This window comes from Saimiri boliviensis, chromosome 15 (genome assembly GCF_048565385.1).
Source record: "Saimiri boliviensis isolate mSaiBol1 chromosome 15, mSaiBol1.pri, whole genome shotgun sequence".
NCBI classification, from domain to species: domain Eukaryota; kingdom Metazoa; phylum Chordata; class Mammalia; order Primates; family Cebidae; genus Saimiri; species Saimiri boliviensis.
Genome location: NC_133463.1, coordinates 10486000 through 10558088, shown reverse-complemented (window position 1 = coordinate 10558088; position 72089 = coordinate 10486000). Strand labels below are relative to the sequence as shown.

General features: G+C 38.5%; 1 protein-coding gene and 1 long non-coding RNA gene across 3 annotated transcripts; one reads left to right on the top strand and one right to left on the bottom strand.

Annotated features, from left to right (window-relative positions):
• Nucleotides 1–18421: 18421 nt before the first annotated feature.
• On the bottom strand, nt 18422–32627 carry LOC141581422 (uncharacterized). Its single transcript, XR_012514011.1, has 6 exons — nt 32465–32627; nt 29490–29605; nt 25500–27165; nt 21138–21236; nt 20232–20445; nt 18422–18866 (listed from the first exon to the last, which is right to left on the bottom strand). It is a non-coding gene; the product is annotated as an uncharacterized LOC141581422 (long non-coding RNA).
• A 4801-nt stretch (nt 32628–37428) lies between these two features.
• Nucleotides 37429–71143, top strand: BPNT2 (3'(2'), 5'-bisphosphate nucleotidase 2). 2 transcript variants are annotated; one of them, XM_003935509.4, is made up of 5 exons: nt 37431–38101; nt 49384–49546; nt 51404–51499; nt 62898–63059; nt 65052–71143. In XM_003935509.4, exons 1-5 carry the CDS (start codon nt 37715–37717, stop codon nt 65321–65323), a joined length of 1080 nt encoding a protein of 359 aa, XP_003935558.1. In that variant the 5' UTR covers nt 37431–37714; the 3' UTR covers nt 65324–71143. The 2 variants fall into 2 exon arrangements, with proteins under 2 accessions (XP_010344337.1, XP_003935558.1); XM_010346035.3 differs by lacking the exon at nt 51404–51499 and having other exon boundaries at nt 37429–38101; nt 65052–68536.
• The last annotated feature ends 946 nt before the right edge of the window (nt 71144–72089 follow it).

The following is a 72089-nucleotide window of genomic DNA, read 5'->3' as shown; positions in this document are numbered from 1 at the left end:
AGGTTTTGGGGTACATGTGAAGAACATGCAAGATTGTTGCATAGGTACACACATGGCAGTGTGGTTTGCTGCCTTCTGTCCCCTCACCTGTATCTGTCATTTCTCCCCATGCTATCTCTTCCCACCTCCCCACCCCCCCGCCCCTCCCCCATTTCCCCCAACGGACCCCAGTGTGTAGTGCTCCCCTCCCTGTGTCCATGTGTTCTCATTGTTCAACACCCGCCTATGAGTGAGAATATACGGTGTTTGATTTTCTGCTCTTGTGTCAGTTTGCTGAGAATGATGGTTTCCAGGTTCATCCATGTCCCTACAAAGGACGTGAACTCATCGTTTTTGATGACTGTGTAATATTCCATGGTGTATATGTACCACATTTTCCCTATCCAGTCTATCATCGGTGGGCATTTGGGTTGGTTCCAGGTCTTTGCTATTGTAAACAGTGCTGCAATGAACATTCGTGTGCACGTGTCCTTGTAGTAGAATGATTTATAATCCTTTGGATATATACCAAGTAATGGGATTGCTGGGTCAAATGGGATTTCTATTTTTAGGTTCTTGAGGAATCGCCACACTGTCTTCCACAATGGTTGAATTAATTTACATTCCCACCAACAGTGTAAAAGTGTTCCTATTTCTCCACATCCTCTCCAGCATCTGTTGTTTCCAGATTTTTTAATGATCGCCATTCTAACTGGTGTGAGATGGTATCTCAATGTGGTTTTGATTTGCATTTCTCTGATGACCAGTGATGATGAGCATTTTTTCATATGTTTGTTGGCCTCCTGTATGTCTTCTTTTGTAAAGTATCTGTTCATATCCTTCGCCCATTTTAGAATGGGCTTGTTTGTTTTTTTCTTGTAGATTTGCTTTAGTTCTTTGTAAATTCTGGATATCAGCCCCTTGTCAGATGGGTAGACTGCAAAAATTTTTTCCCATTCTGTTGGTTGCCGATTCACTCTACTGACTGTTTCTTTTGCCATGCAGAAGCTGTGGAGTTTGATTAGGTCCCATTTGTCTATTTTGGTTTTTGTTGCCATTGCTTTTGGCGTTTTGGTCATGAAGTCCTTGCCTACACCTATGTCCTGAATGGTTTTGCCTAGATTTTCTTCTAGGGTTTTTATGGTGTTAGGTCTGATGCTTAAGTCTTTAATACATCTGGAGTTAATTTTGGTGTAAGGTGTCAGGAAGGGGTCCTGTTTCTGCTTTCTGCACATGGCTAGCCAGTTTCCCCAACACCATTTATTAAACAGGGGGTCCTTTCCTCATTGCTTGTTTTTGTCAGGTTTGTCGAAGATCAGATGGTTGTAGGTATGTTGTATTTCCTCTGAGGCCTCTGTTCTGTTCCATTGGTCTATATCTCTGTTTTGGTACCAGTACCATGCTGTTTTGATTACTGTAGCCTTGTAGTATAGTTTGAAGTCCGGTAGTGTGATGCCTCCCGCTTTGTTCTTTTTGCTTAGAATTGACTTGGCTATGCGGGCTCTCTTTTGGTTCCATATGAAGTTTAAGGTGTTTTTTTCCTGTTCTGTGAAGAAGGTCATTGGTAGCTTGATGGGAATAGCGTTGAATCTGTAAATTACTTTGGGCAGTATGGCCATTTTCAAGATGTTGATTCTTCCTAACCATGAACATGGAATGTTTCTCCATCTGTTTGTATCCTCTCTTATTTCGTTGAGCAATGGCTTGTAGTTCTCCTTGAAGAGGTCCTTTACGTTCCTTGTTAGTTGTATTCCTAGGTATTTTATTCTCTTTGTAGCAATTGTGAATGGCAGTTCATTCTTGATTTGGCTCTCTTGAAGTCTATTACTGGTGTATAGGAATGCTTGTGATTTTTGCACGTTGATTTTGTATCCTGAGACTTTGCTGAAGTTGTTTATCAGTTTCAAGAGATTTTGGGCTGAGATGATGGGGTCTTCCAGATATACAATCATGTCATCTGCAAATAGAGACAATTTGATTTCCTCCTTTCCAATTTGGATACCCTTTATTTCTTTTTCTTGCCTGATTGCTCTGGCTAGAACTTCCAGTACTATATTGAATAGGAGTGGTGAGAGAGGGCATCCTTGTCTAGTGCCAGATTTCAAAGGGAATGCTTCCAGTTTTTGCCGATTCAGTATGATGTTGGCTGTTGGTTTGTCATAAATAGCTTTTATTGTTTTGAGATACGTTCCATCAATACCTAGTTTATTGAGGGTTTTTAGCATAAAGGGTTGTTGAATTTTGTCAAAAGCCTTCTCTGCATCAATCGAGATAATCATGTGGTTTTTGTCTTTGGTTCTGTTTATGTGGTGAATTACGTTTATGGACTTGCGTATGTTGAACCAGCCTTGCATCCCCAGGATGAATCCTACTTGATCATGGTGGATGAGCTTTTTGATATGCTGTTGCAATCGGTTTGCCAGTATTTTATTGAAGATTTTTGCATCTATGTTCATCATGGATATTGGCCTGAAATTTTCTTTTCTTGTTTAGTCTCTGCCGGGTTTTGGTATCAGGATGATGTTTGTCTCGTAAAATGATTTGGGAAGGATTCCCTCTTTTTGGATTGTCTGGAATAGTTTCAGAAGGAATGGTATCAGCTCCTCTTTGTATGTCTGGTAGAATTCAGCTGTGAACCCAACTGGACCTGGGCTTTTTTTGGGTGGTAGGCTCTTTATTGCTGCCTCGACTTCAGACCATGTTATTGGTCTATTCAGGGTTTCGGCTTCTTCCAGGTTTAGGCTTGGGAGGATGCAGGTGTCCAGGAATTTATCCATTTCTTCCAGGTTTACTAGTTTATGTGCATAGAGTTGTTTGTAATAATCTCTGATGATGGTTTGGATTTCTGTGGAATCTGTGGTGATATCCCCTTTATCATTTTTTATTGCATCAATTTGGTTATTCTCTCTTTTCTTTTTTATTAATCTGGCTAGTGGTCTGTCTATTTTGTTGATCTTTTCAAAAAACCAGCTCCTGGATTTATTGATTTTTTGAAGAGTTTTTTGTGTCTCTATTTCCTTCAGTTCTGCTCTGATCTTAGTTATTTCCTGTCTTCTGCTAGGTTTTGAGTTTTTTTGATCTTGCTCCTCTAGCTCTTTCAATTTTGATGATAGGGTGTCAATTTTAGATCTCTCCTTTCTTCTCATGTGGGCACTCATTGCTATATATTTTCCTCTACAGACTGCTTTAAATGTGTCCCAGAGATTCTGGTATGTTGTGTCTTCATTCTCATTGGTTTCGAAGAACATCTTTATTTCTGCCTTCATTTCATTGTTTATCCAGTCAACATTCAAGAGCAAGTTATTCAGTTTCCATGAAGCTGTGCGATTCTGAGTTAGTTTCTGCATTCTGAGTTCTAACTCGATTGCACTGTGGTCTGAGAGACTGTTTGTTATGATTTCTGTTCTTTTGCGTTTGGTGAGGAGTGATTTATTGCCAATTATGTGGTCAATTTTAGAGTAGGTGTGATGTGGTACTGAGAAGAATGTATATTCTGTGGATTTGGGGTGGAGAGTTCTGTAAATGTCTATTAGTTTTGCTTGTTCCAGGTCTGAGTTCAGGTCCTGGATATCCTTGTTGATTTTCTGTCTGGTTGATCTGTCTAATATTGACAATGGGGTGTTAAAGTCTCCCACTATTATTGTGTGGGAGTCTAAGTCTCTTTGTAAGTCATTAAGAACTTGCCTTATGTATCTGGGTGCTCCTGTATTGGGTGCGTATATATTTAGGATCGTTAGCTCTTCTTGTTGCAGTGATCCTTTTACCATTATGTAATGTCCTTCTTTGTCTCTTTTGATCTTTGTTGCTTTAAAGTCTATTTTATCAGAGATGAGAATTGCAACTCCTGCTTTTTTTTGCTCTCCATTTGCTTGGTAGATGTTCCTCCATCCCTTTATTTTGAGCCTTTGTGTATCCTTGCATGTAAGATGGGTTTCCTGGATACAGCACACTGATGGGTTTTGGCTTTTTATCCAATTTGTCAGTCTGTGTCTTTTGATTGGGGCATTTAGTCCATTGACATTTAGGGATAGTATTTTTATGTGTGAATTTGATACTGTCATTTTGATGCTACCTGGCTGTTTTCTTGGTTAGTTGATGCAGCTTCTTGATTGTGTTGATGCTCTTTGACCATTTGGTGTGTTTTTGGAGTGGCTGGTACTGGTTGTTCCATTATATGTGTAGAGCCTCTTTCAGGAGTTCTTGTAGAGCAGGTTTGGTGGTGATGAAATCTCTAAGTGCTTCCTTGTTCACAAAGGATTTCATTTTTCCTTCACTTATGAAGCTTAGTTTGGCTGGATAGGAGATTCTGGGTTGAAAGTTCTTTTCTTTAAGGATGTTGAATATTGGCCCCCAATCTCTTCTGGCTTGTAGGGTATCTGCTGAGAGATCTGCTGTGAGTCTAATGGGCTTCCCTTTGTGGGTAACCCGACCTTTCTCTCTGGCTGCCCTTAGCATTTTCTCTTTCATTTCAACCCTGGTGAATCTGATTATGTGCCTTGGGGTTGCTCTTCTTGACGAATATCTTTGTGGTGTTCTCTGTATTTCCTGGATTTGAATATTGGTCTGCCTTGCTAGGTTGGGGAAGTTTTCCTGGATAATATCCTTAAGAGTGTTTTCCAGCTTGGATTCATTCTCTTCATCACATTCAGGTACACCTATCAGACGCAGATTGGGTCTTTTCACATAGTCTCACATTTCTTGAAGATTTTGTTCATTCCTTTTTGCACTTTTTTCTCTGTTCTTGCCTTCTCTTTTTATTTCATTGAGTTGATCTTCGACCTCTGATATCCTTTCTTCTGCTTGGTCAATTCGGCTGTTGAAGCTTGTGCATGCTTCACGAAGTTCTCATGTTGTGTTTTTCAGCTCCATCAATTCACTTATATTCCTCTCTATGCTGTCCATTCTCGTTAGCATTTCGTCCAATCTTTTTTCAAGGTTCCTATTTTCTTTACGTTGGGTTAGAACATGTTCTTTTAGTTCACTGTAGTTTCTTACTACCCACCTTCTGAAGTCTGATTCTGTCATTTCATCACCCTCCTTCTCCATCTGGTCTGGTTCCCTTGCTGGTGAGGAGTTGTGATCCGTTTTAGGAGGAGGGGTGTTCTGGTTTTGGGAGTTTTCATCCTTTTTGCGCTGGTTTCTTCCCATTTTTGTGGGTTTATCCACCTGTTTTCTTTGTAATTACTGTCTTTCATATTGGGTCTCTGAGTGAGCTTCTAGTTCGTGGATGCTGAAGTTACTTTTTTTTTTTTTTTTTTTTTTTTAAGCTTTCCTTCTAACAGTCTGGCCCCTCTGCTGTAGGACTGCTGAGGTCCTCTCCAGGCCCTGCTTGCCTGTGGATCACCTGCAGCAGCTGCAGAACAGTAAAGGTTGCTACCAGTTTCCTCTTCTGCTATCTTTGTCCCAGAAGGATGCTCGCCTACTGTCAGTCCGTTCTCTCCTTTAGGAGGTGCGTCTTTGGATCTATGGGGGTCAGGGAGCTACTTGAGGAGACAGTCTATCTTTTATTGGGGCTTAAGTCCTGAGTTGTGAGCTCCGTTGTTCGTTCAGAGCTGCTGGGCAGGTATGTTTAGGTCTGCTGCAGCTGAACTCATAAAGCACTTTTTGTTCCCAGGTGCTCTGTCCCAGGGAGTTGGAGCTTTATGAGTTTCCGTTGCACTACTGTCTTTTTTTATTTTTCTTTCAGGTCTGACCTGCCCAGCTAGCAGCACGCCTAGCCACTGCCTGCCTGCAGGGGCTTTGCTGAGCTGCTGTGGGCTCCGCCCAGCTGCCCTGAGCTCTTCCCTGCAGTCCTGTTTATATGGGCTTAGTTAGAACTGTCTGGGCAATGGTGGCCCTGCCTCTGCTATGGCGGACTCTCTCTATTGTGGCAGATTGCCTCAGCAACGGCGTGTTGCCTCAGCAACACAGCCTGCCTCCATAGCCGTGGAGAGTCTCAGTAATGGCGGAAGCCCCTCCCCCACAGAGCCGGACCGTCCTGGTTCAGCTGTGCTTGGTTTGAAGGGCTCAACCCACAGGGTTTCCAATTACTGTTTTTGTTTTCGTTGTTGTTGGGGGTGGAGGGGTGGGACCAACCGAGCCTGATCACCTGGCTCCCTGACTGAGTCTTTTAAGTTGAAGGACCCCGCGTTCCAGTCGCTTGTTGAAAAGGCGCCGGGATCTCCCGTACTGCGACTCACTGAGTCGGCTTGAACTGGGGCACCGGCTCCTGGCGGATTTTTTGCCTAGGAATCTCCTGGCCTGACTCGCTATTTCAGATGAATGGGCAACTCTGCCATCTCAGGGCTCTGCTCGCCAGCTAAGAGGGCTCCCAGACCAGTGGCTTTTGTACGGAGAACCGCAGCAACAGGGAGTGGTCACAGCAGCTGCGCGGGCGGAATCAGCCCCGTGGGGGCCAAAACAGCCTCACCGGCTGGGACTGCGACGCTGGCGACCCCTCTGCCTGGGTATCTCCTGGTCTGTGGGCAATAAGAGTTCGTCTGGAAATGCGGCGTCCACTCACCCTCTGCACTTTCACTGGGAGCTGAAGTCCTGAGCTGTTCTTAGGCGGCCCTCTTCCTGGAAGTCTCCTGTTTTATTCTTTCAATAAAAGTTATACCAAGTATGTTTGCCTCTTCTGCCTCGCCTTCTAGCTCTCCCATCTACTCCACCACTAGCACTCTGAGACAGCAAGACTAACCTTTCTCCTCCTCCTCCTCAGCCTACTCAATGTGAAGAGAATGAAGATGAAGACCTTTATGATGATCCACTTCCACTTAAGGAGTAGCAAATATAGTTTCTCTTCCTTATGATTTTCTTAACAACATTTTCTTTTCTCCAGCTTATTTTATTGTAAGTCTACAGTGTATAATGCATATACAAAATTTGTGTTAATGGAATGTTTCTTATCCCTAAGGCTTCTGGCCAACAATAGACTATTTGTGATTAAGTTTTGAGGGAGTCAAAAGTATAGATTTTTTTTTTTAAATTGTGCAAGGGTCAGTACACCAACCCCTAAGTTATTCAAGGGTCAACTGTGTTATTTTTATTATCTTATCTAGTAAAATACAGACTGGATCGATGTATAGATGGATGGTGTAATGGTTTTTTTTTTTTTTCTTTTGTAAGTACATCTTTTTTTTTTTATTGTACTTTAGGTTCTGGGGTACATGTGCAGATCATGCAGGATTGTTGTATAGGTACACACACGGCAATGTGGTTTGCTGCCTCCATCCCCCTGTCACCTACATTTGATATTTCTCCCCATGTTATCCCTCCCTGACCTTTCCATGCCCCCACTGTTCTTCCTTGGCCTTGGCCCCCCGCAACAGACCCCAGTGTGTGATGCTCCCCTCCCTGTGTCCATGTGTTCTCATGTTCAACACCCACCTATGACTGAGAACATGCGGTGTTTGATTCTCGGTTTTTGTGTCAGTTTGCTGGGAATTATGGTTTCCAGATTCATCCATGTCCCTACAAAGGACACAAACTCATCATTTTTTATGGTTGCATAGTATTCCATGGTGTACATGTGCCACATTTTTCTTGTCCAGTCTATCGTCGATGGGCATTTGGGTTGGTTTCAGGTCTTTGCTATTGTAAACAGTGCCACTATGAACATACATGTGCATGTACCTTTATAATAGAATAACTTATAATCCCTTGGGTATATACCCAGTAATGGGATTGTTGGGTCAAATGGAATTTCTATTTCTAGGTCCTTGAGGCAGTGCCACACTGTCTTCCACCAACAGTGTAAAAGTGATCTTATTTCTCCACGTCCTCTCCAGCATCTGTTGTCTCCAGATTTTTTAATGATCACCATTCTAACTGGTGTGAGATGGTATCTCAATGTGGTTTTGATTTGCATTTCTCTAATGACCAGGGATGATGAGCATTTTTTTCATATGTTTGTTGGCCTCATATATGTCTTCTTTTGAAAAGTGTCTATTCATATCCTTCACCCATTTTTGGATGGGTTTGTTTGTTTTTTTTCTTGTAAATCTGTTTTAGTTCTTTGTAGATTCTGGATATTAGCCTTTTATCAGATGGGTAGTTTGCAAAAATTTTTTCCCATTCTGTTCGTTGCCAGTTCACTCCAATGATTGTTTCTTTTGCTTTACAGAAGCTCTGGAATTTGATTAGGTCCCATTTGTCTATTTTGGCTTTTGTTGCCAATGCTTTTGGTGTTTTAGTCATTAAGTCCTTGCATATGCCTATGTCCTGACTGGTTTTGCCTAGGTTTTCTTCTAGGGTTTTTATGGTGTTAGGGCTTATGTTTAAGTCTTTAATCCATCTGGAGTTAATTTTAGTGTAAGGTGTAAGGAAGTTTCTGCTTTCTACACACTGCTAGCCAGTTTTCCCAACACCATTTATTAAACAGGGACTCGTTTCCCCATTGCTTGTTTTTGTCAGGTTTGTCAAAGATCAGATGGTTGTAGATGTCTGGCATTGCCTCCAGGGCCTCTGTTCTGTTCCATTGGTCTATATCTCTGTTTTGGTACCAGTACCATGCTAGTTTGATTACTGTAGCCTTGTAGTATAGTTTGAAATCAGGTAGCGTGATGACTCTGGCTTTGTTCTTTTTGCTTAGAATTGTCTTGGCTATGTGGGCTCTCGTTTGGTTCCATATGAAGTTTAAGGTGTTTTTTCCAGTTCTGTGAAGGTCATTGGCAGCTTGATGGAGATAGCATTGAATCTATAAACTGCTTTGGGTAGTATGGCCATTTTCACAATATTGATTCTTCTGGTTAAGAAGAATGGAATGTTTGTCCATCTGTTTGTGTCCTCTCTTATTGCCTTGAGCAGTGCTTTGTAGTTCTCCTTGACGAGGTCCTTTATATATTTTTTAGTTGTATTCCTAGGTATTTTATTCTCTGTAGCAATTGTGAATGGGAGTTTGCTCATGATTTGGCTCTCTATTAGTCTGTTATTGGTGTATAGGAATGCTTGTGATTTTTGCACATAGATTTTGTTTCCTGAGACTTCACTGAAGTTGCTTATCAGTTTAAGATTTTGGGCTGAGACGATGGGGTCTTCTAAATATACAGTCATGTCATCTGCGAATAGAGACAATTTGACTTCCTCTTTTCCTAATTGAATATCCTTTATTTTTTTTTCTTGCCTGATTGCTCTGGCTAAAACTTCCAATACTATTTTGAATAGGAGTGGTGAGGGAGGGCATCCTTGTCTAGTGCCAGATTTCAAAGGGAATGCTTCCAGTTTTGCCCATTAAATATGATATTGGCTGTAGGTTTGTCATAAATAGCTTTTATTGTTTTGAGATATGTTCCTTTGATACCTACTTTATTGAGAGTTTTTAGCATAAAGGGTTGTTGAATTCTGTTGAAGGCCTTCTATGCATCTATTGAGATAATCATGTGTTTTTGTCTTTGGTTCTGTTTATGTGATGGATTATGTTTATAGACTTGCATATGTTGAGCCTGCTTTGCATCCCTGGAATGAAGCCTACTTGATCATGATGCATAAGCTTTTTGATGTGCTGTTGCAATTGGTTTGCCAGTATTTTATTGAAGATTTTTGCATCTATGTTCATCACGGTGAGTCTCTGCTGGTTCGGCGTATCTTTTTTGTTGGTCTCATGAAATGATTTTGGAAGGATTCCCTCTTTTTGTATTGTTTGGAATAGTTTCAGAAGGAATGGTACCAGCTCCTCTTTGTATGTCTGATAGAATTCGGCTGTGAACCCATCTGGACCTGGACTTTTTTTGGTTGATAGGCTATTAATTGCTGCCTCAACTTCAGCCCTTGTTATTGGTCTATTCAAGGTTTCAACTTCTTACTGGTTTAGGCTTGGGAGGGTGCAAGTGTCCAGGAATTTATCTATTTCTTCCAGGTTTACTGGTTTATGTGCATAGAGATGTTTGTAGTAATCTCTGATGGTAGTCTGTATTTCTGTGGCATCAGGGGTGACATCCCCTTTATCGTTTTTTATTGCATCTATTTGATTCTTCTCCTTTTCTTTTTTATTAGTCTGGCTAACAGTCTGTCTATTTTGTTGATCTTTTCAAAAAACCAGCTCCTGGACTCACTGATTTTTTGACAGATTTTTTTGTGTCTCTATCTCCTTTAGTTCTGCTCTGATCTTATTTCTTGTCTTCTGCTAGCTTCTGAGTTTTTTTGATCTTGCTCCTCTAGCTCTTTCAATTTTGATGATAGGGTGTTGATTTTAGATCTTTCCTCACTTCTCATTTGGGCATTTATTGCTATAAATTTTCCTCTAGACACTTCTTGAAATGTGTCCCAGAGATTCTGGTATGTTGTATCTTCATTCTAGTTGGTTTCAAAGAACATCTTTATTTCTGCCTTTATTTCATTCTTTACCCAGTCAACATTCAGGAGCCAATTGTTTAGTTTCCATGAAGCTGTGCAGTTCTGAGTAGTTTTTTAATTCTGAGTTCAAATTTGATTGCCCTGTGGTTTGAGAGACTGTTTGTTATGATTTCCATTTTTTGCGTTTGCTGAGAAGTGATTTAATTCCAATTATCTGGTCAATTTTAGAGTAGGTGCAGTGCAGTGCTGAGAAGCATGTATATTCTGTGGATTGTGGTGGGGATTTCTGTAGATGTCTATTAGGTCTGCTTGGTCCAGATCTGAGTTCAAGTCCTGGATATCCTTGTTAATTTTCTGTCTTGTTGATCTGTCTAATATTGACAGTGGAGTGTTAAATCTCCCACTATTATTGTGTGGGAATCTAAGTCTCTTTGTAGGTTGTTAAGAACTTGACTTATGTACCTGTATTGGGTGTGTATGTATTTAGGATCGTTAGCTCTTCTTGATGCACTGATCCTTTTACCATTATGTAATGCCCTTCTTTGTCTCCTTTGATCTTTGTTGGTTTAAAGTCCATTTTATCAGAGACTAGGATTACAACTCCTGGTTTTTTGCTCTTCATTTGCTTGATAAATCTTACTCCATTCCTATATTTTGAGCCTATGTGTGACCTTCCATGTGTGATGGGTTTCCTGAATGCAGCACACAGATGGGTCTTGACTTTTTGTCCAATTTGCCAGTATGTGTCTTTTGATTGGGGCATTTAGCCCATTTACATTTAAGGTTAATATTGTTATGTGTGAATTTGATCCTGCCATTTTGATGGTAGCTGGATGTTTTGCCCATCAGTTGATGCATTTTTTTCATTGTGTCAATGGCTTAACCATTTGGTCCATCTTTAGAGTGGCTGGTTCTGGTTGTTCCTTTCCTTGTATAGTGCTTCTTTCAGGGGCTCTTGTAAGGCAGGCCTGGTAGTGATGAAATCTCTCAGCAATTGCTTGTCCATAAATGATTTTATTTCTCCTTTGCTTATGAAGCTTAGTTTGGCTGGATATAAAATTCTGAGTTGAAAGTTCTTTTCTTTAAGGATGTTGAATATTGGCCCTCACTCTCTTCTGGCTTGTAGGGTTTCTGCCAAGAGATCTACTGTGAGTCTGATGGGCTTTCCTTTGTAAGTAACCCAACCTTTCTCTGTGGCTGCCCTTAGCATTTTTTTCTTCATTTCAACCCTGGTGAATCTGACAATAATGTGCCTTGGCATTGCTCTTCTTGAGGACTATCTTTGTGGTGTTCTCTGTATTTCCTGGACTTGAATGCTGGCCTGGCTTGCTAGGTTGAAGAAGTTCTCCTGGATAATATCCTGAAGAGTATTTTCTAGCTTGGATTCATTGTCTCTGTCACATTCAGAGACACTTCTGTCAATCTATCAAATGTACATTAGTTCTTTTCACATAGTCCCATATTTCTTGGAGGCTTTGTTTATTTCTTTTCACTCTATTCTTGCCTTCTTGTTTTATTTCATTGAGCTGATCTTCAATCTCTGATATCCTTTCTTCTGCTTAGTCGATTCAGCTATTGAAACTTATGTATGATTTATGAAGTTTTTATGCTGTGTTTTTCAGCTCCATCAAGTCATTTATATTCTTCTCTAAGCTGTTTATTCTAGTCAGCATCTCATCTAACCTTTTTTCTAGGTTCTTAGTTTCTTTTCTTTGGGTTAGCACATGTTCTTTTAGCTCTGAGGAGTTTATTATTACCCACCTTCTGAAGCCTGTTTCTGTCAATTCATCAGATTCATTCTCCATCCATCTTTGATCCCTAGCTGATGAGGAGTAGTGATCCTTTGGAGAAGGAGAGGAGTTCTCATTTTTTGTGTTTTCATTCTTTTCGTGCTGGTTTCTTCCCATCTTAGTGGCTTTATCTATCTGTGGTCTTTGTAGTTGGTGAGTTTTGGATGGAGTCTCTGAGTTGACATCCTTTTTGTTGATGATGAAGTTATTTCTTTGTTTCTCAGTTTTCCTCCTAACAGTCAGGGCCCTCTGCACAGGACTGCTGGACATCCACTCCAGACACTCCTTGCCTTGGGATCACCCACAGGGGCTGCAGAACAGTAAGGGTTGCTGCCAGTTTCTCCTTTTGTTATCTTCATCCCAGAAGGGTACCTGCCAGATGTTGGCCTGAGCTCTCCTTTATGAGGTGTCTCTTTGGGTATAAGGGGGTCAGCAAGCTGCTTGAGGAGATAATCTGTCCTTTATAGGATCTCAAGTGCTGTGCTGGGAGTTCCATTGTTCCATGCAGAGCGCTGGGCAGGTACATTTAAGTCTGCTGGAACGGAACTCATAACTGCTTCTTTTCCCAGGTGCTCTGTCCTAGGAATGTTGGCCTTATTTATAAGTTCCTGTCATGCTGCTGCCTTTTTTCATAGATGCCCTGCCCCACATGGAGAAGTCTAGTCACAATCTGCCAGCAGAGGTGTTGCTGAGCTGCCACAGGCTCTGCCCAGCTGCTGTCTGAAATGCCTGGGTAGTGGCAGACTGCCTTGGTAGTTATGGTCACTCTTACCCCCACTGAGCTGGACCTTCCTGGGTCCAGCTGCGCTTGCTGCAAAATTCTCAATCCAGAGTGTTTCAGATTGCTTGTTTTGTGGGTGTGGTACCCTCCGAGCCAGATCACCTGGCTCCCTGTCTCTGCCCCCTCCCTTTCAGTTGAATGGGTGACTCTGTCTCCCAGGCATTCCAGGCGCCAGTTGAAAAGGCCACCCAGATATGTTTGAGTTTCTGTGCACCAACCCTGCATCAGCTGAAACTGCTGTGCTGAAAACTCCTGGTGCTTTTTGGTGCGGGAATCTCCTGGTCTGTAGGCAGTGAAAATTTGTTTGGAAATGCGGTGGGCACTCACCCTCTGCGTTGTTCTTGCTGGGAACTGCACTCCGGAGCTGTTCCTATTCAACCATCTTTGATCCTCCCTCTGTGATGGTTAATTTTAGGGGTCAACTTGACTGAATAGAGGGATGCCAAGTTGGCTGGTGAAGCATTGTTTCTGGGTGTGTCTGTGAGAGTGTTTCCAGAGGAGATCCATATGTGAGTCAGTGGGCTCAGAGAAGACCAGGCCTCAGTACAGGAAGGCACCATCCTATTTGCCGGAGGTTAGGACAAATAGGCAGAAAAAGGAGGATTGCTCTCTCTCTGTCTCTCTGCTCTCTCTCTACCTTCTGGAGAGGTGTGCTTCTTCTTTTCCTGCCTTTGGACGTAAGACTTCAGGTTTTTCAGCTTTTGGACTCTGAGGCTTGCACACACAGCCTCCTGGAGGCTCTTGGGGGTCGGGTCTCAGACTGGGGGCTACACTATCAGCTTGCTTGATTCTGAGGCTTCAGACTTCAACTGTGCCATGCTAATGTATTTTCTGTTTCTCCATCTTGCAGACCAGCCTATCATAGAACTTCTCTGCCTCGCTGATTGTGTGAACCAATTTTTCCCTAATAAATCTCCTTTCACATATCCTACTTGTTCTGTCTCTCTGGAGAACCCTGACTAACACAGATGGGTAATGGGGTAATGGATGGATGAAAACAGAAATAGTGGGGAAAAATAACAGTGGCCTTGAGGTTTGTAGGAGATCTGACTTAGTCCATTTGTGTTGCTATAAAGGAAGACCTAAGGCTGGGTAGTTTGTAAGGAAAAGAGGCTTATTTCGCTTACAGTCCTGCAGGTACAGGAAGCATGCCATTAGCCTCTGCTTCTGGTGAGGGACTGGGCTATTCTCAGTAGAATACTAATGGCAGAGGCTGAAGGGGAGCCAGCATGCAGAGATCACATGGCAAGAGAGGAAGCAGGAGAGAGGGGAGAGAGGTGTGAGGCTTTACCAACCAATTCTTGTGGGAATTAGTAAAGCAAAAACTCACTTGCTTCAGAGATAATGGCACCAAGCCATTCAAGAGAAATCTACTCCTGTGACTCAAACACCTCCCACTAGGTCCCATCTCCAACATTGGGAATCAAATTTTAACAGGAAGTTTGTAGGGAACAAATATCCAAACCACAGCTAGCTCGTACATGCTTCCACATTCCCCAAAGGCAGAGTTAGAGGAGCTTTTGTTAACTCACAGAATAGAGTTATGGAGTAGATAGGACATAAATCTTTGTATATTAAAATTATATACTACAGCATATCATACAGCTCGGTTTGTTTATTTTTATATGGAGGTCTTAAAAATGTGATAGAAATGTATATTTCTAAGATGTTTAAATTGTGGACCGAAAGAACATATGGACTAGTCATCAGGGGCTAGCAACTATTAGGTTCACACACTAGTACTTTCCCCCCTCCACTCTCTTTTCTCAAATACACATGTTAAACATTACTTACATGTCAGAGCATTTTTGTCCTCTGCACATGCCCACAGAATCCCCAATGTAGTGTCTCGGGCAGCCTCCACCAAACAATTAATAACAGCAAAAGAGTAGAAATCATACTGAGATTAGATGATTTTTCAAGTCATTTCCAGTATTACATTTTATAATAATTCCAGTTAATGAAAAGAATCAACTCCACTCACCCTCACGTCACCTGCATAATCCCCTGATTTGCTACATCACCAAAGTACTTTCACAAGTATCCTGTAATCTGATGTATCTGTATGGATTATAGGCATCAATCATACCTATTTTAAATTACAACATGCCTTAATTGTGAACTCTTAACGCAATTCTATTCATTTAAATAGACATTATTGATCACTTCCCGTGTTGCCATGTGGTAGAGAAACAAAGATACATAGAAGGTAGGCAGACCCATTGAACACTAACTCAGTAGCAAGTGTTCTAGTGATGGTTAAAAAGTTATATGATTTCAGAAAAATAGTATTCTTGATCGGGAAGTTGTGGCAGACTTCACTAGGGAAGTACAGGCCAAAAGAACCTTGAAAACAAATAGAACCTCGTGAAACTAAAGAAGAAAGGGCTTTATGGATAGTGGGGATACCAGGAACAAAGACCAGAGGAAAGGAATGTGAATGGCACATTGGGGAAATGGTGTTTAAGGCTGGAGCATGGGACACGTTTTTGAGCTGGATGCATTGATGAAAGATTGGATTTGAAGGACTTAGAATGAAGTTAAGTTTGGATATTTCCTACACATGTAATAGGAATCCCTGTAGGGCTTTGAACATTGATTTGAAAAATTAACTTATAGCAACAGTGTTGAGGATAAACCATAGAAGGAGAAGAATAAGGTCAGGAGGTAATACTATCGTGAATGTCCAGACAAGAGATAAGGAGGCATGGATTAGAAGATTTTAAGTTGAACTGAGAGTAGGTAACAGATTTTGGGTGGAAAGGAATCATAAACTGATTGCATGCTGAGATTGAGGGTAAAAAGAAAGAGCCAAGAAAGATTCCAATTTATTTACTACCATAAAAGAAAACAAATCCTGCCTTTCATCACTTTTTCCTTTATTTTTAGAAATTATTTTCTCTCTTTTCAGAACCAAATCAAACCACCCCCAGTGCAACTTGATTTTTCCAGTTGCAGGTCATCAGCTGACACCTGGACCCTTGCGCATTCCAACCCTGATCTCTACCAGCCTCCCACTTTTGGCAAAGAGATGGGGAGGTAGACAAGTAAATGAATAATTCTGAATCTCAACATTGAAGGTACAAATTGCAGTTAGAATCACCATCTCCTAATTTTTGCCTTTGAATTTTCAAATTATATTACCTTGCTATCAAGTTACCCAAACATTCACTGACAGACCAATAAAAATCTGAATTCTTATTAAGAATTAGGTGAGAAATTATATTAAGCCTATCATAACTACTGGATTTACTCTTTGCAGGGTTCTGCAAAACTCATTCTTTCAAATCAGAGCTTTAAAGGTGAGACCCTAAAAGCCAGCTCACTCTTGATTCTCAATTACTTGCTATTGCCATAGACAAATGGGTTGAATTTAAGGACCTTCTGAAGGGTTTGATCTATATGAGGGTCAGAAGGACACAAGTCACTCTTTTGGTTATGTGTTAGCCTCATCAGACTTCTTCATTTAAAAGAAAAAAAGTAGAGGTCATATCTTCCATGCTTAGTCTCAAGAGGAAGTCCAGTAGACTAACGAGCTGTCAAGCTATTACTGGGAATGAGGTTTGTGTAGGCCTTACTGCAGTTTAAAAGCATAAATTGCTACAGAACTTAGACAGATAGTCTTTGTGGGCCACAGCTTACCCAGAACATTTCCTAGGATAAAATAGGTTTGATTTCTTGTTAAGGATTATGGGCTGTTGAAAATTTTGTCAGTTTCTATTATAGACAGAATTTTGGACAAAGATTTAGAATACTTCTCTGATATTAATTATTTGTGTATCAGTGAGCAATTCACAACTTTTCTAAGCTGTAGGTTTCTTTGTGATAAAATTATAACTTTGGGCTATATGATTTATCTCAGTGTTAGAGTGAACCCCAAGTTTCTCTTCAAAGAATCAGTATGTCATTATGTACAGCTCTCTTATTCTTTAATTCTCTATTTTAAAATTTAACTTCCTTGCAGTTCCAGTAAACAGCCTTCTCCATGGGTTCTAATCAGTAGTTTACATCTGTTTCCCCCGCCCCCAGCTTCATCCTGACTCATCCCAGTCACCTGTTCCCATCACCTTCTTTGACCTAGGTCACCCCTGGCTACCTGCTCTGACCTGCCCGTAACCATCCTTGCCGCCAAACCACCCATCCTGCCACTCATGCTCGGACTCCTGCTCTCTTTAAAATAGCCAATCAAGATTAGTCCAGTTTGTGAGGTCTAACCCTAGCCAGCAGGGGAGTGACACAGCAGTTAGGGGAGACCCCCATCGGGCATAAGTATCCCTTTTCCTCCCTTGTCCAAATGTGTGCTTGCCGTTGTGCCATCTGCGAGCTGCACCCTTCTATAGAAGTAAATTGCCTTGCTGAGGAAATTTATATTCAAGTGCTACTTCTTGTGTGGCATCAAAAATTCTACTTATAACACGTCCGTTCGCTTCTGATGACAACTTTTAGAATTGCTCACCACAGTTTGTGCTCATTGTTTTGTCTCCTGTGGACTCTTCAAGGCCTTTGCTGGGCTTCTCCTGCTACTCTTTCTCATTCTCTTAGTAAAATGAATCAATGTGATCATCTTGAAGACTAAGCTCTGATTTTTTTTTTTTTTTTAAATCTTGCCCAAATTCCTATCTCAGGGGTCTGGGAGTCATGCCCTGCAAAACATAAAGTCTTCCCCAAAAGGTTTTATTTAACCCTGTATGTCATGACTTACTTTCCAATCTGAGGTAACATTATGTGACAAAGAGGAAAGTCAAAATGTTTTAGCCCGAAACCTGTTTCAACATGTGTTGAAGTACCATGTATAGCAACAATAGCACAGGGTGAGAAGCGGGAAAGGAACCACCACTTCTGTAAGCTGCTTACAGTCGGAAATTGATACATCATTTGAAGGCAGATGATAATAATTTGAAACGATATATTGTAATCCCTAGAGTCAACAATGGAAAATATAACAAGTCATTGCTAATAAACCAATAGTAGAGATCAAATACCAGAAATTAAAAAGTACTAAATTAATCTAAGAAGTCAGGCAGGAAGGAATAAAACAGATGAGTTGAATAGGCAACGAACAGCAAGATGGTCTTAGAACCAGTCATATTGATAATCACTGAATAAAAGTGGTCTAAACACTCTAATTAGCAGATGGAGATTTATAGATGGAATGAAAAAGCAAAACCTAACTTCAGATGAACAATGTGGGGGTTGGGGCATCAACCTCACACAGTAAAAAATCCAAGTATCACTTTTCAATCCCCAAAGACTTAACTACTAATATCTTACTACTGATCAAAACCTTGGGGATAACATAGTCGATTAACACATATTTTGTATGTCATATGTGTTATATACTGTTTTCTTAAAGTCAGCTAGAGAAAAGAAAATGTTATTAAGAAGGTCAGAAGGAAAGTACCAAACTGTACTGATACTGTAAGCTCTATGGTCTGTTTGCAAGATGAATCGTCTGTCTGAACTGGCGGCAACCACAGTTTCAGACCACAATCTACAGTACCTATCAAGCAATTTAACTCTTGTAATGTCATAACTTTCCTTAGGAGCACTTCCAGCACCATTGGTGGTACTATGTATGGGTCCCATGATGTTACTAAAAGTTTATGATATTGCACAAAACATGATTTTTAAAATACGCAAGTACCATGTGAGATCACTTTTTATTGTGATATGCACTTTATTAGAGAGATAAGTTGCTCAGGTGAATTTGATTATATCACACAGCATTTTTCCTTTTCTTTTCCTTCTTCTTTTTTTTTGATTTTGAGGTGGAGTTTCACTCTTGTTGCCCAGGTTGGAGTGCAATGGTGCAATCTCAGCTCACCACAACCTCTGCCTCCTGGGTTCAAGCAATTCTCCTGCCTTAGCCTCCCAAGTAGCTGGACTACAGGTGCACGCCACCACACTGGGCTAATTTTTGTAGTTTTAGTAGAGACGGGGTTTCACCATGTTGACTGGGATGGTCTCGATCTTTTGACCTCATGATCCACCTGCCTTGGCCTCCCAAAGTGCTGGGATTACTGGCGTTAACCACCGCGCCCGGCCTACAACACACGACATTTTTAAGCAGAGTCTGCAACACTTGAGCTCGCCACAACATCAATAGCAAGTGGCTAGAAAATTATTACAGTATGAACTACAGTTAATTTTATACAGTTATGATTTAATATTGCATCTTTAAATTCTTTAGATTTCAACTGCAAATGGCACCATTCATGGTCTGTGTTTAAGTTTTGATAAATAACAGACATGTGTATACTTTGTGATAGTAAATGATAAAATAGGCTAATATCTATACATATTTGTCACTCATGATGTACCTAACTTTTTCTTAATTTTTAATTTATAAGTCTTTTATTTATTCTCTTTGCCGTATTTAACTGGTTAAGAACTCCAGGACAATATTTATTAGAAGTGTTTAGTAGACATTCTTGTTTTGTTCCCAATTTTAGAGGAAAAAATACCATATTTTACCAATAAGTGTTTTTAAAAAAATTTTTTCTTAATTTAGAGATGGGGTTTTGCTATGTTGGCCAGGCTGGACTCAAACTCCTGACCTCAAGTTAGCAATGACTGCCTCAGTCTACCAACAACTTTTATATAAGCTATAGATTCTCCATATATGGTCTTTATCCATTTGAGATTGCTTGGGTTTTTGACAGTTTGTGATATAAGTAGCAAATTAAATTTGCCAAATGCATTTTCTTCCTATATTGAAATCATATGATCATTTCATAATGTTGTTTGTCTGGTTTTGTTAACTTCCTTTAATAATTGTTATATTTTCTTCTGATAGGCAATTAATTTAGTTGCAGAACAACTTGACCCTTTTGAAACTTGTATTTCAGGTTTGTTAGGATGAATTTGGAGTAGCCTCTATTCTAAAACTACTTTGATTCTCCTCTTAAGTAATGCCATTTCTTGCGTCTCTACTGAATGTTCTGGTTGTTCAGTGAGGTTGCTTTAGCTGATTGGCTAGAACTCAATACCCACAACCAGCCCTGTGTTATCGACAGAAATGTTCTGCCACATATAATGTTTCCTTTCTCATTTACTTGGGGTCACTCTATACCTGCAGAACTTAGCAATCAGTCAGAAAGTTAAGAGGACTCAATGCAGACATCTGGAACTGTTTTTTCTGCATTGTCCCTTTTACTTTGGACTCTTTCTCATGAATTCCTGTCACCTAACCTTCCCCAGTTCAAGGAGGACTCCACATTCTTCTTCCTCTGGACTAGCTCTGTGCCTCTATGGCCCTGGCAGCAAGCATTTCTCTAAATTTTGCATCTTCTGGATCTCACTGGGCTTTCCCTCACATGGCCCTGCTCCTGCTTCATTCCTCCCTAGGCCAAAATTCACTAAATGCCCGCAGCAGAAAACAGAGATGACTGCAAGCCTACTTTGCTTACCTCACTTCTTTGGGGAGTCATGGTCCTGAGATCCCTGTTGCTAAACGTCTGAAAAGTATTGTTTTTATATATTTTTCCCAGTTTCTTTGTTGTTTAGGCAGGAGTGTGAATTATTCCCTCTTAATCAATCTTGGCCAGAATAAATGTCTCCTAAACCATATCTTAAAAATCTAAATAAATGATCCAAAGATTTTTCAAATGACGTTCATAAAGTCTACAAAAGCAAAATACAAAAGCATCAATAGAAACTCAACCAATCATAAAACAACGTAAGTTCTTCAAACGTATCCCCAGTCAGTAATATATAAATTTTGTTTTAAATCCTTAATGTATTTAAACATATTAAATAGCAAAATTATGCAGACATACTTTTATTTATTTTATAACATTATTTTATGTAGATGCTATGATAATTACTCATATTTATATGGTCTAATTTCAGTCTAATTTCATATTTATATGGTCTAACTTTCACATATGTTACTTCCTGTGATACTAATACAAAACCCATGAGATAGGCAGAGTATCTCTAAACCTAGAAAATAGATATCTTAATTCCAAATCATTATGAGACTAAACAAATACAATATATTTAAATGGCTCTAAAGTTTTTCCAGTTAATATAAATTACCATATTTTGCAGAAACTGCAAACAATAGGGAGGACTGGTAAAACTGAAAGAGACAGCTGAGGGTTTACGTTGAAATAACACTTCGATATCTGCCAGTCTAGGGAGTTTGTCACTTTTCAAATATAAATATAAAATGCAGGAATGGGAGTAGATAAGGCTTTACTGGGAAAAACAAAAAGAGGAGTTGTCTAATACCTTAATTTATTTTTTGCAGTATTCTTAAGTCAGAAAACATATAAACATAACAAAAATAATGATAGCTTTTAATCAGGTACCTGCTATATGATCAGCTCTATATTAAGGTCCCATTATAGAATTTAATTTTCACATCAATGCATGTGGTAGCTATTATTATTAACCATGGACCCCCAAACCTAAAATAAAAATATAATAAAAAAGAAAGGTTAAAGAAAAAAGAAGAAGAAAATCCGCATTTGGAATATGATGAAGCTACAGGACAACAAAGAAAAAAATATTAAAGAAACCAGAGAGAGAAAAGAGCTTACTTATAAAGGACAAAATGTTATATTTTACACAGGGCTGACTTCACAGCTTTGGGCTGGGTCTTCAAACTACTGAGGAAAAAATGTCTTCTACATAGAATTATACATCTATATATGTTTACTAGAACTGCCATAAAAAATACCAGTCTGGTGAATTAAACAACCTCTCTATCTGCATTTCTCTAAGCTTGCCTGTGCTAAAGAGAGCTTAAAAACTGGATCATTAGCAAATTCAGCTATTTAACAAATATCTGATTGCCTGTTACAGACCAGATACGACTAGTTACAAGTATTACAAAAATAATTAAGAAACATTCCTACCCTGAAGAGATTACTGGTTTAAAAGGAAAAAACTGTTATCAGAAGAGGGCTTCCTTTTCCCTCTGTACCTTTCCCTTGACGGTAGTAGATAAAGTATTCTAAGCCAGTGCTTCTCAAACTCTAGCAGGAATAAGAATCACCTAAAATTCAAATTCTAATTTAGAAGGTCTGCATTTCTCACGGGCTCCCAAGTGATGCTGGTGCTGTTGGGTCTCTGGACCATGCTTGAATAAACAGGTCTAGTAGGTACTTTCCTTCTTTCAAGTTGCGGAGAATTTCTTCAGTATTATGGTATTCTGATTCAAGCGTTTTAAAGTGCTTTGCTTTAGAAATCTAGTTACATATGCTACATTTTCCAAATTGACAGTCCTGTTTGTTTTATAAAATTATGTCTGTTAACTTTAATAGTTCACCTATCTAGTCAAATGAACCCAGTCCACAATTGGATTAACACAATGTGGATTGTGTCAGTTTGACTGGATAGCTTAAGTCATTTTCTGTAAACTATACTGTTGGCTAACAAAGAGCCAGTGATCATCTCGGCCTCAGAGTATACTGTGTTTCCCTAATTATAATGCAGGCCCATGCTTCAGCAAGTGTCCTTTCAATAGCAGCGTTAAATCGGAAGGATGTCAGGCATATGCCAAACGCTGTGCAATGAAAAAAACTGTTTTGTAAAAATTACTCTATCCATCTTCTTCTCAACTTTTCTGTCTTTTCTCTTTTTTCCCTTTTTTTTTTTTTTTTTTTTTTCTTTTTTGGCAAATCCTTAGAGCGAGAGTGCCTTTTCTTAATAGCCTCTGCTTTACACCCTTGTTCATCCTCCGCCATCTAGAGCTTACTCGGAAGGAACTGCAGACACGTGAAATCTTATTTGACTTGTTACTCACTTATTTTTTTAAAATCCTGTTATAAAACAAAAGGCACATTCAATGCTATTTACTTATGACCATATTATTGTGTCAAACCAGAATGTTTATTTTCTGCTTGCCTCTATGCTCACAATATCCTGGAATTGTTTTTCCCTACACATTTCCTATTGTTTTTCTCTAGGCTAAACCAGCTATTTAGCAGTAAATTTTAGTGACAAATTTGGCTTATGACTTACATTTTTTGGTTAACATTTAGTCTGTATATTCCACTGTATGGAAGGTTAAAATTATAGGTTAATAGGCTCTCAAATGTAAGCTAAGATGTAACAATCACATTGTCTAGTAGGAACTTTCCCAAAGGATGAGTACATCTTCAATAAAAGAGTACTCGATTTGTTTCTATCTAGATTTCTGTACTTTGACTGTGTCCTGTATTCCAGCAGCATGTATATAAGCATAGTAATACCATATACATTGAATAAAAGACCATGTTGCTCCAGCAAATAGAGCAGGACTGAGTGGGGTCTGGCTTACGGAGTGGGGAGCTCAGACTGATGTAGATTAGAGGACATGCGTGTCAGAGGACACAAGAGAACAAATATGGAGGATGAACAAGTCTAGAGATCTAACGTAGGACATAAAGTCCTTAGGTAATAAAATTACACAGTTTTACGTTTCATACTAAATGGACAGATTTTTAGCTGTTCTTGTCACACAAAGGGTAACTATGTGAGATGATAACCCACTTCAACATAATAATGGTTTTACCATGTAGTCCACAGCATCATGTTGTATACCTTAAATGTATACAATAAAAATTATTAAAAATAATTAATCCAAATTAACGGAAGCTACCTGAGTAAAGTATAATGACAATAGTTTATAACAAACTCACAAATAATTAAGAATTTAGGCTGGATGTGGTAGCTCACACCTGTAATGCTGGCACTTTGGGAGGCCAAAGTAGGAAGACTGCTTGAGCCCAGGAGTTCAAGACCAGCCTGGGCAACATGGCAAGACCCCCCATCTATACAAAAAGTCTAAAAATTAGCTAGGTATGTTGGCTTGTGCCTATGGTCCCAGCTACTTGGGAGGCTGTGGTGGGAGGATCCCTTGTGTTCAGGATGTTGAGGCTGTAGTAAGCTATGATTGTGCCACTGTACTCCAGCCTGAGTGACAAAGTGAGACTTTACCCTTTTATTAAAAGGCACAGAGTTTTTATTAAATGAGATAATTTTTCTTAAGTTCTTAAGCAAGGTCTAGGTATGAAGTAAATGCTCAAGAAATGATAGAATTACTTATAACTAGCTAAATGGTTTTCTCCCTTTTTCTCTCTAGTATTCGATGTTTTAAGATAATGTATTTTTCATCATATATCTTTATAATATATAAAATGATAAATATTTAATAAGCATCAATGGAATTAGACCATGTAATTCTCATAATTCTTGGATTTCTATACATAAGCTTCTTATCTGGCTTTCTTTTTTAGAGAAAAAAAATCCATTAATCACTAACGAGCCTGGTGACAAGAAGTAAAAGTAAAGATATAGTCTATAGCAAGAACTAACTTTATAAAGACATAACCCAAATCTTTGCTGTCATGGTACACATGTAATTAAAAAGTGATGAGTGGTAGTGGCTTGAGTGATTTTTTACATTTTGAAGAAACAGCTCCAAAATGGACTATCTACCGATCTATCTATCAGGATATATTCTAGACGCATAACCCATGAGCTTATCCCTTCATACATGCACGCGCACACACACACACACACACACACACACACACACACACACACACACGTATCCCATTCCATCTGAGATTTCATTAGAGTGGCCTTTACTGAGCTTATTTCTATCTGCTTTCTGGTATGATCTCTTAACCAATCTCTAAGGAGTTCTAAACTTTCCCTAGTCTTCTTGTCTTCTAAAGATCTCTCCAGAACCATCTTTAATATTACATTTACAGAAATATAGGCTTTTTCTAGCTTGCTTTCCCAAATAATTCCAGCTTCATCTCATTATCTGGTTCCAAAGCTGCTTCCAGGTTTTCAGGTATTCATTATCATCAATACCATATTTCTCACTACCAATTCTCTATCTTAGTTTTCTGTTGCTTATAACAGAACACTGAAACAGAATAATTTATAAGGAACAAAATTCATTTATTATAGTTCTGCCAGTTGGGAAACCCAAGGTTGAGGGGCTGCATCTGGTGACAGCCTTCTTGCTAATGGGGATACTCTGCAGAGTCTTGAGGTGGAGCAGAGCACCACATGGTAAGGAGGTTGAGCATGCTAATGTCCCAGCTCAGGTCTCCCTCTTCCTACAAAGTCACCAGCTCCACTCTCATAATAGCCCATTAATCCATTCATTTATTAATTCATGAGTGGATTAATTCATTCACTCCTTAAAGACTTCACCACTCAAAATTGCCACAATGGTAATTAAATTTCACATGAGTTTTGAAGACAAACATGTGAGTCATAGAATTCTGTTTCTTGACTTGATCTCCTTTTTCCCTTTTCTTTATCGTTTTTTTCTTTTCTTTCTTCCAAAAAATTAGGTTTCTCAAACTTTATATACAAAAAGTCACCAATTTTAAGTGCTCAATATGATAATTTTTGGTAAAGGTATAGAGTCAGATAGCTACCCCACAATCACGATGGGGTAGCTATCATGCAGAACACTCCTGCCACTCCCGATGTCCCTTCAGAGGCCCTTGCAGTCAATCCCCTTCTCCTAGCCTTGTCCCAAGAATCTTGGGTTAGCTTGTTTCCTATATTCAATATGAAGAGGAATGTTAACAGTCTAAAAAACACCTTGGTAATGTAAATATTCCTTATGGCATCTTGTTCTTAATCTACAGTGATTGCACATTGCTGGTCATTTCCTAATTGGCATCCTGAATAATTGGAAATCATTAAAATCTACCTACCTTCTGCCCACTTACAGAACCACCAGCTGGACTCATTATCTTTGTTGATTTGCTCCATGTAGATCAAAGGTATACTGGCTCCTTGTTTCCAAAGATATGTCATGCTAATTGGCATCCCCTCAGAGCCTGGAAACACTCTGAGCTTAAAGAGAAAGCGCTGCACAGATGCAATTAAATGTAGTAAACCTACCTCCTACTTATTTTTCTGTTACCTTTTGGATAGATTTTGATGAAGTATTGTTTCTGAAAGATCGTTATACTATTAACCCGTGGAAACAAGAAAAGATAAGGAATAGTGAATGAATGAGGCTCGAGCAATGAATCTAGAGGATGGACAATGGCAGTGTGAATATGGTGAGATGAATAAAAATGCATTATAAACCATTTGTTGGGAATGTGTCAAGCACAATTCTGAGATACTAAACCAGAATAAGCTGTGAATCTCACCCACAGGCTTACATCCAAGTAGGGGAGGCAGCCAGGTAATCAGGCAAAGATGATAAGTGATGCATGCAATGATTGATTGCAGTAACACTATTTGCTACAGAAACACTCACAAAAAGCAGACTGAGATATTCTGAGAGAATGCACTGAAAGCAGATGCAAAGGTGACAGAGACACTGGGTCTGAAAGCAAAGGAAGCTGGAATCCCTGCACAGGGTTGCCCAAGTGCTGGGAATCATTGCTGGCCCTAAATAGCTTCTAAGGAAAGGGTAAGTGAAGTAACTGTGGAGTGGCTCACTCTCACGGTGGACCTCTGGGATCCTAGTTGCAGGAAATCTCACAATACCCATGGACATTTGAGTTAGCAGGGGTACCTGCCCAGAGAGTCAACAGAAACAGAGCTTGAGTCTGCACAAACCCCAGAAAGTTTGGTGCAAAGACAGCTGCAAAGGAACACAGACATAGACACCCATTCCTAAGGCTCTCCATACTCTTCTAAGTGGGTCATGCCTTTGTCAACTGCCAGACCTGGAAAGATCAGGGCTGTCTTCCCCCCAGGACTAGAGCAAATTAGAGATGCATGCCCCCTGCCAACTGGCCCCTCACAACAAAACCTTCACTGCTCTGCTGGTGTTCTTCTGCTGAAGACCACTGCTGTACATGGCCCCTGCCATCCTGCAGTAGCACTTTTGCCAACAGCCCCCTGACAGAGTGCCCTTGGTAGCAGTCCTAACCACCCCATGAGAGTGTACTACCAGCAACCTCTGGTATCCCCAAAGGAGTGCTTTTGCTAGCAGATCAGCACCCCTAGCACAGCTGGTGCTTGACTTTGAGGGGCCAGAGAATAAAGCCACAGGACTGGTCCCAGCCCTGAGGGTTAGAGAGTGCAGCCCAGGAGTGTCAAGCTGAGCCAGAAACAAAGTCAGTAAACTATACCCAATTTATACTAGTCAAACCCTTGAGATAAATAAAGAACATGAAAGCAAAAAGTCTTATCAAAGGTCAGTATCTTCAAAGGGCAAAAGAATATAAGCACTCACAGATGAGAAAGAACCAGATATCTTGGCAAGTATAAAAACTAGAGTGTCTTCTTACCTCCAAATAATCACTCCAGCTCCCCATCAGTGGTTCTTAGCCAGATTGAAACTGCCGAGATGACAGACATAGAGTTCAGAAACCGGTTGGCAAGGAAGCTCAGCAAGATACAGCAGAAAGTGGAAATCTGATCCAAAGAAAACAGTAAAATGGTTCAAGGGTTGAAAGATGACATAGACATTTTAAGAAATAACCAAATTGAAGTTCTGGAATTGAAAAGTTAACTATTGGAATTTCATAATATAATAGGAAGCATTAACAACAGTTGATGCTTTATTTATGATTTATTCAAGTTGAATAAATCATCTCAGAACTCAAAGACCTCTCCTTCCAATGAACACAGGCAGACAAAAATAAAGAAAAAAAATTAAAGAATGAATGAAACCTCTATGAAATATGGGATTATATAAAGAGACCAAACGTATGACTCATTGGCATTCCTGAAAGAGAAGGAGAGAGAATAAGCAACTTGGAAAATATATTTGAGGATATAGTCCACAAAAATTTTCCCAGTCTTGCTAGAAAGGTCAACATACGAATTCAATAAATTCAGAAAACCTCTGTGAGATGCTATACAAGATGACAAGACACATAGTCATTAGATTCTCTAACGCCAATGTGAACGAAAAAATCTTAAAAGACAGCTAGAAAGAAGGGGAAGACCACTTACAAAGGGAATCCCATCAGGCTAACAGTAGACCTTTCAGCTGAGACCTTACAAGCCAAAAGAGATTGGGGACCTATTTTTTGCATCCTTAAAGAAAAGAAATTCTAACCAAGAATTTCATACCCCACCAAACTAAACTTCATAAGCAAAGGAGAAATAAAATCCTTTTTGGACAAGCAAACACTAAGGAAATTCATTACAACTAGACCTATTTTGACAGAGGTTCATAAGTGAGTGTGCTAAACATTGAATCAAAAGGAAGATACCTGCCACCAAAAAAAAAAAAAAAAAAAATTATGTACACAGCCCATTAACACTATAAAGCAACTATACAAGTTACATTACAACCAGCTAACAACACAATGACAGCATCAAATCTTCACATATCAATATTATCCTTGAGTGTAAATGGTCTAAATGCCCAACTCAAAAGGCAGAGTGGCAAGTTTAATAAAGAGGCAAGGCTCAACTTTCTGTCTTCCAGAGACCCATCTCACATGTAATGACACCCATAGGATCAAAGTAGATGGATGAAGAAAGATCTATCACGCAAATGGAAAACAAAAAAGAGCAGAGGTTGTTATTCTTAAATTAGATAAAACAGACTTTAAACCAACAACAAGCAAAAAGGACAAAGAAGGGAATTACACAGTGATAAAGGGTCCAATTCAACAAGAAGATGTAACTATCCTAAATATATATGCACCCAACATTGGAGCATTCAGATTCATAAAACAAGCTCTTAGTGACCTACAAAGAGCCTTAGATCACCACACAATAATAGTGAGAGACTTCCACACCTCGCTGACAGTGCTGGATTACTGTAGCAGAAAACTATCAAAGATATTCCAGACTTAAATTCAATACTTGACTAATTGGACCTGATAGATATCTACAGAATACTCCACCCAACAACCACAGAATGAATATTCATTCTTCTTATAGGCACATGGCACATACTCTAAGATCAAACATATTCTTGGTCATAAAGCAAGTCTCAACAAATTAAAAAAAAAATAAAAATCATACCAACCATACTCTTGGACCTCAGTGCAATAAAAATTGAAATCAATGCTGATAAGATCTCTGAAAACCATACAATTACATGGAAATTAAATACTCCTGAACGAATTTTGGGCAAAACATAAAATTGAGGCAGAAATAAAAAATTCTTTGAAGCTAATGGAAACAGAGACACAACATTTCAGAGTTACTGAGACATAGCTAAAGCGTGTTAAGAGGGCAGTACATAGCCCTAATGCCAACATCAAGAAGTTAGAAAGATCTCAAATTGATAGCCTAACATCACACCTCGAGGAACAAGAAAAACAAGACCAAGCCAAACCCAAGGCTGGCAGAATAAAATAAATAACCAAAATCAGAGCAGAACTGAATGAAATTGAGACTGGAAAATCCATACAAAAGATCAACGAAATGATCTTAAGGCTTCTTAAAGACTGTGATATCTAAAAGCAGCCTTGAAAAACATGAGGCATATAAAACTTTAGAATTTGTCATGATTGTTCATAGTAATAAGTGATTCATAAAGGAGAAATAGGAGAATATTTAAAATTAATTTGTATCATCCAGAAGCACTCAAGAAGTAAAGAAAATTAAAAATGCCATCTGAATCAAATCATATGGAAATCAAAAGTGGTTCAAAGGAATTTTTTAAAATGAAAAAAGAAAGAATGAGAGAGAACACCCTGCACCCCCCAATGGAGCAGGCACCACAGCAGGGGCTGAAAACTCAGGCTCTGCATTTGAGGGGCTAACATACTTACTGCATTCCCAAGGATATCTGCATCATCCACATCTGGGCATTTGGTGGAAATCACACTAAATGAGAAATGAGGGACCGTGGTTCTCAATATGGCCTCAGGGAACTCAGTTTACTCACCTATACAATCAAGAGATTGAGCCAAATTATTGCTCTAGTGCTTTAACGTCTAAAATTTTCTGATTTGATTTGCACTCAGCAGGTGTTCATAACTTTGTCATGAGGTATAATCATGTTATTTCTTAAGAAATTTTATTAGAAGGGTAACAACGGGCATATCTGCCACAGCCCTCTGCAAAGGAAAGTACCATCAGGCCATTACACTTCTTCAAGTTGCTATGGCTTTGTTTATATGTGTGGAAGTCAAATAAAAATAAACTTGTTACTCCGGTTGAAATGCTTTGGCCAGACGCAAGACATCTTTGTGAATGTATGTGAGAACTACGGAGTGATAAGGAGCTTGGGGTGAAACGCAACCAGTATGAATGACCCAGCAGGAGCTCTTCATCCTAGAATGAACATGGATACACAGAAGAAAAAGACTGACTGCAGTGGCTCAGACCTGTAACCCCGGCACTTTGGTAGGCTGAAGTGGGTGGATCATTTGAGGTCAAGAGTTCGAGACCAGCCTGACAACACGGTAAAACCCTGTCTCTACTAAAAATACAAAAATTAGCTGGGCTGCTAATGTATGCCTGTAATTCCAGCTACTCGGGAGCCTGAGGCATGAGAATTGCTTGAACCTGGGAGGCGGTGGTTGTAGTGAGCTGAGATGGTGCCACTGCACTCCAGCCTGGGTGACAGAGGGAGACTCCATCTCAAAAAAAGAAAAAGAAAAAGAAAAAGGGGGGCAGTAGAGTTGCATTTGTATCCTATATGACTATGAGTCATTCTTTTTTACCTTTTTAATTTATTTTATTTTATTTTTGAGACGGAGTTCCACTTTTGTTGCCCAGGATGGAGTGCAATGGTGCAATCTCGGCTCACCGTAACCTCCGCCTCCCGGGTTCAAGCGATTCTCCTGCCTCAGCCTCCCGAGTAGCTGGGATTACAGGCATGCATCACCATGCCCAGCTAATGACTGTGAGTCATTCTTGAAGAGCTTCAGGTTCTGCTGAATATGACAGTTTTAGAAGTGCTGAGATACAGAATGACTCTACGGTTGCTTGCCTTCCTGGTGTCCTCTTTACTACAGATATTTGTTCACAAACCCCAATCACCCAGAGAAAGATAGGTGTGTCTCATCTTTTACAACCGTGAAAACCTCAGAGGGTAGGCAGGAAGATGCAGATAAGTAAGCAGCTAGTTCTACTAAAAGAATGGGTTAATCAGGAAGACCTTGCAGCATAATACTGTTTTAGCAAGTTGATGTGGCAAAACTGCATATTTTCTATTTGCTTTGGGACTAAGATAAATAAATTGGGAAAGTGTTTGTGTTTTATTTATTGAATTATGATTCGAATTTTCTTCAAACTCATAAAAGCAAAAAGATTGCTTTTTTTTTGCTATTAGAAAGACTTTATTATTAATCCTTTTTAGGTCAATTTCTGGGCATGCCAACATTAAGTATATGAAATAACATGACAAGGAAAAATTTATCATATAGTTCAACTTTGCTTAAAAGTTATAAAAAGTTATAAAAATTAAATCATCTCTGAAAAAGTCTGAATTTTTAAAAAATGTCCTCTTTCATGTGATTATCTTTTAATTTTCTGGTTTTTTTTTTAGACGAGGGTATAGTGAGATCTCAACGTGGGCAAAATTATAATTCTGTATATAAACCACAGAGGTTTTTTCTAAAATGTGGGGACTGTGACTGTCAAAAGTGTGAAGGTTCTGAGATTTTACTCTGCTTGCAGCTAACAAGTAAGTCTGTTAGCCACGTGGATGATGGCAGAGGTCACTAGACTCTAGGCTTAAGACAAAGAAATTGTGGTATTTAGAGTGTCAGCATTTGCACTTGGGTGATACTAAGAGGGTCTCAACTTGTACAGGCACAGTGGGATACATTCCAGGAAAGAAACTCTGAGTTGAAGAACCCTAAGTCTTTTATAATTTGCAATAAACCTGCCCTACCTTTGTCCCAGAGTGAGTCATCATTTACATTATAATGTAAATAAAATCAACTTGTCCTTTGCTCTAGAGGGAGACACCATCTGTGTCTTCCAAGGCTGTTTGCTATATAAACATCCTTGAAAAGATAACCTCCTTGAAAAAGGAGTCAGTCCCTTTGCAGGAAAGACATGAGAAAAACAAGAAATCACAGAGATTTGTCTCTCAACAGTGACCCATTAATGGAACCATCAAATCAGTTTGAAGGATATAAATATACAAGAATATATCATGTATTAAGGTAAGTATTGTTTAATGAAGGCTTTGTTTGCTATATCTACATGTAAAATTTATTTTAATTCCCAAAAAGTTTGAGAAACACTAGGGTATGATGGCTATATTGAGTTCTTACATTCTAGGTGACACAATTTGTCTTGTTTTATGTCTAATCTGTGTAATAGCAATATGTATTATGCCGAGATTTTTTTGTAATGTAAATTATAAGCAAAATTCCATAGACTACATATTGTAATCACGATTGATGAATGGCATTCAAATGCTATTTTCTGCAGATGAGGAAACTTTAGATAATATATTTTAGAGACGGGGTCTTGCTCTGTTACTCAGACTGGAGTGCAGTGGTGAGATCTGGGCTCACTGCAGCCTCAACCTCTTGGGATCAAGTGATCCTCCAGCCTCAGCCTCCCAAGTAGTTGGAACTATAGTCATGCACCACCATGCCCAGCTAATTTTTATATTTTTTGTGGAGGTGGGGTTTCACCATGTTGCCTAGCCTGGACTCAAACTCCTGAGCTCAGGCAATCCACCCACCTTGGCCTCCCAAAGTGTTGGGATTACAGGTGTGAGTCATTGTGCCAGGACTATATATTTTTTTTAATAAATGAAATTTTAAGATGATAATTTTACCTCAGGTTTCAGGTAGGTAGTGGGCAAAATGTGTATGTCCAGATCACCTAGAGAATAAAATATAATGTGGGAAAATTTACATTACTCAGTGAATTGATACTTTGCAAGCAATAAGATTTAATGAAGAGTACAAACCAAAAAAATGAACAAATATTTGATATATTAACAGTGCCAAAGCAAAACAAATTTCTTGAATAAACAAAATGAATATTGGGTCCTTAATGTGTTTGTTAAATTCATTTTTTTCTTTTGAGAAACACTTTACAAACATTTAAAAGTAACTTTTGAAAATCCAGCTTCATCAATACTTACTGGGTTCTTGCTATATGCATAGGATCTGAGTTAGGTCAGAAGATATAAAGATATGCAAATCACTTACCTGGCTTTATGTTGTGCATATGGATCAGAGTGATTATAATTTCAAAGGCTTGCAACTATTTCCAGTTTTCTGTTGTATATATAGTTGTCCCTCTCTATCTGTGGGTTTCACATTCATGCATTCAACCAACAAGATAAAAAATATTTGAAAAAACTTACCAGTAAAATTAACAATGCCACGGTAAAAATAATACAAATAAGCATTAGAGTATAACAACTATTTACATAGTATTTACATTGTATTAGGTATTATAAGTAATCTAGAGTTGGTTTAAAGTATATGGGAAGTTGTGTATAGGCTATACACATATATCATTTTTTATGAGGAACTTGACCATCTCAAATGTTAGTATCTCTGAGGGGTCTTGAAACCAAACCCTGCAGATACCAAGGTATGATTATACCTACAGAACTGTTTCTAGTAAGAACTCAGTATTACTATTGCTAGGATTGGGGCCATATTAAAATGTTATAATGCTAACATAATTATTTTACATTAATTTTAAAAGTTACACATTTAATTGTTTATTTCTAAATCTTGAGGAAACAATTTTAAGAATAAATATAGAACCTGTTTTAGAAAAAGACTATCCACAATCTTAATATGTAAAAGCCACTGTTTCTGAACTTCAATTATCTGTCAAAGAGAGAACTTTAATGGTGGAAGCAAACACCATATCACTGGATCTATTAAGAAATAGAATTATTGTTTCTATAGTACAGAATTACTTAAGTAAAAAATATGCAAATAATAATCTTCTTGGAAGTTTTATATTTTAAACATGTAAAATGCCATCAGTTCATCGTTTTCTTTCTCAGAAAGGTAGTAAAAACACTTTCATCTAGGCTGAAACTTTCATTAATGATATTGTACCTGCAATGCATATTTAAAGGAAAAAATACGAGGAAACTAACTGGCAGAGATTAGTTTTCATTAAAAAAAGTTTTTCCAGGGTAAATTTGAAGGTCAGGTGTCATTGAAAGGAACCAAAATATCCTTAATATCTAATATGCTAATAATGTTTCATAAATTGATATTATTTATTCTGTACACAATGGAGACCATAAGGAAAAGTGGTATTTGTAGGAAAAGTAGCTATTTCCAGACATTTAGAAGTCTTTTGTCTGATGTAATCAGAACTAGTGTGGACTAATTAACCGAGAAAACGGAATTAAAGTAGGAATTACAGAAAAAAACTAGACGTCTTAACAACTGAACCTAAAACAAGTAAAAATATATTCATCTGTCTATCTTTTATTTTAAGGCAGGGGTTTTCATTGAGTATAGTTTCTAGCTGCAGTTTCAAGTTGTCTTACTTGCAACAGCTTACATAATTATTTAAATTTAATTTAAAAAGTTAAACATTTAATTGTTTATTTCTAAATCTTGGGGAAAACAATTTTAAGAATAGACATAGATCATATTTTAGAAACAGACTCTCCCGTTGCCTCCTTAGCACATGCCTAGAACATTTGTGATTTCACACCTAGGAAGATAAGTGTTTTCGAGGCCCTCACTAGTTGAACTTTATAAGCTTCTCAATAGTCAGTTTTAGCACAGTAGGCAGTGCGTCCATCTCATAATCTGAAGAAACAGACTGTCCACAATCTTAATGCATGAAAGCCACTGTTTCTGAACTTCAATTACCTGCCAAAGAGAACTTTAATGGCAGAAGCAAACACCACATAAATCGATCTATTAAAATACAGAATTATATGTATAATGCATCTTCTAGGATAAACAGTTTTGATTTCTTTAAAGGAGGTTGAAAACAAGATTCTCATAAAGCTTTTTGATTTCATCCTCTGAAATGTTATGATTCTTTTCCTCCCAGTCAGCTACAGTTTTTATGGCAACACCTTTATCAAGGCATCTTAAGTTTTCAACCTCATATTTATACTCACATTTGGTTTTATATAATATTTAATTTAATATGTACAGTCATTTACCATGTAATGATGTTTAGGTCAACAATGGACCACATATAGCATAGCGGTAATAAGATAATAGTGTATTTTACTGTACTTTTTCTGTTTAGATACACAAATACTTACCATTGTGTTACAATTGCCTAGGTATTCAGTACAGTAACATGCTCTACAAGCATGTAGCCTAGGAACAAGAGTCTATATACAGTATAAATGGTAGATATGTATGCGTATATACCATATTGCCTAGGTGTATAGTAGGATATAGCATCTATGTTTATGTAAGTACACTATGATGTTTGCATAATGACAAAATCACCTAACAGTGTATTTCTCAGAACATATCCTGGTTGTTGAGCGACCCAACTGCATTTATAACAACAACCACAGTGGCAAAAAAGGGTTAGGAATAAACAAAACTGACTATTGAGAAGCTTATAAAGTTCAACTAGTGAGGGCCTCGAAAACACTTATCTTCCTAGGTGTGAAATCACAAATGTTCTAGGCATCAGGAGGTGGGTTTTATAAAAGGGCTGAAGACAGGTGCTGGCAAGCCAGTTAAATAGATATTTTTAGGGAAGTTCCTACTGTGTGCCAATTCCGTTGCCATCAGTATTGATATAGAAGAAATATTAGGTGATCTTCATCTTCAATACCTAGAGAAAACGTTATTTTTGAAAGACCAATTTGCCTCAAATTCATAAACTTATTTTATATCAATTTCATATTATTTTCATTTGTATGTACGCATTTTTTGAAACTTCTGACAACTTATTACCAGAAAAGGAAGTTTCTTTCAAATTCCTATAAAGGTTTTATGAAATCATTGTACCACATGTAATTAGTCAAATCAATAAGAATTGTCATAGTTTCTCTTGTTGATTAAATGTTATCTGTTAATACCTATTCTCTATTATCAATTATCACTTGAGTGCTAGAACGCCTCTTGGAGCTATGATCTTTAAAGTGACTCCTTTTCACATAACTTGGCATTTTCTCCCTCTAGTCTTAAATCTCTTTTCTGCAGTAGAAATGCTCCAGAGCTTTCAGTATTCCTCTCAGTGATATACTGTGTATACTGCCCCACTGAATGTGATCCTTTATTATTTTCCAATATCCTTGGAAATCATTATTTCATTTATTTTGAGAAACCTCAGCTAGACTTCCCAATGATGCTTTTAATATTGACATGACTACTATCCAGCTCATCTTTTTGTTGCTCTCATGGTGTAGGTTGGGGTAGTTCTGTTTAACTTAAACCTTTATATTTCAGAACTGATCTGTATCTTTACCCTTGGGATGGGTTTCTAGAATTACTCTGTGACATCCACTTGTAGATATCAAAGCAGCTTTGCTTCACTGCAAAGTTGCTCTCAAAAGCTGACAAGAAAGACAATGCTAGTTCTTTAAGTTCTGGTGTTGTCAATACTCTAGGGATTGTTCTTTCATTGATTTGTATTTGTACTTGATTTTGTGCTGTGATTACTTTTAAGCTACTTAGGATTGCTGGCAGCGAAACCAAACAATCAATAGTCAGTGTTTTTGTTGTATCTGTATAATCATATGCAAATTCTAGAGATTCCCGGAACTCTGAGTAAGCGGTAAAGGTCAGGCTCTACATGACTTGCTTAGCAATGGATGTTAAGTTTGGTATACTTGTAGTTTTTCAGGCGGTTAATTCCACAGTCCACTTAAAACCAGTGCTGTTTTGTTATGAACAGTAAAACAAGCTACATTTTAAGTTTATTTTATATAGATATTTTAACATTTAAGAATATTATATATCTTAATATTCACTTTTAAGAAATTAAAGATAAACATGAGTAATTGCATTAAGTATTCACTATCATTCTAGCTAAGATCAGTGTTATAGAAGGTAGTTATTTCTGTCAAATACTTCTATAAGGTCCCTTTAGAGGGCCAACAATGACTCAAAGATTCCATGTTCTAGATTGACTATCTCCTATCTCCGGATAACCTCTATTTTAAGTGGACTCTGTCAAGCAATTCCTCTTCTCCCTCAAGCTCTGGTAGGAGAGCCAGGCTCGAGTACCATTGAAAGAAGAAGCCTGGTTTGTTTTCTTTCATTATAAAAAGCTCGGATCACGGCCTATTCTTCAGCTGCTTAGAGGATGCTTTATTCTGGCAGGTGGAGGTGGAGGGAAACTCCATATATGCATGAGAATTTAGAGCACGACAAAGATGTCAACAGAATAAAGAGCCAAGTACAATTCTTCCCCTCACCCCCCGAGTCCCCGCCCTGCCTGGAAGAGCGCGGAGAAGCGACTTAAAGGTACAGGCTGTCTACACTCCCGCTGGCTAAAAACGCTTGCAAATCAATCTTCTAAAATGGTTTATTGTGTTTTCCTCCGTTCCTCAATAATCTGAGCGTGATGAGAAGGCTAGACTATGACTGTAGCTTTATTACAGCCATCCATAGTCGTACAAAGGGATGTTTAATTTTCACATCCACATGGCACTCAGCACAGCGCGCTTTCCTGCGTGGATTGGGGCTCACGACTTCCAGGAATACCTTCCCAGCCAGACCGAGGCAGGCAGCTCGGGCGAGAGCCTCCGGCCCCGCCCCCAAGGGGAGGGGCCCAGGCCGCCCCGCCCCTCGCCCTCGCCCTCGCCCCGCCCCGTCGCGTAACCCGGATACACACCCACGCTGCCCTTTCACCTCGCTGCCGTTGGCTAACGTGGAAGTCGGACCCGCCTGCCGCGGAAAGAATCTACACCTAGCTGCCCGGCGAGTCGGGCGCTCGTGGCGGCGACGGTGCCTTCCGCAGCGCCACTCGGCCTTTCCTGGGAGGAAGTGATGGGGCGCACGGGGGCCGGGGAGCGGGCGCCGGTGTAGCCCGCGCGGCGCCTGGCCCGGAGCGCTGCGGCGGGCGCGGGGAGGCCTGTGAGAGCCGCAGCCCAGAGCGCCCGGCCTCCCGCGCCATGGCCCCCATGGGCATCCGCCTTTCCCCGCTGGGGGTGGCCGTGTTTTGCCTGCTGGGGCTCGGCGTGCTCTACCACCTCTACTCGGGCTTCCTGGCCGGCCGCTTTAGTCTCTTCGGCCTGGGCGGCGAGCCTGCCGGAGGCGCGGCGGGACCCCCGGCCGCCGCCGACGGGGGCACGGTGGACTTGCGCGAGATGCTGGCGGTGTCGGTGCTGGCCGCGGTCCGCGGCGGCGACGAGGTGAGGCGCGTCCGCGAGAGCAACGTCCTCCACGAGAAGTCCAAGGGGAAGACGCGCGAGGGAGCCGACGACAAGATGACCAGCGGCGATGTGCTGTCCAACCGCAAGATGTTCTATCTGCTCAAGACCGCCTTCCCCAGCGTGCAGGTGGGAGCCCGCGGGCGGAGCGCCCACTCGGGCTTGGGAGCGCGTCTCGGCGCGGCGGCTCTTTTTAACAGTACGGGGTGTGGAACCTCTGGGTCCCATTTGTAGACACGGAAATTTAGACCCAGACGTTAACGTGCACAAGGTCATGCAAACAGCAGAGGAGCTGGGCGAGGTTGCACGTAGTCTTGACTCACAGGGCCCGTGCCCTTTTGGCTCGTCCTGGGTTGGCTCTGCGCTGCGGGACCTGGGATCAGGAGGCCTTGCAACGAAAAGGCTGAGAAAGTTAATTGCACCCGCGGCCTCGGGCCCTTCTGTGAAACGAAGGGGTTGGCTAAAATCCCCATACCCTTTATCCTTCCTTGTTTTCATCCCTAGAAAGGTCGCAACCGGAGTACACATTTTCTGGCTGACTTGCCAGTAGCCAGCAGAAAGATCATTGTTGCAGAGCTGTTAGTATGCGGGGCGTGTGTGTGCGTGTGTGTGTGTGTGCGCGCGCGCGAGGGGGAGTATTCGCTGTCGTTTTCTCAGAACGTTAAGTATATAGTTTCCGGGCCCTTCAAGGAGGTACTTAGAAATATACCAGCTGTTGATCCCACCTGACACTTGATTAAAGATCCGTATTGACTCCAGAGAATAAGAATTGAGTAATATTTGCTTTTTCTTTGAGTAGGTTTCTAGGAAGGGAGTTGACATTTTCTTAGGGAAATCCAGACATTTTGGATTTCTTATTAATACTTTGTGAATTCATCATTTCAGTGGAGCTGCTGTTGAGGGGAATAAAGCTTTTTTAAAATTTGCAATTACAGAGGAAGAGCTCAACATTGTGTAGCAGCACCTTATTAATGTATGTCTTAACTCACCTGTGGTTCCGGCTACTGGGAGGAAAAACTGTCTTCACTGGAATTTTATTAGATAAATAGTGATGTCCAAACCCAGGCTTCTTTGGAAGGTGTCTGACCTTTTATTGCTGGTCTTGAAAGAGTTAGGAGAATATTGTCGTTGTTTAGTTATGTATTTTGTGTAAGGCTTCTTTCAGTCCATTATAATACTTCTTTGGTTTTGTTTTTTATTCTCCTGTCTCCCCTTTCTTTCAATTTTTTCTTTTTTCCAGTGGAAAGGAACATTGGATTTTCTATCATGAGCTACAGTATTACCAGATGTAATTAGCATTGGATTTTTTTTTTTCAAATTTCTACTTAAACAAAACACAGAATATTTCCACTTTTTCTTTCTTCTACTCTGTTTTTTTAAATCACAAATAATTCTTAACTTTTTTTGCATCTAGATTTAAGATGTGTTTGTGAAATACCTTACTCCCTTCCCAAAACACGTGTTTACTTCCTTAAGAAGTTATAGAGGAAACGAGATTCAGAGTTGATGTTTAATAGTTATAACAGTACTAATAATAACGGTTTATTGAATGTATTCTGGGTGCCCAAATACTGGCTACACAGGACTTCATCTTATCTTTACAGTAACTTTAAGAAGTAAATTTTATTTCTACCTACTTTACAAATGGGAAATCTGAGGCTCATGACACTCCAGCTTATATCAACTACCCAACATTTTAGCTAGATCTTCAGGAGGCTTCTTAAAATTGTAGAAACTTAAAAGCAATAATAGTGAAATATAGCAAGCAGAGTTGAATTTTTTTTAAGTAAAGACAAACGTATCTTAAATATTGAAAACACATCTGTATGTGTGTGCATTCTCACTTGTTAGCAAACAATAAGAGAATGGCTGCCAAGGGGAGTGAGCTGCATTTTATTAAACACAAAAGCTAATAATAAGCTTTTGGAATTGCAGATGTTGAAGTCTCTGGCTTAATATAAAATAACTTTTTGTTTTCTTGTGACTATTTGAATGTCTGCATGTGCTTCTGTAGTATTCATGTTGGGTCATGACTGAAGGAATAGAGGAGGTTTGTGCTCATTTATACTGTCAAAGTAGGGATGGTGTCATGTTGAGCCATCTCCTTATACCGCTGTGTTACAAACTAGAGGCCAAATATTGTAGCAGTCTAAGTGGAGAATCAACCTAAAAGAGTCTTTCTCCATTTTTGCCTTCCCCTCTCCTAATGCCCAGAAGTACAGTCTTAAATGCCTGGTTGATTTTGAAACCTCATTCCAAATTTCTTGGTAAGAAACTTAAATTATATCTTACTTAGTTGACTTCCTAGTGGAAAAAGATCATTGAGAAGCAACAAATACTTCTTTCTTTTATCCTAGTGCCCTGTGTAAATGTAAAAAGGTCTGTTTTCTCCCACTACTTTCCTGTGTAGAGTATGAAGTCTTAGCTTTCTTATCTAATGTTCACTCAGTAAAAGGATATACCAGGAGTTACTCTAGAGCATTCAACTGGAGACAGTTTTGTCCCCTAATTGACATTTGGCAATGTTGGAAGACATTTTTGACGTCACAACCAAGGGTGGTATGCTATTGGCATCTAGTAGGTAGAGGGTAAACATTCTGTAATACACAGGACAGCTCCCTATAACAAAGAATTGTCTGGTCAGTTTTGTCCATTGGTTCCAAGGTTGAGGAATCATACTCCAGAGAAGTGAGTGTTGTCCTAACAAAACTCAAGTTTCACCTAGGATCCCTGGATTTCTTTTTGTCTTTAGTTTTTCTTTAGGGTAGAGATCCCAGAGACCCCTCCGGGCAGCCAGTATCCTCTTGCTAAACACTTTGGCAATGCTTGATTTCATTGTGTCAAAGTAATAGTAACTGGAGCCATTTGTATGGCCCTGTCTCTATATCATTGCAGGTAACAGTGAAAATGAAGGCTGGAGATACTTTTGTGAAGTGGGTTTGTAGCCACAGAACAAACAAACTTAGATTTATAATTTTGATTTAATGTACAGGGGACTGTCTGTTTGAGGGGCTCCCGTCCTCAACTTGATTTGTTCAAAGTTCCAACAATGACTTATTTGAAGGTAAAGCCTGGTACCCCAAGCTGGTAGCAGCAGCTTGGGTCAGTGCCTTCCTTGACCTATAAGGTGGAAGTTAAGCTTCTCTCTTTAAGCAGAAGTATGTCCCAGAAAAGTTTGAGAAGCACTAGTATAGTGCATAGAACATTTGCACTGACATCTTATGCAGTCACCAGCCTAGGTGATACTGGCCAGTCATTTAACTTCTTTGAGCCATAGTTTCCTCTTCTGTAAAATCAGGATAGTAATTGGTTTAGACGTAAGCATTGAAAGCAGAGGAAGAGAAACTATTTCAAAGGAACAGGCCCAAGAGAGATAGTAGGAGATCAAATTCATGTAATCTAATGAGTTTGAGTAAAATGCACTTGGGAGAATTATTGTGGAAGAGATTGGAAAGGTGGATAGGGGCTAGGTTATATTCCAAGCTCTAAGGAGTTTGAACCTAATCTGTAGTTTACTGTTAGAATACTAAAAGAAGGCCAGATTTAGCTGACTTTTCTTGAGGACTGCAGTAAACCATATTTTGGGCTTTGGGCATTTGGAGGTATTTAGGAACTAGTTAGGAAACTGAACAGGCCATGGAGAGATGAGGACCAGGACTTAAGCAGTGGGGTGGGAAGTTATGCTCAGCTTGTTTTACTAGCTAACATTTGTTTAGCCCCTTGCAAGCCACAAAAATTGAATTAAACTTCTTAATGACATTATTTATTTATCTTCACAACAACAAAGGAGGTTAAATTCTATAGCCTCTATTTTTCAGGTAAAGGCTTAGAGAGGCTAAATAATTTGCCAAAGATTACACAGCTAGAAAATAATCTTAGATTCACTGAGATTCACTTAATGGTCAGAGAATCATCTCAGGTCTGTCTAATTCTCTATACAAGGCAGTATAGCAGATATAACAGAAGTATACTCTTAACCTCAGTGTTACAAATGAATGGAGAGACTCAGAGTAGATACTTGGAGGATGGTTTGGAGGGGAGCAAAGTAAATACTGGGAGACCAGTTAGGAGGCTTTTTCAGGTGAGAACGAATATGTTTTGAATTGGGAGTATGGTTTAGAGAAGATAGATGTAGAAGGACATGAAAGAATTTCTAGGGCTATGTCAAAAATAACTCCTCTATTTATAGCTTTCACAATCGGGGGTTTTGTTGCTGGTGAAGGGATGGTGGTTAAGTTGGCGGGCAGATTATGAATGCCATTTTAGACTTGCTGTGTTGGAGATGCCTTTGATATGTCCAGGAGGCGTTGTCAAAGAGGCAGTTGAATATGTGAGTCTGAAGCTCTGAAGAAACATCTGAACTGAAAATACAGATCTACGAGTCATCGGTGTTGTGATGTTAATTGAAACTGGTTGTGGACAGAATTGATTAGGGAGAGAATGTTACATGAAAGGGGGATATCAGGAATAGAACCAAGGATAATGAAGACTGAAAACAATCATTTAATAAGAATAGTAGCACCCAACCTTTGTTATACTTTGTGTTAAGCACTGTACTGAGTTTGTTTTACCTTTTCTGTTTCATTGTTCTTAAGAACCTTACGGGGAGATAGATCATTGTCCCTTTTTACCAACAAGGTTGTAGCTCAGAAAGGTTAGGTGACTAGTCTAAGTTATTCACATATCCAATAAATTGAGGAGTTAGCATTTGAACTCAGGCAACCTATGATTGAGAGGTGAAGAAATGGAGACCATGAGTAAAGACAAACCTTTTGGGAAAGTGGGCTTTTAAGGAAGTTGTCTAGGGTGTTAGGTGTGTTACATTTCCTAAGAAAAGGTTCTGTGTTTTCTTTTTGGTATATTTGTTTTTAAGATATGAGACACTACAGCATGTTTAATTGTTTATAGAGATATATATGAGAGATAGTAGTTGATGATAAAAGATTTTTGTAGAAGTGTGAAGAGAATAGAATAGGACAGGTAGAGAGGGGTGTTTATATGTCTAGAAAATAGTTTTGAATGCCTACTGTATTGGTCAGAAACAGAACCAATAGAGATTTATTATAAGGAATTGGCTCATGTGATTATGGAGGCTGAGAAGTCCCATGATTTGTCAGCTGGAAACCTGCAAGCTGGAAACCCAGGAAAGCAAGTGGTGTGATTCAGTCCAAGTCCAAAGGCCTGAGAACCAGGAGAGCTGGTGGTGTTAGTCTCAGTCGGAGGTCAGGGGAACACTGATGTTCTAGCTCAGCAGTAAGGCAGAAGAAGGGGCAGTCTCTCTTCTCCCTCCTTTTGTTCTATTCATGCCCTCAAAACACTGAATGTTGCCCACCCACTTTAGAGAGGGCAATCTATTTTATTGAATTCACTGATTCAAATGCTAATTTCATCGAAACAGCCTCACAGGTACAACCAGAAATAATGGTTAGCCAGATCTCTGGGCATCCCATAATCCAGTCAAGTTGCCATATAAAATTATCACACCTACAGTGTGATAGGCACAGTGTGAGGTATTATATTCAAAAACTTATTAGGATATAATGCAGAAATGCAGTAAATGATGGATTTCTTCTTAAGGCATTAACCAGAAGTCCCTTCAAACCCCCAAACTGAACTAGCATACTAATGGCATTGATTGTGTTTGGGGGCCTTAAGCTTTGACAATACTGTTTTGATAGAGTAGTCAGTAAATTTTGTGAGATATTTAATAGTTATTATGAATTAGGCTTTGTATTAGATGGTTTGCCCAACTGTAGGCTAATGTTAGTGTTCTGACTACATTTGAGGTAGGCTGGGCTAAGCTATGATGTTTTGTAGGTTAGACGTTATCAAATGCATTTTTGACTTCAGATATTTTCAACTTATGCACTACAAACACTCCTCAGTTTACGATGGGTTTATCAGGACATAACTCCATCATAAGTTGAGGAGCATTTGTATTACATAAGTATTTGATTCCTGACCCCTGACATGATTGTGCTAATTTAGGTATTGTTTAGCATATCGATTAAACATTTTATTTCCTCAAAATTATAGAACACTCCTACTATTCTGTACCTATTCTCATATCTAATGCTGCCTCTTTTAAGCTGTGTTTTCCCTTCAGATCTGCACCTATCTATTACTATTTTATTTCCCGAATTATTTTTCCTACCTCTCATCCAGTAACATCTTTTTTTTTTTTTTTTTTTCCCCTCAGAGTTGCTGATGCAAGGTTGAGGTTTAAAGGAAAAGACTTAAACTAAATTGCTTTACACGTGTAAGTTTCTTCTGACTCTTAAACTATTCAGGTGTATTTACTTTGATATAAAAGAGAAAATGCATTAGGAAAGACTGAGTAGACGATGTGGTGGTCATGACAGCCTCCAATTCTCAGAAGCCTGACACTCTCCAAAGTGATTGTCCTCCATGCCGAGACTGTGACCTAGTTGATGGTGATGTGTGATTCTGCTATGTCAACATACCAGGGAAAGAGAAGAGTTTGGAGAATTGGGCAGGAGCTTTCTTTTTATTGTTTAAGCCAGAAAGTGATGCACATTCACATTTTTGTCCATATTTTGCACATCTATGTTTTTGTCCACGTTCTTCTGGCCAGACTCTCTCTCATGTGCCTTTAACTACAACATAGATGGGAAGTATAGTCTCCCAGCTGTTCAGGAAGGAAAAGAAAACTGGACATTGTGAGTACTAGAAATGCCTATACAGGAGGCAAGTTAACCTAAAGAAATCTGTACTTGGTATACCTAGAGGCTAGCAAAGGGATCTGAGAATGTTACGTAGGTGGAGACTGCAAGATGAGCTATTACGTACCAGCATAGCCCAAGATCAGTTTACTGTTTTTTGATTTCTAGAATCTTTTTATGCTTACCCTTCTAAAATTATAGGTTCTCTAAAAGCTGCGTTTTTCATTCCCACCATAATGGGCTGCTTTGGGTGTGGTTGGCTGGGTGTGGGGAGGGGGCAGGGATTGGCCAGGGCTGTTTGTAGGTATGGGTATTTTGGAGCGTGGGTTGATTTCTTATACTTCAATTCCTTGTTCAGGTCTTTGACAGGCAGTAAGGATGAGATAGAAAGAGTAGGTTGAGTGGAAGAGGATTATGGGTAAGAAATAATAAACAACAGTTGCTAAGAATAATATTGTCAGTTAAGATTATTTATTGAGTACCTACTTTGGTTTAGACAATGGGGATGGAGTGGGGATGGAGCTACAGTAATGAAGGCAATTTATGTCCTTGGACTCACAGAACTTGTGTTCTAGCTGATCAAGATAGTAAACATGTAAACAAGTAAGATGGTTTCTGATAAGGGCTTTGAAGAAGAAAAAATAAGATCATGTGGGAAGTGTTTCTGGGGGTCCCGCTTTATCAGTGGTAGTCTGGAAAGGCCACTCTGAGGCAGTGTCATTTGAATTGAGACCTGAATAAGAACCAGGATGTCATGCAGAAATCTGGGGAAAGTGTGTACAAGCAGAAGAATACAGCAAGTACAAAGGTCCTGAGACCTAGTGACCATAAGACTAGTAAGTCTGGAGTACAGTAAATAAGGGTGCAAATAGAGAGAGAGGACTGGAAAGCACTTACTGCTATCATTACCCAGATCATCTAGGACTTACGTTGTAGATTATGACAAGGAGTCTGGATCTTATCTCTGCATAATGAGAAACCATTGGAAGGTTTTAAACTGGAGTGTCATGACCTGATTTAGGAAGATGGCCGGTTGCTGGGTTGAGAAGGAAAGCTGTAAAAGCAGTGATTTTGTCTGTTTTGTTCATTACTATATCCCAATGTCCAAAACAGTTTAGAGTATATAGCCACTAGATGTTGAATGAATGGGTGAATGAATACACTAGGAGGCAAGAACAATTGAGGACTATTGTAGGAATCCAGGTGAGAGATGGTGACCTAAACTAAGGTGTTCTTGGTAGACACGATGACATATTTAGAATCTCCAGAGTGCAGTGGCGTGATCTTGACTCACTGCAGCCTCCACTTCCCTGGTTCAAGTGATTCTTCTGGCTCAGCCTCCTGAGTAGCTGTGGCTACAGGCGCATGCCTATTTCAAGTATATAATTCAGTAATTTTTAATAGAACTGCCAAATTGTACAACTATCATCATTTATCAATTTTAGAACATTTTCACCACCCTAGTAATACCCTTGTCCCCATTAACTATTCATCCTTGTTTTTATCCCTTATCCCAGGTAACCACTGATCTGTCTCTATAAATTTGCCTTTCTGGACATTTTACATTAATGGAATCAAACAGTATATGGTCTTGTGTGTTGCTGCTTTCACAAAGCCAGGGGGTTCATCACTTTATTCTTATTTATGGTTGAGTAACTTTCCATTGTATGGATATACCAAATATATTTATCCACTTATCAGGATAATGGATAAACTACTGATTGATGCAATTAGTAGTTTTCTGGTTTTGGCCGTTATGAATAATTAACTAGCTACCCTTTTTTAATAATCCTATCTACCCTTTTTCTTAAATAGTTACCCTTCCTCTACTCTCTAACAACCCGTCCTCTACTCTCCAACAACAATGTATTTCTGTCCTTTTGGTCTTTATTTTCTCCTCCTTACCACTATCCAGCATGCTACATGTTTTTTCATTCATCTTGTTATCTATACTAGAATCTGAGTTCCACAGGGCAAAAATTTTTGTCTCACATTGATCACTGGTATCTTTAGGACCTATAACTGTGTCTGTCATATAGTAGGCAATCAGTAAACATTTGCTGAATTAATAAAGGCAGAAGTGAAAAAATTGAATGTTTACTTTGTACTAAAAAACATTTGATAATTTAAGTGGTTTGATGTTTCTAGAATATTACTGTTTTTAACCTCTCCTGTGATAATTTGGAGTGTTTCAGGGTACCTTCTGGTGCTGATAGTTGTGGGACTTTTAAAAATCATGTTTGTGACTTTCTGAAGACTATTATGGGAATCCAGGTGAGAGAGAGATGGTGTATTGACAATACTGATGTATTGTCAGTGCTGTAATCACTCTGGCACTTCAGCATGAGTTCCAGGCATGGCATCACATGTAGTGTAAACATGACCTCCTCTGGAAAGGGAGCTTGTCAGAACACACAGGGCCTAATAGCCTGTCTTGCTGAGGGTGTAAGTCCCTAACTAAAATCCACATTTTGGGGACATTTTTTCTTGTGTGTGTGTATTATGATGTGTTTGAGGTCTTGTAATGAGGCAGTATTCAAATAAGAATGATGATTTGTTATTAACCTAATTATTGAAGTACACTTAATTCTTAGATTTAGTCCATTGGTATGTGCTAGTTTACAAAAGTAAATGCAGTTTTAAAACGTTATTTTTAAAACACTATTTTGCAAATCAGACTATACTTTAAAATATAGTAAGAAACACACTGTTAAAAACAGTGTTTTTTATGTAGGATGGGACGGACATATTTGACAATGTCTGGAGACATTTTTGTTTGTCACAACTGAGGGTGGTGCTGCTGGCATCTAGTGTGTTCTACTGGCATTGAGCCAGGGATGCTGTTAAAAATCCTACAGTGTACCACAGGACAGCCCCACAACAAAGAATTGTACAGTCCAAATTGTCAATCATTCCAAAGTTGAGCAATCTCAGTTTAAAGGCATCTGTAATGTATTTGTAAATGAACAGAATACTTAAAGTATTATACAAACACATGTATATTTGATATATATCATATAGAGAGAATATCTATATGTAAGGGTGTGTGCATGTGTCTGTGTGTGTGTGTGTGTGTGTGTGTGTGTGTATTATGTATGTATGTAAGGGGGTGGGGTAATAAGAGACTGTATTTCTCTACTCTAGTAACATCCCTTCCTCTATTTCTCTCCTTACCCCACACCCTTACATATCTCTGGTAAGTTAGATTTATTTTATGTTTTAATTTTGTTCCTTAGTTTAAATAAAAGGTAAAAAATTTGACTCTACCTCCCTATTCTGTGATGTCTTTGGTGTATAGTGAAAAGAACACGGATTTTTTTTTTTTGTATGTCCCTTTTTTTTTTTTTTTTTTTTTTTTTTTGAGACGGAGTTTCGCTCTTGTTACCCAGGCTGGAGTGCAATGGCGCGATCTCGGCTCACCGCAACCTCCGCCTCCTGGGTTCAGGCAATTCTCCTGCCTCAGCCTCCTGAGTAGCTGGGATTACAGGCATGCACAACCATGCCCAGCTATTTTTTTTGTATTTTTAGTAGAGACGGGGTTTCACCATGTTGACCAGGATGGTCTCGATCTCTTGACCTTGTGATCCACCCGCCTCGGCCTCCCAAAGTGCTGGGATTACAGGCTTGAGCCACCGCGCCCGGCCTGTATGTCCCTTTTGATTACTTGTTTCCATTTTACTTAGATATTATAATATACTAGCTTGTTACCGTTTTATTGTTTTCAGTTTCGTTTTCCTTACTGGTTAAAGGCATATTTTACATGATCACTTTTCTAGGCTATTTTGTCTCTTAGCATTTATAATTACCATTTTTAAGATATATTGCTTTTGGCCGTGTGCGGTGGCTCAAGCCTGTAATCCCAACACTTTGGGAGGCCAAGGTGGGCGGATCACGAGGTCGAGAGATCGAGACCATCCTGGTCAACATGGTGAAACCCTGTCTCTGCTAAAAATACAGAAAAAAAAAAATAGCTGGGCGTGGTGGCGCATTCCTGTAATCCCAGCTACTTAGGAGACTGAGGCAGGAGAATTGCCTGAGCCCAGGAGGCGGAGGTTGCGATGAGCCGAGATCACGCCATTGCACTCCAGCCTGGGTAACAAGAGCGAAACTCCGTCTCAAAAAAAAAAAAAAAAAAAAAAAAGATATATTGCTTTATAAGTCTATTGTAGTTTTTCTTCTAACTCTAGTTGCTTGTGTTGTGTTCCAGAATACACTTTAGAGCAGGCATCCCCAAACTTTTTACACAGGGGGCCAGTTCACTGTCCCTCAGACCGTTGGAGGTCTGCCACATACCGTGCTCCTCTCACTGACCACCAATGAAAGAGGTGCCCCTTCCTGAAGTGCGGCGGGGGGCCGGATAAATGGCCTCAGGGGGCCACATGCGGCCCGTGGGCCGTAGTTTGGGATGCCTGCTTTAGAGCATTATTAAGGTTTAAGTACTTTGTTTCTTCGATTTTCAATTTCTCTATATATGAATTATCATATCTTGGTATGTTGATTAGTCAACATACCAAGCTTGAATATTAGATTGGGAATCATTTACAGACCTGATGTAGTGGATTTTTTTTTTTTTTTCATTTGGCAATATAGAACATCAAAAGAAATAGGGATTTACTTATTTGTAATTTGTGTGATTTTTGTCTGAAGTATTTTTTTTTTTTGTAATTTATCAAATAGTGATGTTTTATTTATTTATTTATTTTTATCTGTCACCTGTTTTTAATGCAGATAAATACTGAGGAACACGTGGATGCAGCTGATCAGGAGGTTATCTTGTGGGATCATAAGATTCCTGAGGATATCCTAAAGGAAGTAACTACGCCTAAAGAGGTACCAGCAGAAAGTGTTACTGTCTGGATTGACCCACTTGATGCTACACAGGAATATACAGGTAATTTTAACACTGAACTCAAACATTTGATTGACATTTAGTAGTAGAGAACCATAACCAAGGCATACTTCCTGTAAGTGATAGTGGCTCATTGATTGTTCAGTGAAGGAGGATTTTTAACAGTAGCAGCAAAATGGTTTATATTGGACACCTATAACTGAAGAAGCTTCTTTAGCCAGAATTTAGTATTTACATAGGATATTGGGAATTTAAGTTTTAATGCATGTACATCTGACTTTTGAATTCAAAACAGTAAATTTCTAGGTACTTAGAAAGCAAGTAAGTAACAAAACAGAGTTACTGCCCCTCCAGTCCCCTTTTTACCTAGTCCTAGTCAGATTTTATTTTTGTAGATCTCCTCTCAGGCCTTGTTTCTTACCCAGAGGTAGCTAATTTCTGCCTTTTTCTGTCTCCATTTGGTTCATATGTTAAAGTTAGTTATTTGTTTATCTTCCTAGATGGTAAGTTCCCTATATGTGGGGGCGTCTACATTTTTGCCTTTGTATTTCAGTGCTTTTGCACTGAACTTGAATCATAGCTATCAATATATAACTTTGGAGAACAGGGAGAAGACACTAGAGGTATATATCTAATAGTAACTGCAATTACAAAACAACTTTTTAGGAGTAGATAATAGAAATATGGAATATCACGGAATTTGTTTATAAAATTTCTTCCTAAACTGAGTTTGGCCTGCTTATATAATAGCATTTAGTGATCACATGCCTCGTGCAGGGACTATTTTAAGTGTCTAATTTGATTTTTAAAATTAAAAGTTACTTTATACCTAACGATGAGTGCTTAGTTATTGTTTATATTATACAGATAAGGAAACTGAATTTAAGTAATTTACCCAAGGACGTTCAGCTAACAAAATGGTGGGCTAGGAGAATAACCCAGGTAATCTGCCTATTGAACCAAAGCCCTTTTGTTTTGTGTGATTTTTATAATATAAAAGGGTCTTGATTCTAAATGTAATTATTTTTTAACTTTTAAGTTCAGGAGTATAAGTGCAGGTTTGTTACATGGGGTAAATGTGTGTCATGACGCCCAAGTATTAAGCCTAGTATCCGTTAGTTGTTTTTCCTGCTTCTCTCTCTCCTCCCACTCTCTATCCTCTGAAAGACCCCAGTGTGTGGTGTTCCCCTCTATGTGTCCATGTGTTCTCACCATTTAGCTCCCACTTAGAGAACACTTGGTATTTGGTTTTCTGTTCCTGTGTTAGTTTGCTAAGGATAATGGCCTCCAGCTCCATCTGTGCCCCTGCAAAGGACCTGATCTTGTTCTTTTTTATGGCTGCAGAGTATTCCATGATATATACGTATCACATTTTTTTTTAACCTGGTCTGTCATTGATGGGAATTTAAGATGATTTCGTGTCTTTGCTGTTGTGACTAGTGCTGCGGTGAACATACACGTGCATGTGTCTTTATAATAGAATGATTTATATTCTTTTGGATATATACCTAGTAATGGGAATGCTGGGTCGAATAGTATTTCTTTCTTTAGGCCTTTGAATTGCCACACTGTCTTCCACAGTGGCTTAACTAATTTACACTCCCACTAACAGTGTATAAGCATTCCTTTTTCTCCACAACCTCACTCACATCTGTTATTTTTTGACTTTTTAATAATAGCCATTCTGACTGGTGCGAGGTGGTATCTCATTGTGAACCAGAACTCTTAGCCACTCCTTTAAACTGGCTCTTGCCCTTGGACTCTGTTTGCTTTGAAGGGATTGTTGTCTTGGAAAGACATTTCGTGTACATAAATTTTTTAATGAAATAAAGTATAATACTGTATCCTGATTTTATGCACATTACTTTGACATTTGTGTGTCTTGTTTTTTTCTCATAGAGGATCTTCGAAAATATGTCACTACTATGGTGTGTGTGGCTGTAAATGGTAAACCTGTGCTAGGAGTTATACATAAGCCATTTTCCGAATATACAGGTATGACATATGCTGGAGCTTTCAAGAGTTATTGTTATTGAACCGTTTATCTATAGCATTTACCGTCCTGCACCCCAATTTGTGTCCACTCCTGTATTAGTTTCCTAGGGCTGCTGTAACAAAATAACACAAATTATGTGTCTTAAACGACAGAAATGTAGTGTCTGATAGTTTGGGAGCCTCGAAAACTAAAATTGTGGTGTTGGCGGAGCCATGCTCTCCCTGAAACCTGTAAAGGACAATCTTTTTGTTTTTGTCTTAGCTTCTGGCAGTTTGCCAGTATTTTGTGATGGTGGTTGGTTTATAACCATCTTTCTGTGTGTCTGTGTCTCTCCTCTTGCAAGCGCACCACTTATATTGGATTAAGCGCCCACCCTACTGTAGTGTGACAGTGTCTTAACATAGTACATCAGTCATGACCCTATTTCCAAATAAAATCAGTTTTCAAGGTGCTAGGAGTGAGGATGTCAGCATATCTTTTGAGGGAGCATAGTTGAACCATAACAACTCAGAAAGTTAAGGTAAGCATGGAGATTAGTTTATATTGGGTTAGAATAGGTTCTTAAGCCAATTAGCATGTTTTTATAAGAAACAGAAAGGACACAGACACATGTGGGATAAGATGATGTGAACGTGGAGGCAGAAACTGGAATGATATCTTTAATAGGCTAAGGACTGTAGTCACAGGACCTAGGAGAGAATCATGGAAGTTATTTTCCCTCAGAGCCTCCAGAAGAAACTAACTCTTCTGACCCCTTGATTTTAGACTTCTGGCCTTTAGAACTGTAAGAAAATATATATATTTTTTATAAGCCATCAGGTTTGTGTTACAAATTGAGTATCCATTTTCTGAAATGTTGCGGGGTCAGAAGTGTTTCACATTGCAGATTTTATGTATTTGCATATATATAATGAGATCTTGGAGCTGGGACCCAAGTATAAACATGAAATTTATTTATACTTAATATATAGCTTGTTTACATTACTTGAAGGTAATGTTGTACAGCATTTTAAATAATTTTGTGCTTGAAGCAAAGTTCTGTCTGTGACCCATCATGAGATCCAGTATGGAATTTTCCACTTGTGGTATCATGGCGGTGCTTGTGTTGGAGCATTTCAGATTTTGGAATTTTGGATTAGAGATTCTCAACCTGTAGTTCTTTATGGCAGCTTTAGGATACTGATACAATGGGCTTCCCATACTAATGTCATTTACTCCAGTCATCCCCATTGTGTCTTAGGGACATGATTAATAACTGCATAGAAAGACTATCTGTGAAGTGGGGAGAAGCAGAAAGACAAAGTTAATATTTGATTGCTCTAAAATTATAGATTAGCTTTGCTGAATAACTGTGAATCCCACATTCCAGCTGCTCTGAGATTGGCTAAACATCTATTTGAGTGCTGGCTCTGTGTTTCAAAATCAGGTCCACTTTGTGCTATCTGACTTTCTTTTTTCTTTTCATAATTCAAATAATTTTTAAAGTTGATGGTTTGATAAGCTACAGAAGATTTATGCCATTGCCATGACAAAGTACTGTAAGATTATATCATTGCTTTATGGCTTATGGATTACTTTCGTGTATTTTTTTAAAATCCTTACTGAATCAGTTAGGATACACACTAGGCTGTTAATTTAGACTGCCATAATGTACACCAAAATATATGAGGTTGAACACAAAGTAGTTTATTTCTCTCTTCTCTAACACACGATATATAAGCAGTCCATGACTGCCAGGGTGGTCCCCTGGTGCCAGGCATGCAGTTCTGTCTCTATTGCTGTTTTGCTGTTGCCTTCCTTTGTGTCACTGAGGATGGCTCACCACTTCAGCCATATTTCACCAATGGAAAGGGTAAAAAGAGAGACATGGAGGACATTTCCCACTAAGGGTTTGACTTGTGAAGTCAAACATCCATCTCTTCACCTCACATCCCATTGATCATAAAACCTGTCTAGAACCCAGTCACAAAAGAGCCAAAAAAAAAAAAAAAAAAAAAAAAAATGTAGTCCTTATTTTCAATGGCTATCCAGACTAAAATTTAGGGATTCTGTCATTCAGGGAAAACAGGGAAAGTGGATGTTGGAGTATAGCATACTACTGCTACACAGAGAGAGGGATACAGACTGAAGTCAGTACTCTCACTTACACATAAGGAAATGAGACTCAAAAATTTAATACATTCCTCAAGGTCATTCATGTAAATTATTAGTAGAATCAACCTTAGAAATTTTATTCAAATCAGTATCACACCACTTTCAAAACAGTAACTCCGTAATTTCTAAAATTTATATAGTGTTTAACAATTTGCAGTTTATTTAATGTTACCTTATTTGAACCTTTCAGTAACTATGTGACAAGGAAAGACATTATCTTTTTTATAGTTGAAAAAATGGACTTAGGAGCTCCCATCATGAAAACCATAAATTCAAAATGTGACTGTAAGAACTAACCAATTCTTACTAGTATCTCAAAATTATTTTGTATTTTCACAGTTCATGAAGTGCATTGACGTAAATTTTTTCAGTCTCCAATAACTCTGGAAGGAATTCTACCATAATAGAAATTATGGTGACTTTTTTTAATTTTAGTAAAATTAAAAATTTCAATTTTACAGAGTAAATACAGAGCTTAAGTCTTTGAATCCTTCTTCTTTTGATGCTGTCTCTTATTATCTCACTATATCAGTTAGGATGGCGTTTAGCTACACATAATGTAAATCTGATTACAGTAGTTCCACAAGGGTTTCTTTTTCTCAACTAACAAGAGGGCCAAAGTGTAGGTGTGACCCCATGAGATGTTTAAGGACCTGACTCCTCTCTTTTTGCTTTTTTTTCTTACAAGGTAGCTTTTTGTTTGCATGTTCACAAAGGTGGGTCCTCTCATTTACCATGGTTCTCTGTTTTAGGCAGGAATAAAGAAGAAAGAAGAGAGGTAAAAAAGGTCTACCCCAGATATTCTTTGTATTAGGAAAAAAGTAACTTGAAGTCCTATCCGTTAAACCTCTGCTTCATTTTATTGGCCAAATGTCACATGGCACCTTTACCTGAAAACAGAGCCTGCTATTCCAAAGAGAATTGGAAGCTCAATAAAGGAAATGAAGAGGAAATTGATATCAGATAGGCAAATAGGTTCACATTCTATGGACATTGTTTTCCACATCTGTACTTACTGAGGGAAGAATAGGCATAATAAAATGCCCTTTTTTAGAAACCTTTGTTTAATAAGGATATATATTCATCTCTCGTCTGTAGGCTTACCCACCTCAAAGAGGCCAAATATCCCGAACTTAAGAAAAAGTAGTTTCTAAAAATGTCTTTTTTCAGTTAGTAATATAATACCCCATTCTTCTGTAATGTGGCTAACTTGCCTAAGACATGAGAACACAAAGGTGCTTGCCAGTCAGCAAACTTTCTGAAATAATCAATAAGTTCAGAATTATGTTGGGTTGACCTTCCATTCCCACACTGAATGTCTTTTTGCCTTGTGCCCTCCTCCTGGAATGTTATTTTCAGATCCAGACTGTATGTTGATGTTGGCGGAATACCAGTTTTTAAGTATTGGTATGTTTACCAGAATTTAGCTACACTTGACTGTTGTGGGAACTAGATATTATTGTTGTTGGCAGTAGTTGGAGCAAAGCTTATAAAAATTTTTATCAGGCTAAATTTGAGTTAATTCCTTGAGTTTGAAATTCTTAGAAGCAAGAGATATTTCAGTAGTGTTTTAATAAAGTAATATATAAATATATAAGTAAATATAATACAGTAGACCCATGAACAGTGCAAACAATCAGTGTATAACTTTTGACTCCTCAAAAATTTAACTGCAAATAGCCTCCTTTTGACCAGAAATCTTATCAATAACTTAGTTGATTAACACATATTTTATATATTTATTATGTATTGTATTCTTACAATAAAGTAAGCTAGAGAAAAGAAAACGTTACTGAGAAAAATCATAAGAACAAATATATGATTGAATAAGAGGAAGTGGTTTATCATAAAGGTCTTCATCCTTTTTGTCTTCACATTGAGTAGGCAGAGGAGGAGGAGAAAGAGAAGGGATTACTCTCGTCTCAGGTGGAGGAGGAGGAAGGAGAGGCAGGGTGATTTGGTGTAACTTTATGGAAATATGTTGTAATGTCTGACTTTTTTACTTTTCATTTCTCTAAAAATTTTACTATACGGTACCAATCCTTCTTTATTTGCTTTGGTTTCAGTCACAGTATCATAAAACAATCCATGTCATAAAATAAGTCAAAAGCATTCTTGAATAATGGGAACCTTTCTTCCAAATTGTCTAATACTACTTTGTTTTCTGGCGCTGCTTCTTCTGTGTCTTCTTTCTCATCGTCTAGCCCTGGTTTGAAGCACTTGTCTCCATCAAGTCGTCTTCTGTTAATTCCTCTGGTACGGTGTATAGTCACTCTTGAATGTCTTCAAGATCCCTATCTTGAAACCCTTTAGTCCCTACCTTTTAAAAACATTGTCTACAGTCTTTTATGATTTTCTTGATTGCCTCTTTTGTAAGTCTTGTGGAGACATGCACAATGTTTGGACAGTTTTTTTTTTTCCAGCAGGAATTTACTGATTTGGGCTTAATACATTTCATGACCTTTTCTGTAACAATGGCATCTTCAGTGGTGTAATCCTTCCGATTTTTAATGATCTTCTCTGTCAGGGTTCTGTACTATTAGTACTGACAGTCTTCCATAGAGTACTTTGTATAATGAGCATTAAGGATCCTTATGACCTCATGCTCTAGAGGCTGGATTAGGGACATAGTGTTGAGGGCCAAGTAGACCATTTGATGCCTTTAGTGTTGAACTCATGGGGTGCTGGATGGCCAGGGGCATTGTCCTATACTTGTACTTACTGACAAGGTACTTTCTGACTTCAGGGTCAGAGCATCCGTGGACTCAATCCAGAAAAAGGATCTTGTTGTCCAAGCCTTCTTGTTGTAGTCAGAGGACTAGCAAGCAGCTGGTATTTGTCTTTTCCTTTCAAGACTCAGGGGTTAGCGGGTTTTGTAGATAAGGGCTATCCTGAGCATAAACATGACTACATTATACAAAACGGAGTTAGCCTATCCCTTCCTGTCTTAAATCTTGATGCTCATTTCTCTTCCTTACTAGTAAATATTTTTTGTGGCATATCTATAGATAGATAGATAGATAGATAGATAGATAGATAATTTTTTTTTTCCAGGATAGGACACTTTTGTCTGCATTGAAAACCTGTTCAAGCAGACAGAATCCAGCAGTTTTCTTAATGGCATCTGGGAACTAGTCTGCTGCTGCTCTTCCTATTATCTTGGCATTTTTTAAAGCCAGACCTCTTTCTAAAATTATCAAACCATCCTTTGCTGGTATTAAATAATCCAGCTTTGGATTATTCACCTTCTTTTTTTTTTAAAGTTGTCATAAGACTTCACTTTTTCCTGAATCATACTACAGTCTTTAGGTATATAGCAAATTTGTACCCACATAATAGCTGCATTTTCAATATGAGATAAAATATTTCATAAAAAATGTTAAGATTTTTGCACCTGTTGGTGTAGCTTCAGCAATGGCCTCATGAATTTTATTTTCTTTTCATAATTTTTATGCTGTATTCATTTATCTTGAAGCAGCAGACAATCACAGCTGTAGATCTCAATCTGTGGCATATATCAAGCAATTCAGCTTATTCTTGTAGTGTCATGATTTTTCTCTACTTGGGAGCACTTCTGGCATCACTAGTGGCTCTTCAGTGGGTCTCATGGTGTTACTCAAAGTTTGCATTAAATACTCTGAAATTGTACTCAACACTATGGAGAGTATGCAGAAAACCACAAGAGATCACTTTTTACCATGATAAGCGCTTTGGGAGGTAGTATAAAATTATTTAAGTAGTACGTTATATACTATAGTCAATTTTGTGCTTTATGATTTTACATTGTTTTACATTTCTCTTAACTGTAAATGGTGCTATGTATGTATGGTCAGTAAGTGCTTATGTGCTTAAGTTTTGGTAAGTTTTAAATTTTTGTAATTTGTGTATAGTTTATGGTAGTAAATGATAAAACAAGCTAATGCCAACATCTGTTTTATGCATTCATGCCATACCTAGCTTTTTCTTAATTTAAAAAAAAAAATATTTCTAGGCTACATAGTTTGTCTATGAATTTTTTTCAAATTGTCACAAATCTCCAAAAAGCTTACCAAAATATTTATTGAAAAATCACTGGGTATAAGTGGAGCTACACAGTTCAAACCCATGTTGTTCAAGGGTCAAGTTTATATTCACTCAGTGGAAATTTGTAGCTATTAATAATAAATTGTAATGTCCGAAGTCGGTGTAGGAAAGTACCAACCACTTTTTTTTTTTTTTTTTTTGAGACGGAGTTTTGCTCTTGTTACCCAGGCTGGAGTGCAATGGCGCAATCTCGGCTCACCGCAACCTCCGCCTCCTGGGTTCAGGCAATTCTCCTGCCTCAGCCTCCTGAGTAGCTGGGATTACAGGCCTGTGCCACCATGCCCAGCTAATTTTTTGTATTTTTAGTAGAGACGGGGTTTCACCATGTTGACCAGGATGGTCTCGATCTCTTGACCTCGTGATCTACCGGCCTTGGCCTCCCAAAGTGTTGGGATTACAGGCGTGAGCCACCGCGCCTGGCCCCAACCACTTTTTATTTCCTACTGGGTTTTTTTTTTTTTTTTAAAGCATGTCTTGCAGGTAAAATACAACACATTCTGTAGCTGCTATTCTACCTTAACACTATTACCTCATCTTCATCCATCATTTATATTTATATTTAAACACCTACTGTATTTTTAAGTTAGCAATATCTTACATTATTCTGGTAGTATGTACTGAGATATGCTGTAATATTTTTATTATCTTACACAATACTGACCTCTAGAGATAAAACAGTGTAAATTCACTTCTTTACTGTTTCTGGAATATTTATAAAAAGAATTGAGGATTTTTTCTCTTCATTTTTTATTATGAATAATTTCAAACAAACAAAATTACAATGAATACTTATATACCTCTTCATCCAGATTTAATAGTTGATAACAGTTTTGCATGTTTACTTTCCTATTTTTTGGCCTATATGCCTTAAAGAAAATTGTAAGGATCATAATATTTTACCCTTACGCTTCAGTATGCATCTCTAAAAAGTAAGGACGTTTTCTACACAAGGACCACATAATAAAATTAACAATTATTTTCTAATATCATGGAATATTTACATTTCCCCAGTTGTTCCTAATGTGGATTTTACAGCTAATTACTTCAAACCCAGATCCAGTCAACCAACAAGCATTTATTTTGGTTGATAGGTTTTTAAGGTTTCATAACCTAGAACAACCTCTAGGCCCCTTATCCCTCCCATGACATTGACTTTGAGAAGTATAAGTCATTTCTTCTTTAGAATATTCCGCCTTTTGGACTTGTCTGATTGTTTCCAGAGGGTGCCATTTAACTTTTTTATTTTTATATCCTCTTATAAAGTGCAGATTAGATATCAGTCTTGATTGGATTGAGGTGAAGCATTTTTGTCGTGAGTATACTCTAGGTATGTTTCATGTACTTCCTACTGCATCGTATTACATAATACTTGTCTTGCCATTTAATGATGCTCAGATGATTAAAGCGGTCATGACCTAATCTCTTAATTATAAAGTTTTTATTTTTTTGCTACTAGCAGGTATCTGGAGAGAGATTTTGACATCATTTCAGATCAGTTTTTATTAAACCTTTCGCATGATAGTTTTAAAATCTCTTGAAGATGTTATAAAATGAGATTTTCCAATTCTGTTGTTTTATAGATATTACCATGAATTCTTCTACAGAGAACTTTCTCTATTAACTGGAATTAATTTGTTTATCCTGAAATGTTTCTTCTAGAAAAGCAAGATAAATGTTTAATTCTTTTTGTTTTTATTTATCAATTTTCAGAGTAAGGAGTTAGTTATATAGAACAATACCAGCAGGAGCATCTTTTTCCAGGGAGGAACAGGTTTTCTCTCTCTGTAAAATATTCTTATGATCTAATGAATTTTATATGTTCAGTGTGGTTCAAGCAACTACTGTTATTTTTAAGTTAAAGTTGTTTTTTTGTTGCTCACTTTCACTGATGCCTTTATATATTCTTTTTTCTTCACATACTCATGTAGTCCTTTTCTTTAGACATTTTCTCATTGTCTCTTGGTTCACTACTATAAGCAATAATGAAGTTAGCATATTTTAGCCTTCACCATCATCCCATTTTAGTCAGTTTTATTCTTTTGATGTTTACTTTTCCACTCCCCTATTCAGCTTGTCAGAGTTAAATGGTGTCCGTTAACTTTTATCAGCCAACTATGAGATAACCACTTACACATACCTTATTCTTTTACTTGATTCCTTCCCATCTTCGGTTTCCTCAGAAATCCACAGTTAAATTTGTTTAGTGGTAAGCAACAATGCATTTGCTAAGAGTTCCTCAGTCACCCCTTGGCTGGATAAAGCTTGTCTTCTAATAGATTACCTCGGAAGTGGTAACTCATGGTATGATTTTCCCTGAGTACATGCTACCAACTTGGTCTATAGTCTTGATAACTTGAAAGACTACTTGGCTAGTTATAGTCTTTGGTTCACCCTGTATTAGTTTCCTTGGGCTGTTGTAACAAGTTACCACAAACTTGAAACCACAGAAAACTATTATTTTGAAGTTCTGGAGGCCAGAAGTCTGGCATCAAGAAGTCAGCAGGGCCATGCTTTCTCTGCAGGGTTAGAAGAAGTTTTCTCATGCAGCTTCTGGTGGCTGTAGACGTTGCTGGCATTCCTTAAGTCAGCAGATGCATCTTTCCAGTCTCTGCCTCTGTCTTCACATGACAATCTCCTCTCTGTCTCCTCTGCTTATAAGGACACCAGTTAGTAGATTTAGGGCCCACCTTACTCCACTACGACCTCAGCTGAACTAATTACATTTGCAAATATCCTGTTTCCAAATGAGTTCACAATCTGAAGGCTCCAAGTGGACATGAAGTTTGGTAGGCCACTATTCAACCCACTAAACTTTATCTTTAATGATATAACTATGATATCTTTTAGAATTGGCATTCTGGGCAGATTTTCCAGGTACTCAGTGTGTCTCTTAGTATAGATATTTAGGTCCTCTCCTAATTTGTAAAACTTTTTTAGAGACAAGATCTCACTCTGCTGCCGATGCTGGCGTGCAGTGGCATGATCATAGCTCACTGCAGCCTGGAACACCTGGGCTCAAGTGATCCTCCCACCTTGGCCTCCTAGAGTGCTGGGATTACAGGCACAAGCCACTGAGCCCAGACTAAGATCTTTTTTTGTTTTTTAGGAACATTTTCTTGAGTTGTAATTTTAAAGATTAGCTCTATCCTAATAGTTTTTCTTTTTCAGGGACTTCTTACATATGTATGTTAACTCTTCTTTCGTTTTTTTTTTTTTGTTTTATCTATCACTTTCTTTGTAGTCCCTTTTATCTGCTTGTTTCATTTTCCTTGTTGCTTTTCTCATTGCTTGCTATACTTTTGAACAAGTCACTTGCCCTTTGTGTGCCCTGTGATTTAGTTGCTAAGCCTGCAGTGATTGTCTTTTCTTTTTTTTCAGTTTCTTTTCTGTGTTAGGTGAGCTCCCATTTCACAGCTTGTTATTGTTTGCCCATCTTTTCTGAGTTGTTGATCTTTTGTTTCATGGCATTTATTCAATTAATTGTTGCTTTTTATTTTTAGTCATGTTAGAATACTGGTTTATAGGTTTTCTCTGCATTGTGGAAATTCATGTAGTCTGAAATGTTTTCATCTATATTTTCTTTTTATATTTTTCAGTGGACATTGCAGTTTTACATTTCTTATTCATTCATATTTGGGTCAGCTGTTGTGGGATTAATGGAAGGGTGGTGGCAGAATCAGTTTGGGAGCTTTCATGTCTTTTAGTGTGGGAAAGGCTTTGTCTTCATTATGAGTATGCTTTTTGTTTTCAGAGTTCTCCTTTCTTGTTTGATTTGACCTTGTTTCAGTAAAGCCCCTATCTTATTCTCTTCTCTTCGGCTCTAGTTGGTGTCTTCCAAATCCCAAAAGATGCCTTACATCGTCATCCCGTCCTTCGCTGCCACCAGGGTGTTCTCAAGACTGCACTGTTGGTCCATGTCTTCTCCAAGCTGCTGCTTGATGCTTCGTTTCCAAGTTTTAGGCCTATTTTCACTACTTCTCATTTTAGATGGGACCTCTTCCTTCTGGGGAGAAATCCCGGCTGCCGGTGTCTGAGTCTTGCAGCCACTGGGAGTTCTCTGACCTCTTGGCACATCTGTGAAGCTCCTGCTATAGTCCCCACACTAGGGTTAGCTGCAGCACTTACCTTGCTAATCTTAAGTGTTTCCTCCTTTACTTTCTCATACATTTTTGTTGATAGCTCTCTTCTGTCTCCTACTTACTCTGTAGGTGTAGAGCATGGGTATTTCTATTTGTTCTTCTTATTGCTGCATATAGTTTTCAGAAGGAGGTATGAGAAGAATCCAGGAGACTGCCATTATTCTTGGGGAACTCAGAAACCCAGACTCAGCTAATGTTTTTGATTTTTTTTTTCTGCAGCCAGAAATAAGCTGGTGATGCAGCTGGTTTCATTACTAGCCATGGTGGACTATATCTTGCCCTGTAGTGAGTGACTGCTAAAACAACAATCTAATTGGGATAATTCTGAGTAAGTTTGTTCTCTTGTATAGTTTTATAGTCAGTGAAGAAAACTTCCAAACCAAGAAAATCATCTGAAGCCATCTCTAGCATCCCCTTCCCTTTAAAATTTCTATTCTGTTTTGAAATCTAAGACTTCTTCTTTAACTCACCTCTTTTAACTATTTTCTGTTTATAAAGTCACTTAGGAGTTTTAGCTAATATGCAGATAATTGAAACCATGAGTATATCAGAAATTGAGGCAGTATATGAGAAAATGAATTTTAAAATTGGGGTTAGGGAAGTTAGTTGTGCTTACGTTGCTCCCAGGAATCAGACTTTGAACTGGAGATTAGCTTCAGGATGTTTACTAGGGAGTGCTCTTGGGATCACATTTGTGAAAGGGAGGGAAGAGAGCGAGATAGATGCAGGGAGAAGTGGGGTTGTAGTGTCATCCCAGTGGAGCATGGGAATCCTTAAGCTGCATATTTAATAGTCGTTTTTGTTGGCGGTGCAAGATTACATGACCTTTTTCAGTTTCGTCTTAATACATATCTATTTTAATGTAAAAATAAATATATATTACTTTTGTACTCTAAAAAAATACAAATAATTTTTTAGAAGAGAGTATTTTGTCTGTCATATGGTACTTTGGGTTCTGAAGAATATAACCTTTAGTTTTAAAGCTTCAGTGGCATTTATGGATATTATATTTGCTTTTCAGCTTGGGCAATGGTAGATGGTGGTTCAAATGTGAAAGCCCGCTCTTCCTACAATGAGAAGACCCCAAGGATCGTTGTTTCTCGTTCCCATTCAGGGATGGTCAAACAGGTCGCTCTTCAGACTTTTGGAAACCAGACTACAATTATCCCAGCTGGTGGTGCTGGTATGTTCTTCCTGTGTGATCCCTGGAGCATGTTCCTGGCATTGTCAAGGCTATGTCAGGAGACTAATTTGCTTGTCCATACTTGGGAAGAAAGTGAAGAGGAATGGTATACTTTCAAGGCAGGCTTGGGCTCCTGTTCGGTAACCTCAAGGGTGGGATTTTAGTCACTGTTCCCTTCTTACTAGAAAGAAGCAGTCTCACAACAGTGATCTCTATTCTTGAATATACAAAGCATATTCCCATTAGATCTACCACTAGTTGCTTTTTATGCAATCTGATTTCAAAATGATTATCTTATTTAACTGTGGGAATATCAGGGAGAGGAAGAAATATCAAGCACTTAAGATGCTTCATATGAGAGAAAGATGCCAGGAGTCGTCATAAGTATTATTAGAAAGGCTCATCCCTGGGTCACTTTAACACCCCTGAACTCTTTAACCTGCATGCCTGGGATGAGCAAGAGAGGCTGGTACCCATCCAGCTTACTGTGTATTCTGTACTATTGTATTACCCAATTAAAGATCAGCGGTCAGCTTAGTTTTTCTGAAAAGAAACAGATAATAAATATTTCAAGCCTCATGAGCCATATACAGTTTCTGTTGCATACTATTCTTTGATTTTCTTTAGTGAACTTTTAAACATATTTTTTAAAAATTCTCATCTTAAGAGCCCTATAAGAACAGGTCATGACCTGGATTTGGCTTGAGGGGCTGTTTGTCACATCCTGTTATGACTGTGGTGTAACATGTCAGAAATGTTTCAATTCGGGTTAATAGCAAATTATGGTCAGAAAACAAATGTGTTGGAAAACCTTCTCAGCACACATAAAGGGAGAAGGAGTACTTTTAACTGTTTTTTGGGGGTTTTTTTGAGACAGGATCTCATTCTGTCTCCCAGGCTGGAGTGCAGTGGTGTGATCTCTGCTCACTGCAACCTCTTCCTCCCAGGCTGAAGCAATTTTCATGCCTCAGCCTCCCTCCTGAGTAGCTGGGACTACAGGCATGCACCACCATGCCTGGCTAATTTTTTGTATCTTTAGTAGAGATGGGGTTTTACCATGTTGCCCATGCTGATCTCAAATTCCTGAGCTCAGGCAATCTGCCTGCCTTGGCCTCCCAAAGTGCTAGGATTACAGGTGTAAGCCACCATACTTGGCCAAGACTTTTTAGCTTTTAAGCCTAATAGTTTTAATTTTCTGTTCTATAAATCTGCCTTCTTTAATATGGCTTCATTATTTTCTTAGATGCTCTCTGTTAGGTTGGTTAGGAAAAGTAATGTCCAGAATACCCAGTAGGAATGAGATGACTAGAATCTAGACCCAGTTTCTTCTGCATTTATTACTTTATTTATTTATTTATTTTTTTTGAGACGGAGTTTTGCTCTTGTTACCCAGGCTGGAGTGCAATGGCGCGATCTCGGCTCACCGCAACCTCCGCCTCCTGGGTTCAGGCAATTCTCCTGCCTCAGCCTCCCGAGTAGCTGGGATTACAGGCACGCGCCACCATGCCCAGCTAATTTTTTTGTATTTTTTAGTAGAGACGGGGTTTCACCATGTTGACCAGGATGGTCTCGATCTCTTGACCTTGTGATCCACCCGCCTCGGCCTCCCAAAGTGCCAGGATTACAGGCTTGAGCCACCGCGCCCGGCTTATTACTTTATTTTTAAAATTCTGCCTCATTATGAAAAGGCTTTAGAGTGGTAGTGTTACTGTTAGTTTTCTTCTTTCTCATCAGGCCTACTTAAATGTTTAAGTAAAGCTCATTTTTGAAATGAAATATATGCCTATAACTCATTTTTGTTCTGAGTTTAATGTTTATACTGTTAATTTAAACTTTTTAAAATTTGAAATAATTTTAAACTTAAGCAGTTGCAGAGACTGCAGCAAGCTTCCGCACACCCCATCCTTTCATTTTAACAATTTACTTAGTCAAAAAAGTGTGCTTTCTTAAAATTTTTTGAACGATAACCTAAGTTCTTTGTTTATCTTTTAGGTTATAAAGTTTTAGCACTTTTGGATGTGCCTGATAAGAGTCAAGAAAAAGCTGATTTGTATATCCATGTGACATACATCAAAAAATGGGATATATGTGCTGGTAATGCCATCTTAAAAGCCCTTGGGGGGCATATGACTACCCTGAGTGGTGAAGAAATCAGTTACACCGGTTCAGACGGCATTGAAGGGGGACTCCTTGCTAGCATCAGAATGAACCACCAGGCCCTGGTCAGAAAACTCCCAGATCTAGAAAAGACAGGACATAAGTAAGCATAACTGATTACAGGGTGCAGTTCTTCACAGCTGAGATGGTTAGTCTGAAATGCTGGAAGCTTCAAAGGATTGATGGAGACTATGCATGATTAAGACCATCCTGAACTTTTTAAAGTATTTATGAAGCATCAGAGACTTATTTTCCCTGTAATAGGATGCAAGATCAGGGAAAATGTGTTGCTTTGTGTCTCAAGTATTGTCTTTATTTTTGAGACTATTTTCATACAGTTGTCATACACAAGGCGCATATATATATATATATATATATATATTTGTGAATTAAAATCTGTAGTTGAGTCTACATTGTTATGAGTCACCATTTTCATACAACATGAATCGTCACTGTTAGTACTTTCATATAGAATTCGGTTGAAGGAAAGACTGATTTTTGTGTAGGTGTTTAATATAACTTTACGATTATATCTCATTGATAATAGTCATTGGGGATTTTTACCTCTAATTTGGATGGAAAGCACAAGAAGCCACACACTCATTAATATGCAACAAATGTTATATTTATGTTTACTGAATATTTCTATGGATTCAAATAGAAAAAGTTTAATTTTTTCTTTGAAATTTTAATAACAGGTTCACCAGCTGATAGAACGTAGAGACACATGATGGTTTGCATTGTAATAATTTCTGTGTGTGTGTGTGTGTGTGTGTGTGTGTGTGTGGTGTTTTGTTTTTATAAAGAAAAGTGTGTTTGTACCAGGAGTTCAACATTTCTGCCATCTTGCTGTCGATTTTCCTTTTCCCTATGGAAGATGCATGGTTGCATTCTTTTCCTTCTGACCAACATTTACTCTTAACTTTGTAAGGTTTGGTTTAAGGTTTCAGGGTTAGCACTACAATTTTGCTTCATTTTCTCATTAAGGATAAAATATGCTGTAAGGCACCATAAGAATAAAAATGATTCTATTACAGTTGAAAGTTACTTGACATTACGTGAATTGAACTAGCTTTCATGATTTTCAGACACTTTGTTTTAGCATTTTTCAAAAAAATTTGCCAGGTTTGTATATAGAAGATTATCTCATTATGAAGAATGAATATGGTTGCTTTTGCCGTGGTTGCTTTTACTATTAATAAATGTATCTAGCCTAACCAAACTCTGAAAGTGTAGTAACTTTTGAGATTCTCTTAATTTCCCTTCAGATTAAAATAATGAAGGTTGAAGGTACTTTTTGATGAAATTTTTTCTGTTCAGTCTGGTTAGAAAAAAAAGTTGTGACATATTCATTGTGTCACCAAACTAGAAACTTGATTTGTGAATTATCTTTCATTGGGATGTGTGGTTTCTCTCAGTGTGGTATCTGGAAACTTCATGTAAACTATCCATGCCATTATTTCATATGACTCCAGTGCCCTTGAATCCCATAACATACTGATAAGGAGAGGGATTTCACATGGTTTCTTTCTTTTTTAAATTTTTTAACCATAAAGCAGCTTTCCCTTTATTTTCCTATCTTGGAAGTAAAATTGACCAAAGAATGTACCTTCTAGCCTGGTGGAATGTGCATACTTTAGGTTCATATGTTACATTGTCCAAAGCCCTTTACTTATCAGTAAACTGAATCTAACATGGTACAGATGTTTTCAGCCAATCTCTTACAACTGGTCAAATTCGATAAGGTGGTAGGCCTCATTAGTAGGTCTTTTTAGTGAAAATTCATTCAAAGTTTTGGTAGTTGTAACACTTGATATTTAAATAGGACTTGAGAATTTTGAAAAGAGTATCAGAGACCTCATCTTTTCTTTGCAGTAAGATGAAGAAACTTTCTTTTTCAGGAGAGATGGCAAAGGTACAGGCTGTTGCCAGAGTCCTGTGCTGTAAGCATGTGTTGTTTGTTATACTGTGTCAAAGTTAGGGAAATGGGACTGGCAAGTAAAAAATGGAATTTAATTTCAGTGTTGTGTGGGGACTCTATGATTTAAAGGAAAGCAAACTCGTTCATGTTAGCAGGAATGATTTTATTATTTTTTGAGATGGTGTTTCCCTCTCTTTGCTTAAGCTGGAGTGCAGTGGCATGGTCTCGGCTCATCTCAACCTCTGCCTCCCAAGTTCTATTCTGCCTCAGCCTCCCGAGTAGCTGGGATTACAGGCATGCACCACCAGGCCAGCTAATGTTTTTGTATTTTTAATAGAGACGGGGTTTCTCCACGATGGTCAGGCTGGTCTCGAACGCCTGACCTCAGGTGATCTGCCCGCCTCAGCCTCCCAAAGTGATGATTTTACTTTTAATTTTTTTAATCTGCATGTAGATAATGCCTTTGTGAAGGTTATGTGTTGTGTGCAAAACTTACGATACTGACTGAGTTAAATACATTCTGTATAGTATGTTGAGTATAGTCTAGTTATGATTTTTAAGTACTTTTATTAAAAGTTCATTTTTAACATTATTTGTTTCTAAAAACCAATATACATTGCAGAATTAGGAACAGTATATTTATTTCTACAAGATGTTATCATGCCAGAGCATTCTAGTAAAACACCTTCATGAATGAGTCATGTAATATCTCCCAGAATTACATTAAAATTGTTTCTAAAAAGTAGCAAAGTAATTAATTACATTTGACTTTTAATACCCATACCTCACCAACTCCTGGTCTTGTCTTTACTGTTGCCCTTATTTTGAGGCAGTTTTTCCTTAAAACATGCACCACAATAGTAGAAGCAGTGACATCAGTGATCTCAGTACCTATCAGCTGTCCTGCTCCTCTTCATCTCTACCTGTGATCATTTCCCTTGTCCATTTATGTTCTCCTTTATCTCTGCTTCTCTTTCTTAGCCATGATACTCCCCCCACAAATCTCCCAGTTTCTTTTAGATGCACATTTTTCTGGATATTGGCTGCTCAAATCTGAAGCTCTGGTAAAGTTCCTAGTGCGAGAGAAAAGTCCTGGTGGACGCCTAGTGAACTGTTACATTGCAAAGACTCCTCAGAAAATAAAGGAAAATTACCTTCCAAACCACAAACCTTTATGTTGTCAAGTCTAATATGAGTGTTTTGTATTTCTTCCTACCCATTGCTCAAGAATGTAAATGCAGAAAAAATAACAAGAGACTTGGGTAGTCACGCATGCTTGAGGAAACTTGCTTTTACTGTTTTCTTGCTTGTATCCCCATTTCAGTTGAGTTTACAGTGGTCCTACAAGATGGTCATGTTTGTTTTGGTTTGTGCTACACCAATTTTAGTGTTTTTTTCTTGATTTTAAATCAGTATTCAGTGGATTGTTTATGCTATATTATGAAGTAAGAAAAACATTTTGGTTCATATGTTTTAAGTAACAGTTGTGCAAATTCTTCCTGTGAGGTGCTCCCTTTAAGTATTTTGTGAACTGTCAGAAGGAGACAGGTGGTGGCTAGGAGGAGGGTCAGAAAGAAGCCAGAGGGAGCTCAGGGCCAGGGTAACAGGGAGGGTGCAACGCCAACATTTACCCTGGTCACCCCAGGGTCAGCATCTCTGCCCTTGTCTCATATTGAATTAAAAAAATGGATTTCACTTCAGCTTTGAAGGTGACAGCCATCTCTGATAGCTGAGCATAGGTAAAGAAAGGTGTCGTGCCAATGCCAAATGGAAACCAGCTTTCCTCTCTTAGATCGCACTTTGAAGATGGACTTCTGGAGACAATCTGACAGGTTAACAGGAACCGCTGGAATTATTCTAGCTGTAGCTACCTATTGGCTATGTGTTGATTGATCCTAGAAAAGAAATAATTTTTCATCTTAGATCGTGATTGAATTTCAGATGTATTTATATGCCTACAAAAAGTCTATCTTGTAACTGTTGTATAAAATAAACCTAATCTGTGGTTTCATTTTTAATCTAAAAAAAGTTGTGCCTTATCAATAGGGCATTGTGTGTTAATAAGGGAAAACAATCTTTTTAGTAGATGGGGAAAATAGGAACTTTTTGCCATTAAAACTTAAGTTCTTTTGATGTTTTTAATATAGTTGGGGGAAGTTCATTAAAATTAAATTGAAATAAAATTATTTTTGCATAACCTAGCATTTACAACTGAAGTATGTTTTTTATAAGAACTGGCATCTTGATGTATATAGGTCTGAAATAATATTTCACCTTTTAATTTTTAATATTAGGCCAGGATAGATCACATTTTTACAAATCTTAATTTTAAATAAATTATTTCAGCGTGCTGTTATATCTGTTCTCTTAGTCCTCTACAGTCGTTTTGGTTAAAAAGTGGCTATTTATGATACAGCATATCAATAATTTATTAATGTTAAAAAATACTGTACGACATTACAAACCAAAACAGTTCCTAAGGGGAGAGGATTCTAATTGATTGGCAGTTCTGAGAGGGCAAGAAGAATCGAACTTTGTACTTCAAAAGGAGGTTTTGGTTTTATGATGTACTGCTTATGTAAACTGTTTACTTTTATTTCATCAAAGCCTGGCAGGTATATGCATTCCAATTTACCATTGGCAAAGGTTTATTTTTATTTTTAAGGTTGGATGTTGAATTAATTTTGTGGGAAAATAAGATTTGTAAGTATTCCTTCTAGCTAAGATAACATAAGCCAAACTTTCAGAAGTTAAGGATGATGAATAATATTAAAAAAAACTTGTTGTATATTGTGTCTGTAAGGGTTTCCTTAAGTATTATAATTAACAATGTGTGTAAATTGAAAAAGCATAAACTGTGGTATCTGATTAGTAATATGTTCCCTTACAATTCATTTTGAGGTGTATGTTAAACCCATAGTAAATTTTTATTCAGGAATGACTTGCTTGTTCTATATTTTTTTTTAAATAGGAAATAAGGCATAGTGAGTTATTACATCAATTAACCAGATTAACCATATTTCATCCCCCTCATCACTGGAATTATCTCCTGTAGCCAACTTTCTTATTCTTGTGTTAGGAGGGCACATTTATGAACTAATTTCCATGTGCCCTGTTGTCCACTACCGGCAGTAGTCAAAGCTAGCTGTTTCAGTTTCACAGAAGAGACAGCACTCTGCCGTGATGATGGGGCACTGGTAGGGCTTTTCTGGTTTTCCCCTTTTTGGCAGTGTGGACTTCAGCAACTAGATGTGTATGCACAAGGGCTTGAGTTTACGCTAAAACTAGGAAGTGGAGTTTTCAGTCTATGTTCCTGCCTCTTCATACTTTTATTTTTTGTCATCTTGCCTTACACTGGGCTAACAATGAGATTATTAAAATAAAAATGCCTTTGAGTATTCCTTTCCCTTTCATATATTTAAAGCTATGGAGGAACTAGACCATGAGTTGTTGCTGTCACATGCTTACACAGCAGTTTACTTAGCATGTTATGATCTTTCTCACCCACACTACCAAATTTAAAAGGGTCCCGACTTCACCCTCTGCCAGGAAGTAAACTCTCCTCCCTCCATGGGTTTTAGAGCAGTTTTTACCTCCAAGCAGTACCTCATATGTGCTCTCATTAATTGTACACTTCCTGAGAGGGATCGCATCTTGGTGATTTTTGTATTTCCTCCTCAACCCCAGCACCTAGCCCAGTTTTGCACAAATTAAGTACTTAATGTGTGTTGAGCTAAATTGAATAAAGGATTATTAGTATTAGCATGTTTCATGCGTTGGTTGTATAAACTGGTTGTTTTGTTACCTTTGCAAATATTTATGATTATCACCCCCTACATACTAAATTGTTTTTAAAAGTTTTGCCTTTCCTTCAGATACTACCCCAGGCAATTTGCTGTAGATAATGTGATTGCTTCCAATGACTAATTATCCCAAACTCTCGGCCCTTGGATGTACTTTGCCAAACGAAATTTGAATTCTCTGAATAAATTGGTCATGTCTAAAAGAGATGGTGTGCTGCATCTCCTTTCCCCCCCACCCCGCCTTTTTTCATTATGGTAAAACAGATAAAAATACCATTTTAATTTAAGTGTACAATTCAGTGGCATTCAGTGCATTTACACTGTTGTGCAACCATCTAAAACCCTTTCCGTATTCTGTTCATCATTTCTAAACAAACTATACTCATTAAATAGTAACTCTTCATTCTTGAGCATCCCTGCCAGCCACTGCTAATATCCCTGCCCCCACCCCTGAGCCAACCCCTAACAGCTCTTCAGCTTTCTGTCTCTGTTAGTTCATCTGATTTTGAACTCTTCAAGTCATCTGTTTCAGAACAGATGTACGTGACATACATACGATAAAACTCTAACTGGAATCCTGAGATTTTTAAAAAGTAAGATGGAGGATAGAAAAAGAATAAAAGAAGAAAGGGAAAGATTGTTGAAAGGTGGTAATTTTATTGAAGACCAAGATTTTGGTTTAGGTCTGGTTGTTTGCCACGCAGAAAGCCAATCACGGAGACAATGAGTATTGCCAAGGAAGAAGGGCTTTATTTGGGTGATGTTAGGGAGATGAGAGAGAAGTCTCAAATCTGTCTCTCACCACACACACCCCCGCCCCCCCCCCCCCCGCACAATTCCTGACTAAAGTTAGGGGTTTATATAGCAGAGAAGGAAAACAGGAGGCGCAAGGAAAAGGAGCTGGTTAACAGGCAGCAGGTGGTCAAATGAACGGTCTGGCATCTTACTGTCTGGATGGATGATTGGGTAAGATTCAGTTCCTTGATACTAATACTATCTCAGAGGCCTGAAGGAACTCAGATAAAACAAATATAAGTTTTAAGCTTTAAGCCCAGTAGGGTCAATTTCTATGTTGATTCAAAAAATCTCATTAACGTCAGTTCTATGGGTTAATTGGGCCAGTTTAAGTAATACAAAAAGTACAATGAA

Excerpts from the sequence above, each read along its gene's own strand:
- BPNT2 (XM_003935509.4), top strand. The coding sequence starts at position 37,715 with ATGGCCCCCATGGGCATCCGCCTTTCCCCGCTGGGGGTGGCCGTGTTT. Across the intron at positions 38,102-49,383 it reads CCGCCTTCCCCAGCGTGCAG|ATAAATACTGAGGAACACGT; the intron begins GTGGGAGCCCGC and ends TTTTTAATGCAG. Across the intron at positions 63,060-65,051 it reads TATCCCAGCTGGTGGTGCTG|GTTATAAAGTTTTAGCACTT; the intron begins GTATGTTCTTCC and ends TTTATCTTTTAG.